This window comes from Triticum urartu, chromosome 1A (genome assembly GCF_056163025.1).
Source record: "Triticum urartu cultivar PI428250 chromosome 1A, HENAU_Tu73, whole genome shotgun sequence".
Classification (NCBI taxonomy): domain Eukaryota; kingdom Viridiplantae; phylum Streptophyta; class Magnoliopsida; order Poales; family Poaceae; genus Triticum; species Triticum urartu.
The window spans coordinates 527,614,846-527,686,934 of NC_141873.1; the positions used below are offsets into that span (position 1 = coordinate 527,614,846).

The 72,089-nt window shown below is 45.0% G+C and overlaps 1 protein-coding gene and 1 pseudogene across 1 annotated transcript; both read left to right on the forward strand.

The window, feature by feature from the left end:
• The first annotated feature begins 562 nt into the window (after positions 1-562).
• Positions 563-27,062, forward strand: LOC125533046 (uncharacterized; annotated as a pseudogene).
• A 1,326-nt stretch (positions 27,063-28,388) lies between these two features.
• On the forward strand, positions 28,389-29,863 carry LOC125537525 (transcription factor BHLH133-like). Its single transcript, XM_048700846.2, has 5 exons — positions 28,389-28,910; positions 28,991-29,053; positions 29,240-29,305; positions 29,383-29,448; positions 29,552-29,863. Exons 1-5 carry the CDS (start codon positions 28,641-28,643, stop codon positions 29,645-29,647), a joined length of 561 nt encoding a protein of 186 aa, XP_048556803.2. The 5' UTR covers positions 28,389-28,640; the 3' UTR covers positions 29,648-29,863.
• Positions 29,864-72,089: the final 42,226 nt, after the last annotated feature.

Sequence of the window (72,089 nt, forward strand, 5' to 3'; positions counted from 1 at the left end):
TTACCGATTTATCTTATCGGTCAGACAATGGTACGCGATAAATCGGCTGATTTATCGGAATATCGGAAGGTATTTTGAACAGTGGTTTTAATTCAAGTTTAATGGACAGCGGGGAGTACTTCTAAACTAAATTTGGATTTAATATATTATATAAGTCTAAGTTTCATTTGTTTTATCGTTTTTATGTTTAAATTAAGGGTAAATGACCAACATGATGTGTAATGTGTCAGCCACGTTGTACGTGCTCGGTTTGGATTGTTCACCCTAAACAGACGAAATCCAAGCAAAACAAACGTTCGTTTAGCGGTGGTGCGTCGATGTTGGCATTTAAACTTCCCTCTTTTCTCCTTTTCTCCTTGGAGGCAAGAGTTCAATCAATCGCTAAACTTCCACCTTTTCCCCTTCTGACCTCGCCTCCGTCGTTTGGGGTTTGGGATCGTACGTTAAAGTTGGTCTTTAAACTTCCCCTTTTCCGAGAGTTCAGTCAACAACCGCCGGCTAAGCTTCCCTTTCTCGGTTTCTCCCCTTCTGACCTCGCCGCCGGCCAATCGGGGCATCCGCCATGGCCTACGTCCATCCCCACAAGCGCCACTCGAGCACCTCCGAGCCCGCCCCAATCCCTTCCCCGCCCACTTCCTCCCTCCATTCCCTCTCCATCTCCTCCCCTCGCGGGCGTCACCACGTTCCCCCGTCCAACAAGATCATCCACGCCGCAGACTGCGTCTCCCGTTGGTCCCCGCTCCCGCCCTTCTCCGACGACGCTGAATCTGTCCGCCTCGAGACCTCCCCCTGCTACACCGTCGAGCGCATGTCCGGCGCCAAGCCCCTCGTCCTTGCCCTCTCCTCCCCATCCTCCAGCTCCACGGAGGCCGAGGTCGCGGCCGTCGCCATCACCGAGAGGTTCTTGCCGGACCTCCTAGACGCGGTGGAGAGGGCGAGGACGCACGATGTGCCGAGGGATGACGAGGAGGCAAAACTCTGTCTGGTGGCAAGGGTGGGCAAGGTCCTGTTCCAACGGTGAGTCTTCTTTTATCCATCTCACTATTCCATCCCAGTTCTTGGATCTCTGCTTCGTGTCACATACTCACATCGCATTGTGATTAACGCGCGCCACCACCCAGTTTTTGTGTTGATGCTCGTCTCCCTGGACGCCGTCCGCGACCTCGCAGAGGCAGGGGCAGAAGGATCCAATAGCCAGGTCCATAAAACGTTCTATACGAATGTACCCAGTGATTTCTTGGATGATATGGAGCGATTCGCTGTGAAGACGATGGGCCTGGAGTTCGTTTCAACAAAAGAGCACTACCATGTCAAGGCTTATGCGTCTAACAATTTGAGAATTATCCCCTGGTTGGTGTTTAGACGAGGGTGATTGACTTTGCGGCCTATAAATATCTGATAGGTGGTCGACAAGCAGGGAATGGTTTCCAAGATGTCTTGCAAATGCACTGTGCAAGAAGATGGGAAGCTTGCAATCTGCAAGGTGTGCTTACCATGCTGTCCTTTTCTGTACATTTGATTTTCAAAACTCAGGGTCACAGTTAAACTTTTAGTACTACAATTCATCGACTGTATATGGAATTATGGATCCCTGCTAAATAGTATAATACTCCCTCCGTCCAAAAAAGCTTGTACCAAGCTTGTTCCTTAAATGAATGTATCCAGCACTAACTTGATGCCAGATACATCCATTTAAGGGATAAGCTTTTTCGGATGGAGGGAATACTAAACAGCGTGAAATACCAGGATTGCGCATGGTTTTATTCTTTTGTGCCTGACAATCGAGAACCCCAAGACTGTAAAGATACGTAACCTATAAGTTAGTATTCATTGACACCATGTATGATGCTAACTTTTAGCTCTCAATTATCATGCTTGTCTTAATTCAAAGGAACTTTTCGGGCAATTAAGATGAATGCAGACCTGATATTTGCTAATCCCCTCCCCCTCCCGGCCGCTCCCGCGAGCGACACGAAGGGAAAACCCTAGCCGCCGGCTCCCGAGCCCCCCTCCCTGTTGGGCAACGTAGTAATTTCAAAAATTTCCTACGCACCGCAAGATCATGGTGATGCATAGCAACGAGAGAGGAGAGTGTTGTCTACGTACCCTCGTAGACCGAAAGCGGAAGCGTTAGCACAACGTGGTTGATATAGTCGTATGTCTTCACGGCCCGACCGATCAAGCACCGAAACTACGTCACCTCCGAGTTCTAGCACCTGTTCAGCTCGATGACGATCCCCGAACTCCGATCCAGCAGAATGTCGGGGAAGAGTTCCATCAGCACGACGGCGTGGTGATGATCTTGATGTTCTACCATCGCAGGGCTTCGCCTAAGCACCGCTACAATATTATCGAGGATTATGGTGGAGGGGGGGCACCGCACACGGCTAAGAGATCAATGATCAATTGTTGTCTCTATGGGGTGCCCCCTGCCCCCGTATATAAAGGAGCAAGGGAGGGAGGCGGCCAGCCTAGGAGGAGGGCGCGCCAAGGGGGGAGTCGTACTCCCACCGTAGGACTCCTCCTTCCCTTGTTGGAGTAGGAGAGAAGGAAAGAGGGGGAGAGGAACAAGGAAAAGTGGGTTGCACCCCTTGTCCAATTCGGACCAGAGGGGGGCGCCTCCTTCCTTTTGGCCTCTCTCCTCTATTCCCGTATGGCCCAATAAGACTCACATACTCCCCGGCGAATTCCCATAACTCTCCAGTACTCCGAAAAATACCCGAATCACTTGGGACCTTTCCGATATCCGAATATAGTCGTCCCATATATCAATCTTTACGTCTCAACCATTTCAAGACTCCTCGTCTTGTCCTCGATCTCATCCGGGCTCCGAACTCCTTCGGTACATCAAAACTCGATCATAAACTCATAATATAACTGTCATCGAAACCTTAAGCGTGCGGACCCTACAGGTTCGAGAACAATGTAGACATGACTGACACACGTCTCCGGTCAATAACCAATAGCGGAACCTGGATGCTCATATTGGCTCCCACATATTCTACGAAGATCTTTATCGGTCAGACCGCATAACAACATACGTTGTTCCCTTGGTCATCGGTATGTTACTTGCCCGAGATTCGATCGTCGGTATCTCAATACCTAGTTCAATCTCGTTACCTGCAAGTCTCTTTACTCGTTCCGTAATACATCGTCCTGCAACTAACTCATTAGTTGCAATGCTTGCAAGGCTTAAGTGATGTGCATTACCAAGAGGGCCCAGAGATACCTCTCCGACAATCGGAGTGACAAATCCTAATCTCGAAATACGCCAACCCAACAAGTACCTTCGGAGACACCTGTAGAGCACCTTTATAATCACCCAGTTACGTTGTGACGTTTGGTAGCACACAAAGTGTTCCTCCGATAAACGGGAGTTGCATAATTTCATAGTCATAGGAACATGTATAAGTCATGAAGAAAGCAATAGAAACAAACTAAACGATCAAGTGCTATGCTAACGGAATGGGTCAAGTCAATCACATCATTCTCCTAATGATGTGATCCCGTTAATCAAATGACAACTCATGTCTATGGTTAGGAAACATAGGCATACTAGTGACACTCTGTTTGTTTATGTATTCACACATGTATTATGTTTCCGGTTAATACAATTCTAGCATGAATAATAAACATTTATCATGATATAAGGAAATAAATAATAACTTTATTATTTCTTCTAGGGCATATTTCCTTCAGTCTCCCACTTGCACTAGAGTCAATATTCTATTTCACATCGTCATGTGATTTAACACCAATAGTTCACATCACCATGTGATTAACACCCATAGTTCACATCGACATGTGACCAACACCCAAAGGGTTTACTAGAGTCAATAATCTAGTTCACATCGCTATGTGATTAACACCCAAAGAGTACTAAGGTGTGATCATGTTTTGCTTGTGAGAGAAGTTTAGTCAACGGGTCTGCCATATTTAGATCCGTACGTATTTTTTAAATTTCTACGTCAACAATGCTCTGCACGGAGCTACTCTAGCTAATTGCTCCCACTTTCAATATGTATCCAGATTGAGACTTAGAGTCATCTGGATCAGTGTCAAAACTTGTATCGACGTAACCCTTTATGACGAACCTTTTGTCACCTCCATAATCGAGAAACATATCCTTATTCCACTAAGGATAATTTTGACCAATGTCCAGTGATCTACTCCTAGATCACTATTGTACTCCCTTGTCAAACTCAGGGCAGGGTATACAATAGGTCCGGTACACAGCATGGCATACTTTATAGAACCTATGGCTAAGGCATAGGGAATGACTTTCATTCTCTCTCTATCTTCTGCCATGGTCGGGTTTTGAATCTTACTCAACTTCACACCTTGTAACACAGGCAAGAACTCCTTCTTTGACTGTTCCATTTTGAACTACTTTAAAATCTTGTCAAGGTATGTACTCATTGAAAAACTTATCAAGCATCTTGATCTATCTCTATAGATCTTGATGCTCAATATGTAAGCAGCTTCACCAAGGTCTTTCTTTGAAAAACTCCTTTCAAACATTCCTTTATGCTTTGCAGAATAATTCTACATTATCTCCGATCAACAATATGTCATTCACATATACTTATCAGAAATGATGTAGTGCTCCCACTCACTTTCTTGTAAATACAGGCTTCACCGCAAGTCTGTATAAAACTATATGCTTTGATCAACTTATCAAAGCGTATATTCCAACTCCGAGATGCTTGCACCATAGATGGATCACTGGAGCTTGCATATTTTGTTAGTACCTTTAGGATCGACAAAACCTTCTGGTTGCATCATATACAACTCTTCTTTAATAAATCCTATTAAGGAATGCAGTTTTGTTTATCCATTTGCCAGATTTTATAAAATGCGGCAATAGCTAACATGATTCGGACAGACTTAAGCATAGATACGAGTGAGAAATTCTCATCATGGTCAACACCTTGAACTTGTCGAAAACCTTTTTGCGACAATTCTAGCTTTGTAGATAGTAACACTACTATCAGCGTCCGTCTTCCTCTTGAAGATCCATTTAATCTCAATGGCTCGCCGATCTTTGGGAAAGTCAATCAAAGTCCATACTTTGTTCTTATACATGGATCTCATCTCAGATTTCATGGCCTCAAGCCATTTTGCGAAATCTGGGCTCATCATCGCTTCCTCATAGTTTGTAGGTTCGTCATGGTCAAGTAACATGACCTCCAGAACAGGATTACCGTACCACTCTGGTGCGGATCTCACTCTGGTTTACCTACGAGGTTTGGTAGCAACTTGATCTGAAGTTACATGATCATCATCATTAGCTTCGTCACTAATTGGTGTAGTAGTCACATGAACATATTTCTATGATGAACTATTTTCCAATAAGGGAGCAAGTACAGTTACCTCATCAAGTTCTACTTTCCTCCCACTCACTTCTTTCGAGAGAATCTCCTTCTCTAGAAAGGATCCATTCTCAGCAACGAATATCTTGCCTTCGGATCTGTGATAGAAGGTGTACCCAACATTTTCTTTTGGGTATCTTATGAAGATTTACTTTTCCGATTTGGGTTCGAGTTTATCATGTTGAAACTTTTTCACATAAGCATCGCAGTCCCAAACTTTAAGAAACGACAGCTTAGGTTTCTCGCCAAACCATAGTTCATACGGTGTCGTCTCAACGGATTTAGATGGTGCCCTATTTAACGTGAATGTAGCTGTCTCTAATGCATAACCCAAAACGATAGCGGTAAATTAGTAAGAGACGTCATAGATCGCACCATATCTAATAAAGCACGGTTACGATGTTCGGACACACCATTACACTGTGGTGTTCCAGGTGGCGTGAGTAGTGAAACTATTTCACATTGTTTTAACTGAAGGCTAAACTCGTAACTCAAATATTTTACTTTTGCGATCATATCGTAGAAACTTTTATTTTTGTTACGATGATTCTCCACATTACTCTGAAATTCTTTGAACTTTTCAAATGTTTCAGACTTGTGTCTCATCAAGTAGATATACTCATATCTGCTTAAATCATCTGTGAAGATCAGAAAATAATGATACCTGCCGCGAGCCTCAATATTCATCGGACCACATACATCAGTATGTATGATTTCCAACAAGTCTGTTGCTCGCTCCATTGTTCCGGAGAACCGAGTCTTAGTCATCTTGCCCATGAGGCATGGTTCGCAAGCATCAACTGATTCATAATCAAATGATTCCAAAAGCCCATCAGCATGGATTTTCTTCATGCGCTTTACACCAATATGACCTAAATGGCAGTGCCACAAATAAGTTGCACTATCATTATTAACTTTGCATCTTTTGGTTTCAATATTATGAATATGTGTATCACTACGATCGAGATCCAACGAACCATTTTCATTGGGTGTGTAACCATATAAGGTTTTATTCATGTAAACAGAACAACAATTTATTCTCTTACTTAAATGAATAACCGTATTGCAATAAATATGATCAAATCATATTCATGCTCAACGCAAACACCAAATAACACTTATTTAGGTTCAACACTAATCCCAAAAGTATAGGGAGTGTGCGATGATGATCATATCAATCTTGGAACCACTTCCAACACACATCGTCACTTCACCCTTAACTAGTCTCTGTTCATTCTGCAACTCCCGTTTTGAGTTACTACTCTTAGCAACTAAACCAGTATCAAATATTGAGGGGTTGCTACGAACACTAGTAAAATGCACATCAATAATCTGTATATCAAATATACCTCTGTTCACTTTGCCATCCTTCTTATCCGCCAAATACTTGGGGCAATTTCGCTTCCAGTGACCAGTCCCTTTGCAGTAGAAGCACTTAGTCTCAGGCTTAGGACCAGACTTGGACTTCTTCACTTGAGCAGCAACTTGCTTGACGTTCTTCTTGAAGTTCCCCTTCTTCCCTTTGCCCTTTCTCTTGAAACTAGTGGTCTTGTTAACCATCAACACTTGATGCTTTTCTTGATTTCTACCTTCGTTGATTTCAGCATCACGAAGAGCTTGGGAATCGTTTCCGTTATCCCTTGCATATTATAGTTCATCACTAAGTTCTAGCAACTTGGTGATAGTGACTAGAGAACTCTGTCAATCACTACCTTATCTGGAAGATTAACTCCCACTTGATTCAAGTGATTGTAGTACTCAGACATTCTGAGCACGTGCTCACTAGCTGAGCAATTCTCCTCCATCTTGTAGGCAAAGTACTGTCAGAGGTCTCATACCTCTTGACATGGGTATGAATGTGAAATACCAATTTCAACTCTTAGAACATCTTATATGCTCTGTGGCATTCAATTTTTTTTGAAGTCCCGGTTCTAAGCCGTAAAGCATGGTGCACTAAACTATCAAGTAGTCATCATACCGAGCTAGCCAAACGTTCATAACGTCTGCATCTACTCCTGCAATAGGTCTGTTACCTAGTGGTGCATCAAAGACATAATTCTTCTGTGCAGCAATGAGGATAATCCTCAGATCACGGATCCAATCCGCATCATTGCTACTAACATTTTTCAACATAATTTTTCTCTAGGAACACAATAAACTGGGAGCAACATTGCGAGCTATTGATCTACAACATAGATATGCTAATACTATCAGGACTAAGTTCATGATAAATTTAAGTTCAATTAATCATATTACTTAAGAACTCCCACTTAGAAAGATATCTCTCTAATCCTCTAAGTGATCACGTGATCCAAATCAACTAAACCATGTTCGATCATCACGTGAGATGGAGTAGTATCAATGGTGAACATCAATATGTTGATCATATCTACTATATGATTCACGCTCGACCTTTCGGTCTCCGTGTTCCAAGACCATATCTGTTATATGCTAGGCTCGTCAAGTTTAACCTGAGTATTCCGCGTGTGCAACAGTTTTGCACCCGTTGTATTTGAACGTAGAGCCTATCACACCCGATCATCACGTGGTGTCTCAGCACGAAGAACTTTCGCAATGGTGCATACTCAGGGAGAACACTTATACTTTGATAATTTAGTGAGGGATCATCTTATAATGCTACCGTCAATCAAAGCAAGATAAGATGCATAAACGATAAACATCACATGCAATCAATATAAGTGATATGATATGGCCATCATCATCTTGTACTTGTGATCTTCATCTCCGAAGTACCGTCATGATCACCATCGTCACCGGCGCGACACCTTGATCTCCATCATAGAATCGTTGTCGTCTCGCCAATCTTATGCTTCCACGACTATCGCTACCGCTTAGTGATAAAGTAAAGCATTACAGCGTGATTGCATTGCATACAATAAAGCGACAACCATATGGCTCCTGCCAGTTGCCGATAACTCGGTTACAAAACATGATCATCTCATACAATAAAATTGAGCATCATGTCTTGACCATATCACATCACAACATGCCCTGCAAAAACAAGTTAGACGTCCTCTACTTTGTTGTTGCAATTTTTACGTGGCTGCTATGGGCTTAGCAAGAACCGTTCTTACCTACGCATCAAAACCAATAGTTTGTCGAGTTGGTGCTGTTTTATCCTTCGCAAGGACCGGGCGTAGCCACACTTGGTTCAACTAAAGTTGGAGAAACTGACACCCGCCAACCACCTGTGTGCAAAGCACGTCGGTAGAACCAGTCTCACATAAGCGTACGCGTAATGTCGGTCCGGGTCGCTTCATCCAACAATATCGCCGAACCAAAGTATGACATGCTGGTAAGTAGTATGACTTATATCGCCCATTGTGTTCTACTCGTGCACAACATCAATGCATAAAACCTAGGCTCGGATGCCACTGTTGGGCAACGTAGTAATTTCAAAAATTTCCTACGCACACGCAAGATCATGGTGATGCATAGCAACGAGAGAGGATAGTGTTGTCCACGTACCCTCGTAGACCGAAAGCGAAAGCGTTAGCACAACGCAGTTGATGTAGTCGTACGTCTTCACGGCCCGCAGTTGATGTAGGCAATCCGCATTGGCGAATTCCTAACTCCTCAGTCAGGACAAATTCCTCAGAGACCAGAAGAACTTCGTCTCTGTCACTGAAGAAATTGACTGAACTGTATGAGATTTCCAATGGCTTCACTCGAAGGGATTGGTAGGTGTAGGATTTTGAGTTGAGCATCACATGGAAATTTTTCCTTAGTATTTCCTTGACCCCCTTTAACAGTACGGTGTTTCCTATGACTCAAGAAAGAGAGAAACAAAACTATGAAAACGAAAGTCTTCAAGCTTCATATTCCTCGAATGAATATCAAGTCTTCACGGACACACCAATTTCTTCACTTTCAAAGTCTTCATGAAAGTCTTCAGAAATACCAAAATCTTCAGTCGAAGATATTCATTTTTAGGGGTTGACTTTTCCTGTAAATATCAAACTCCTCATAGTCTTATAGACTTGTGTACACTCACAAACGCATTAGTCCCTTAACCTATAAGTCTTCAATACACCAAAATCACTAAGGGGTACTAGATGCACTTACAATCTCCCCCTTTTTGGTGATTGATGACAATATAGGTTAAGTTTTCAATGGGAATAAACATATGAAGTGTAACTACTGATATTGAGGAATTTATTCCAAGATATAGAAGAACTCCCCCTGAAGATGTGCACAGTGAGGAATTTGCCTTTGAAGCAATGCACACTTGCAGAGTTGAATCATGGGGATCTCCCCCTATATCTTATAATTCATACACGCATTTAACATATAATATGAAGAATTTGAAATGCATGATGAAATATGGTGCCTGATGAAATTCAGGATGCATGCAATAATATTAACGAGGAATAAGCATGCAGAATAGTGCATCAAAAGTATCAGAGCACAGTGCATCAAAAGTATCAGAGCACCATCGGGTTTAAGATTACAACTCGATCCAATAAAGTTTCAGAAGAATGAGAGTTGTAACTTAGCAAATAAAAAAACACCCATATAGTAGACCCGCTTGAAGACTAACTCATATTTCTCCCCCTTTGTCATCGAATGACCAAAAGGATCAAAAATGAGGACTAACGCCCTTGAAGATAATCATGTTGATGAAGGAGCGCCAGCGTTGTTGGGGTTGTTTGTTGATGTAGGGCCTGCCACAGTGTCATCCAAATCTTCATGTTCATCAGTGTCGCGCGATGAAGAAAATGAGCTGGCCAACAGAGAAGGAACTTGGACCTTCTTGAATTTCTTCTGTGGAGGTGCAGACTAGTCAAAATCTTCTTTGAGACCCATGTTCTTCAGATCTTCTTCACCATACAGATGTGACAGGATTGCCCAGGTGCGACCGAAGACTTGATGGAGGTAGTAGTAGTTTTTCTTCACTGCATTGTGTGTGGCAGTCATGTTGTGAAGAAATGAACCAAATTGACGCTTAACCCATTTGTGATTTCGATCCACCTTCTGGTGAAGACTAAGCAGAAGTTCACGGTCAGTCATCACGCACGGAGCAGTGGCTTGAGGAGTGGACTTAGGTGCATTGGCAGAGTCATGTGTGGTAGAGTCATCATTGGTGGAATAAGATGCAGCTTTGCGAAACTGACCATCCAATGGATGAATGCCTTCATCTATTACAGCTGGTGCCTTGCCCTTTCCATCAACTGAGGAATATGTCTGCTTGAGGACTTCAATTGGGGGCAAGTAGCTGAGGTGATTCTGGAAATCAGCTTTGTAGTTGAGTGAAGACCTTGTCCTGAGGAATCTCATAATCCAAGGTGCATAAGGCTTCAGCTCAAACGGACACAGTGCAACATTGGCCATAGTCCTCATGAAGAAATCGTGATAATTGACAGGAATACCATGAACGATGTTGAATACCAGATTCTTCATGATGCCAACAATTTCCTCATCAGATGAGTCGTGGCCTTTGATGGGACTGATTGTCCTTGTAAGATTACGATAGACAGTTCTGGGCACGTACAGCAATTCCTTCACGAGGAATTTGGTTCGAGGTGCCTGACCTGGTTTCAAAGGCTTCATCAGCACCTGCATGTAATGATGTGTGAGCTCATGTTCACTGTAGATGCAGCGAGCTTCTTCAAGGGGAGGACTGAGTGGTAGAGCACGAAGCAATTCAGAGGCTGGTGCAGTGTAGTGAGTGTTTTGAGACATTCAGTCCAGCACCCATGAATTCACATCTTCAGCATATCCGGTGATGTGCAGCGTTGCATAGAATTGAAGAATCAGTTCTTCATTCCAACCGCAGATGTCAGAGCAAAAGTTGAGCAGTCCAGCATCGTGAAGAACACTAAGGACTGTTGCGAAGCACGGCAGAGATTCGATATCCACGTGAGGAATATGCTCATGGTAGAAGATCTTCTCCTTGTTGAACAACACTGAGGAATAGAAATTGGCTTGACTAGCAGTCCAGAAACGCCTCTTCCTAATGCGAGCAGAGTCATATGGGTTGTAATCTTCGAAGAATACGTGCTCGCCGAAGAAATCATCAGCCTTGAACTTTTGCTTGCGTGAGAAAGGATCCTTTGGCTTGGGCAGAGGAGTGTCAGTGAGTTGCATCACGACCTCAGGAATCTCAATCGCAGGTTCTTCAAGCTGAGGAATTTCTGGTTCCTCCTCAGTGGCAGTCTGCGTCGTTGGTTGTTCAGCAGCAGCAGTTTCTTCAGCGCTAGTGGCTGGAATTTCCTCATGGATAGATGCATTGGGATGAGTTTCTTCAGAGCCCATGTGTACAGTTTGTGTGGGGGACTAAGGAATTTGCTGTAGAGGGGTGAACATTAGTGAGTTTGGATGCTGACTTTCCCAGAATTCATCACTGATTATGGGTGTGGAGCAGCCAATGTCCACATCTTCATCTTCCATTTCTTCAACGCCAGCCTCTTCAGCTGTGAACTGAGGCATAGGCGAGGAGATGATAGGTGTTGAAGGGATCACATCCACTTCAATTTCTTCATCCAATGGTTCAGACGAAGCAGCAGAAGGAGTTTCTTCATCAGATCCGCTGGGGATCACATATTCTTCATCAAAAGGAACAAGGTCCTTTGATGGTCTGGTTGAGATGGGAACAACATCAATCGGATTTGCAAACGAACTTGTCATAGGCTTCATTTTCTTCGGAGCTGAAGAATCTGAAGCAGCTGATGCTTTCCTTTTCTTCACTACAGCACGCTGCAGCCTTGGTCTTCTTCACATATGATGCAGATGGAAGGATTGGAGTTAAAGTTGGTGCAGGAGCAGCTGAGGAATCTGGTTGATTTTCTTCAGGCACAACTGATGCAGTTGCCCTGAGTTCTTCAGTTTCTTCAGGCACACCACTAGTTGGTGCCCTGGCAATTTCTTCAGCGGCTGGAATGCAGTCATCAGCCCTGGAACTCACATTATCTTCAACAGCCTGATTGTCATCAGCGGTGCTGGCATTTTCTTCAGTAGGCTGAGCAGATGCTTCAGCCTGAGGATTTTCCTGTTGCGTTGGGGCTGCAACATTGGAAGTGAAGTTATTCGCAAGTTTCACAAAACGAACCTTGGCTCCAAGCCAATCAGAGCGATATGCGTCAAAGTTATCACTGAGTTTCTTAATCTCAGTCTGAATTGCGACAAGTTCTTCAGTTGTCATAGAGACAACGTTTTTCTTCAGATAGCGCTCTTTCTTGTACTGCGCTTTCTTGATCTGCCTGGCCTTCTCAAATTTCCACTTTTCTTCTTGAATGAAGTGGGTCAGCATGTGACTTTGGCCAGGAGTCAGCTTGAAGTCAGGCAAGGGAGTGTTGGGGTCAATGTGCCAATCATCAATGTAGTCGAGGATCAGCTTGGGATCCAAAAGCAGTGGCACTTCTGATCCTTTGACTCTAGCGGCTCTGACTTGCCTGTCTCTAATGATTTCTGCAAGTTCATCATCATCATCTTCGTCTTCATCAGACGGCACTTCAAAAGCGACTTGCTTCTTTTGAGGACTTGGGCGAGGACCTCGTCCAGCAGTGGCCTTTGTCTTCAGCAGTGAGGGGCCAGCTGAGGAACTTGGTGCAGCTGAGGAACTAGCTGAGACACCTGAGGCAATGGAGATGCCGGCAGTCCTTTGGCACGAAGCGAGATGCACAGGTGCTGAGGATTTGGTCGAAACAGCTGAAGGGTTTGGTGGAGGAGCTGAGGACTTTGGAGGAACAGGAGCAGCAGAGGAATTGGCCATGAGGGCTTTGATGATTCTGGCCGTGAGGGCATTGCTGAGGAACTTGGCCTGCATGCAGGCTTCTTAGACATAGCCTTCTTTGGCTTGACAGCAGAGGCCTCAGCAGAGGCATCAGCAGTGGCAGAGTCTTCATTGAATTTCCTCACTGCTTCTCTGGCTTGCTTAGCTAACTTGGTTTGGCGCTTGGCCCATTCATCAGGATACTCCTCACCGCGCTTGAGGCTGGTGGGATCTGCTATTTGGCCAGGTGCCAATGGAGCTCTTGGGCATGGAGGATTGAGTGTGAATTTCTTCATGTACTTAGGAGTGACATATCTGTACTCCCTCCATTCTCTTGCCCATCTCCTCTGTATCCTCTGTTTGCGCACTTTGCGCTCATTCTTGGTTTCCTCAGTAGGTGTGCAGTACCCATCATATATGTCATCAGGGATCTCAAACGTTGTATTTACCTCAAGCCTCTTTCCTCCCTTCTGTGGCCTTTTACCATCAGCCATTTTCCTCAATTGAGGAATTTGAACAATTGAATTCTCTGAAGAAGTATGCAACTTTTCTTTGAAGAACGCTGCAAATGAGTTAAGTTGATGAGAACCTAGTGATTCAGCAGCTGACATGTGTACCTGTGAACAAAGTATAGTTGCGAGGAATTTGGAGAGGTCATATGCGTTCTTAGAAGGTTTTTCAAAAAGGACAAGTTTGAGGAATTTGACCAGATGAGTCTTGAAGATTTTCACTAAGCGTTCTTTGTCTTAGGTGCAGAGTTGTATAGATCGAAGATCCACACAATTGAGGAATCTTGAAGAAAAATGATGCTTAGAGAAACGAATCAAGAACAGATGACTTGTGAGGTGTTCAGTGTGTGCAGATGTGAAGAAAAACACATTTGAAGATTTTGTAGATAATCATTCGAATCAATGAGGGTAGTTAAAAGTAACTTTTAATTACCCTGGATGAAGAACACGATGAACTGGAGTGAGGAGATGTGAAGTTCGTCTGTGGAGATCTTCCACGCCCTAACTTGGCAGAGGAAGACGGCTACTCGGCGGCGGAGTGAAGATTTTCGCGGTCGGCGCAAGTACATCGGCGGCGAGGTCGAGGCAGTGAAGCTCTTCCTCACCGGCGGCGATGAAGTAGCGGCGACGCTAGGGTTTGAGAAGCTCGAGCTGGAGAGAGAGGTCGAGCGGAGTAAAAGAAGTGAGGAAGGGAAGGAGGGGTATTTATAGCCACGGTGAAAAACTGCTCGCCCGAAGAAATTGGACGAACGTGCCCCTGACCCTTCTCATTCGCATGACATGTGTCACCCACGTAGTGAGAGGTGGAGATCGTGTTAAATCGTGGGTGAGTGGATAAGTGTATCGTGGGATGCGGAACGGTTTGAGCAGCAAAGCCGAAAACTTAGATAAGATAGGTTTTAAAGTTCCGTTTGCAATTTCTTCAGCTGACAAGGACATGGTGAAGATTTTGAACGAGTTTCAAATAGAACACACATGAAGAATTTATGAACAGATTGGGTTGAGTAAAGCATAGACGGGAAGGGTCCGATCACATTCACTTAGTAGAAAACCAACTTGAAGAAATAGCAATAAATGAATGATGTAGAGGACATAAACTCATATATATATAGCCAATGAAGAAAAACGACGGAACCAGTGAAGAATATGCAAAGTTGAAGAATATGAATAATTGAGAAATTTCAACTTTTGGTGGTGGCGTGACCCACCGTATAAGAATGATGATTTCAGACACCGCGTACAATTATCGTAGGGTTCTGAGAATCAAATTCTTTGTTAATTTCTTCACACTAAGAGTGTTATTCTTCATTGATTGAAGAAAAACGTTTCTTCATGTGTTGCACATCTAAGTCATCAATTTTGCATAAGTGTTAGGATGAGTGTCCTTTTCAAAGAACATTCGAAGATTCTAGGATATTTAGCTCACACCGCAACTTGCTAAATCTCTTCTCATCCATGGGCTTTGTGAAGATATCGGCTAGTTGTTCTTCAGTCTTCACATGCTCAATAGAAATGTCGCCCTTCAACACATGATCACGAAGAAAATGATGACGAATCTGAATGTTCTTTGTCTTCGAGTGCTGAACTGGGTTGTGAGCAATCTTGATGGCACTCTCATTGTCACAGAAGAGAGGCACATTCTTCATGTTGACGCCGTAGTCCTTGAGGGTTTGCTTCATCCATAGCAATTGGGCACAGCAAGAACCAGCGGCAATGTACTCAGCTTCAGTAGTAGATAGTGATACGCAGTTCTGTTTCTTCGAGGACCAACAGACCAAAGATCGTCCGAGGAAATGACATGTACCAGATGTTGACTTGCGATCCACACGATCACCAGCATAGTCAGAGTCAGAATATCCAACAAGATCAAAAGCCGAGCCCTTGGGGTACCATAATCCAAGTGTTGGTGTGTGAGCTAGATATCGAAGAATATGCTTCACAGCCTTATGGTGTGATTCCTTCGGTGTAGCTTGAAATCAGGCACACATGCAAACAATAAGCATTATATCTGGCCTAGATGCACATAAGTACAATAAGGAACCTATCATGGAGCGGTATACCTTATGATCGAAGTCAATACCATTTTCATCAGTGCACAGATGGCCATTTGTGGGCATAGGAATTTTGACGCCTTTGTAATCTTGCATGCCGAATTTCCTCAGTACATCCTTGAGGTATTTCTCCTGAGATATGAATATGCCATTGTGTTGTTGACGAATTTGAAGACCTAAGAAGAATTTCAACTCTCCCATCCTAGACATTTGATATTCTTCACTCATCATATAGGAAAATTCATCACTATAACGTTGGTCAGTACAGCCAAAGATAATATCATCAACATATATTTGGCACACAAACAATTCACCATCATAAGATTTAGTGAAAAGAGTAGGGTCGAGTGAACCGAGTTTGAAGCCTTTCTTCATGAGGAGTTCCTTCAAGGTATCATACCAAGCCCGTGGGGCCTGCTTGAGGCCATAGAGGGCCTTGTTGAGTCTGAAGACTTAGTCAGGATTCTTTGGATCTTCAAAACCTGGGGGTTGAGCAACATATACTTCTTCCTCAAGCTTACCATTGAGGAATGCACTTTTCACATCCATTTGATATAAAGTGATATCATGATGGTTATCATAAGCAAGTAATATGCGAATAGCCTCAAGTCTAGCAACATGTGCAAAAGTTTCATCGAAATCAATTCCTTCAGCCTATGTGTAGCCATGAGCTACAAGCCGTGCCTTATTCCTCACCACAAGGCCATTTTCATCTTGCTTGTTGCGGTAGATCCACTTTGTGCCGATGCTATTGTGCTTGCGAGGATCTGGACGTTTGACCAGTTCCCAGACATTGTTGAGCTCGAACTGATGTAATTCTTCTTGCATGGCCTGAATCCACTTAGGCTCCAGAAATGCTTCATCTACCTTAGTGGGCTCTGTAATAGAGACAAAAGCATACTGCCCACAAAAGTTAGACAAATGTGAAGCTTTTGAGCGTGTGAGAGGACCTGGCGCTTTGATGTCATTGATGATCTTTTCAACTTGCACTTCTTTTGCAATGCGAGGATGAACTGGTTGTCGTTGGAGAGTTTGATCAGCGTTTTCTTCAGCACCATTTTCTTCCGCATTTTCTTCAGGTGCATTAGCTCGACATTCTTCATGTTCTGGAATGAATTCTTCAGCAGATTCTTCAGTAGGAATGACATCCTCAGTAGCCTTGAACTTGATAGTTTCCTCAGGTGCTGGTTCATCTATCATAGTAGGTAGGTGCTCTCTTTGCGAGCCATTAGTTTCATCGAACCGCACATCTACAGTTTCAACAACTTTGTGAAGAACGTTGTTGAAGACTCTATAGGTGTGCGAGTCCTTTCCGTAACCAAGCATAAAACCTTCATGTGCTTTCGGTGCAAATTTTGAGTTGTGATGAGGATCTCTAATCCAACATTTAGCACCGAAGACTTTGAAATAACTTACATTGGGTTTCTTATCAGTGAGGAGTTCATAGGCAGTCTTTTTGAAGAATTTGTGAAGATATACTCTGTTGATGATGTGGCACGCAGTATCAATTGCCTCAGTCCAGAAACAACGAGGCGTTTTGTATTCATCAAGCATAGTGCGAGCCATCTCAGCAAGAGTCATGTTCTTCCGCTCCACGACGCCATTCTGCTGAGGAGTGTAGGGAGCAGATAACTCATGAGTAATACCAAGTTCATCAAGATAGTCATCGAGACCAGAATTCTTGAACTCAGTGCCATTGTCACTTCTGATGTGCTTGATCTTCACACCAAAGTTGGTTGAAGTCCTCGAGGAAAATCGTTCGAAGACTTCCTGCAGTTCATGTTTGTAAGTAACAAGGTGTACCCATGTATAGCGAGAATAATCATCAACAATAACAAAGCCATATTGAGATGCTTCATTTGAAATAGCAGAATAATGATTAGGACCAAAGAGATCCATGTGAAGCAATTCAAACGGATGAGTGGTGGTCATGATAGTCTTCACTGGATGCTTGGCCTTCGTCATCTTCCCAGCTTCACAGGCTCCGCATAGGTGATCCTTGAGGAATTTGACATTCTTGATGCCAATGACATGCTTCTTCTTCGCAAGCGTGTGCAAATTCTCATGCCTGCATGACCAAGTCGTCGATGCCAGAGCCGGCCTTCTGAAGCTTTTGCAAGTAAGCACACGGCTGGTTGTGGTCCTGTAGAGAAATCAATAATATACAGATCTCCTATCCTAAAGCCTTCGAAGACTTTGGAATTGTCAGCTTCCATAACCACAACACAACGATACTTGCCAAAGACAACAACCATATCAAGATCACAAAGCATTGAGACAAACATAAGGTTGTATCCTAAGGACTCAACAAGCATGACTTTGTCCATGTGTCGATCCTTTGTAATCGCAACCTTACCTAGACCCAATACCTGACTTTTGCCTTTGTCAGCAAAGATGATATGCTTCAGATGTGACGGAGATAACGAAGCATCCATCAATAGATTCTTGTCACCAGTCATGTGGTTTGTACATCCACTATCGAGGACCCACTCAGTGGCTTTAGGTTGATCATCCTGCAGACGAATTAGTGCAGCAAAACTCATATGCTTCATCAGTGAAGAATATGACATCAATTCATCAGATCAATTTTATCAAGTAAAAGGATTGATAAAGCAATATGAGGATGTGAGAAATGAAAGTTCATTTCTTCATGATTAGCCTGCGTCCTATCAGGCATTGCTTAGGTCTCCAGCAAATTCTTCAAACGATTACGCGCGTCTGGAGACCTGACCCTGCAGAAGAGATTAGTTCTTTTTCTTCACCACCCACATCTGAAGGGATGGCAAAGAGTTCATCATTCTGCGAGCTCCATACGAGAAGGATGGCATAGAAGCCAGTCCATTTCGTTTCACATAAGAGGGGTTAGAGTAAGCATAAGAGTATGCAGAGAAATTCTCCGAGGAATTATGGACATAATGATTTGAAGAATAATGCACATATCCATAATCCTTAGATCTTCCCTGCGAAACAGACGGGTTAGCACGATGATGTTCATATGAGGACTTTGATCCATATGAGTAATTTGGTCCATATGAGGACTTGAATCCATATGAAGAATTTGGTCCATATGAAGAATTTGATCTGGGGTTCCTATTCTTCACAGGTGGCGTCATGATGACATTCACCTGAAGATTTTCAAGGCATCTTTTGGAAACCCAGATTTTCTTCATAGGGGAGCCGTTCCTGCAGTTAGTGCCAACATATCTAGCAAATACTTCACCATTCTGATTTTTGAATAGCTTATAGTTGGAGTCAATTGACTCATCATCAAAATGAGGAGATTCACATGCAAATCCAGATAAGTTTGATGGATCAACTGGAGGTCCCTTTGCAGCAACCCATGTAGTTTTGGGGTACTGCTCAGGCTTCCAATATGTACAATCAGCATTGAGTTTCCTCTCAAAGGCGATACCCTCTTTCCTAGGGTTCCTGTTGAGGATCTGCTTTTTAAGCACATCACAAAGAGCCTGATGCCCTTTGAGGCTTTTGTACATGCCTGTCGTGTACAATTCCTTCAGCCCTACATCGTCAGTGATACTAGCAATGTCCTCAGATGAGGAATTCGTGATAGCAGAGGCATGTGAAGAATTTGAAACATTAGCAGCATTTAAACATTCAGGTGAAGAATTAGGAGATTCACGTTCAATGCACTTCAAGCATGGAGGAACAAATTATTCCTGAGAAGCGCTGATTTGTTGAGCAAGTAATGAATCGCGCTCCTTCTGAAGATCCTCATAACTCACTCTTAGCTTCTCAAGATCTTGCTTTCTTTGAAGAAATTCATAAGAAAGCTTCTCATGATCCGATAAGAGAGTGTTACGATGACTTCGAAGTTTGTCAAGCTTGGACTGAAGTCTCTAAAGATTTTCAGTCAAAGTTTCAGTGCGATCCATTTCTTCACCCAACATACCATCACTTTTATTTAGCATGTTTTGAACCTTTTCTAAAGCCCTTTGTTGTTTTATAGCAATCTTAGCAAGTTTAGAATAGTTGGGCTTAAGGTTTTCATCAGATTCATTCTCACTTCATTCAGAGGTGGTATATTTGAGTACCTTGGCACCCTTTGCCATGAAGCAATAGGTGGGAGCGTAGTCATCATCGCTTTCATCAGCCTTGTTGGTGAGGTCATTTTCTTCAGTGTTGAAGATAGACTTGCTGGCGAATGCAGTAGCGAGAGCTAGGCTCACCACTCTGGATTCGGATTCCTCAGATGTCTCCTCTTCCTCATTTTCTTCAGATTCAGCCTCGGAGTCCATTTCCTTGCCAATGAATGCCCTAGCCTTCTTGGAGCTACTCTTCTTGTGATATGAAGACTTTGAGGATTTTGATGATGAAGATTTTGTGGATTTCTTCTTTTTCTTCGCATCATCAGATCTGTAATCCTTGTATTTCTTCTTCTTTGATCCCTTTTCCCACTGAGGACAATCTTGAATGAAATGTCCAGGTTTCTTGCATTTGTGACAGAGCCTCTTCCTGAAGTCACTGGATGGGGAATCATTGCTCCCTGAGGATCTTCCAAGACGACCACGTCTTGAGAACTTTTGGAACTTCTTCACGAGCAGAGCCAGATCATGGCTCAGTTTTTTAGGATCACAGTGCACGTGTTCTGCCATAGCGTGAACTATAGAGATCTCTCTTTTCAGCAAGTTGGAACTCATGAGTGTCAAATGACTTGGAATATCAGCGGGATCAAGTGACTTGGAATCAACACGTTCTTGTATCATCAATGCCAGAGTGTCAAATGAGGAATCAAGCGATCTCAGCAATTTCTTCACCACCTCATGGTCAGTGATGTCAGTGGCATCAAGTGCTTGAAGCTCATTTGAGATGTCAGTGAGGCGATCGAAGGTTTGTTGAACATTTTCATTGTCGAGTCTTTTGAAGCGATTGAAGAGATTGCGAAGAACATCACCTCGAGAGTCACACTGAGTTGAGACTCCTTCATTCACTTTGGACAACCTGTCCCAGATAAGCTTCGCTGTTTCCAAAGTACTCACTCTGCCATACTGTCCTTTGCTCAGATGGCCACATATGATATTCTTCGCTTGAGAGTCGAGTTGCTTGAATCTCTTCACATCAGCAGCATTCAGAGAAGGTGTGACTGAGGGAACACCATTTTCCACAACATACCAGAGATTATTATCAATTGCCTCAAGATGCATTCGCATCTTATTTTTCCAGTAGGGGTAGTCCGTCCCATCGAAGGTAGGACACCCAACAGAGACCTTGATCATACCTGCGGTCGACATAACTAAAACTCCAGGCGGTTAAACCAAAATCACATAGAACAAGGGAGTACCTTGCTCTGATACCAATTGAAAGTGTGTTATATCGACTAGGGGGAGGGGGTGAATAGGCGATTTTTATGAAATTCTTCACTGAGGAATTTGCTGGTGAGGAAATTCCTTAGCGAAGAACTACTAGCAGCAGAATAAGTACTCAAAAGTAAACATAACAGAATACAAGCATAGTCATCATGATGAAATGAAGACAGGCACAGAGTACAAGAAGCGTAATCACAGGATACCACAGGATAAAGACAAACAGACTGAAGAAATTAAACTGAGGAAATTGAGAAAGTCTTCAGTCAAAGTCTTCAAACACAGATATGAACAAACACACAACACAGTTATGAGGAAATGAAAGAGTTGAGGAAATAGAACCAGTAAGCTTGGTGAAGACAATGATTTGGTAGACCAGTTCCAACTGCTGTCTCAGTTGTACGTCTGGTTGGAGCGGCTGAGTATTTAAACTCGAGGACACACAGTCCCGGACACCCAGTCCTGAACACGCAGCTCAGGACACCCAGTCCTCACCGTATTCTCCTTGAACTAAGGTCACACAGACCTCATCCAATCACTCATGGTAAGTCTTCAGGCGACTTCCAAACCTTCACAAACTTGGTCACTCGGAGATCCACAATTCCTCTTGGATGCTCTAGACCATGACGCCTAAGCGTCTGGAAGAAGCACAGTCTTCAAAGGTAACAAGCGTCGGATCCACTCAGGATCAATCTCTTCAGTGATGCTCAATCACTTGGGGTTTGTAGGTGTTTGGGTTTTGGGTTTTTGGTTTTTCCTCACTTGACGATTTTCGCTCAAAGTCCTCAGAGGATGGGTTGCTCTCAAATGACAAGTGTTGGTTTCTCTCGGAGCAGCCAACCAGCTAGTGGTTGTAGGGGGCGGCTATTTATAGCCTAGGGAGCAGCCCGACATGATAAGACATAAATGCCCTTCAATGATATGACCGTTAGGTGGATAGATATTTTGGGACAGCTGGCGCATAGCACAGCAACGGTCGGAATTTTGAGTAGCAAAATCCTCAGGGCTATCATGTTCCTCACTGTGTAGGCAATCCGCACTGGCGAATTCCTAACTCCTCAGTCAGGACAAATTCCTCAGAGACCAGAAGAACTTCGTCTCTGTCACTGAAGAAATTGACTGAACTGTATGAGATTTCCAATGGCTTCACTCGAAGGGATTGGTAGGTGTAGGATTTTGAGTTGAGCATCACATGGAAAATTTTCCTTAGTATTTCCTTGACCCCTTTTAACAGTACGGTGTTTCCTATGACTCAAGAAAGAGAGAAACAAAACTATGAAAACGAAAGTCTTCAAGCTTCATATTCCTCGCATGAATATCAAGTCTTCACGGACACACCAATTTCTTCACTTTCAAAGTCTTCATGAAAGTCTTCAAAAATACCAAAATTTTTAGGGGTCGACTTTTCTTGTAAATATCAAACTCCTCATAGACTTATAGACCTGTGTACACTCACAAATGCATTAGTCCCTTAACCTATAAGTCTTCAATACACCAAAATCACTAAGGGGCACTAGATGCACTTACAACTAAGGATAACAATAAAGCATATAAGATTCACTAAGCATATATATCATCGGACTCTAAACTAAGTATAACAATAAAGCATATCATCAAATTACTCTAAAAACTACAGTAAATGCAACATACCATGATATGCCGATTGACCATGGTACTTGTCAAGCGGGTCACGAATGGCACCCCGACGAAGTCAGCACATGGCGGAATGATGTCCCATAGGTTGCACACCTCCTCCTCGCTCAACTTCATTCTTTGAGCTACGATGGCATTACCGAGTGGGTCGTCATCATCCGCATCATCCTCATCATCCTCATAATCTTCTGCTTTGTTGACATAAATCACGGCTAGCTTGGATCTTTCAGCTCTGAAGGAGAAGCTGATCAACTCACCACCGGTGATACACATGTGGTCGATGAAGCGGACCCATCCATCTCCTCCCACCTGCGTCATCTTTCGTCCTTTCTCGATCTCCATAGTGTAGGGGCCCCCAGGAGCCTCAAAGGTCACAGAGTCTCCAGTCAGATTGTTGAATTCTGACCTCACATTGCATGGGATGATCTGTGTACAAAATGATATATACACGATGCATTATTGCCAATAACACTAAAAACAAAATAGTAGTTATTAGGTTCATATAATTTATTACCGCCGCATGAAGAAAACTAGACTCGAAGTAGATGCCAAATAGCATGCCAGTTGCAAGGCTGCTGGCGCACCTTGACTTGCACCGTCGACATGGTGGTGGTGGTGGCGCCATTTCCCTAAAGCAATATGATTAAAGGATTAACGATCCAAAAAGTAAACATAAAGTTTTCATAGCTAGAGTTCACATGGCAAGCAAAATAACAACTAAAAAGTAAACATAAAGTTCAGTCCAGGGGAACACTTTATCTATTCCCACATCCAAAAGTTGAACCAGCTTAGAATCTTCTAGAACACAATAAGTAAACATCCATTCCACTTTTGGCATCAGATGCACAATAATTAAAACTATAAAAGGCAAACACCCCCCTTTTTGATCAGATGCAACTCTCTGTCTATCTTTGTTTTCTTTTTCTGAAATTTACCAAAAATGGGCTCACTAACAGCGTCATAAGAACTTAGCAATTTGAGCATCACCACATACAGATACTCTCTTCAACCTGAAAGAGAGTATCGAATCAAGCATTGATTTTTCCATGAAACCACATAACAGTAGTGAGGGCTTCTTGGTCATATCTTTATGTGCATCAACAAAGAAGCTAGTGGCAGTAGCCAAGAATTGAAACCCTAACCGTTGTTGTCATATCAAAGCTAAAAAAATGCTCACGATTCTACGGTCGAGCACTATGGTTGTTCCAACGAAGGAATGACAAGTAGTTACAAGTACTACATCAATGATCCTAAATGTCGGAAACAATAGTCACGACATGGACGCCCCCTCTCTAAACCCTAGAACACTAGGCACCGCCGCCGCCACCACTCCTCCAGGGGCAGCATCCAAGAATTAAAACCCAAGTTTCAATTATATGTGCTAAAAGCCTCTACTTCTCTAGCTACTTCTCTCTACTCTCTCCTAAGTTTCGGTGAGCAACAAAAAGCCTCTACTTCTCTCACCTAACCCCTCTCTCTACTCTCTCCCCAATCACACGAAGAGCATGTCGCATCGAAGCGCGGAGCCACCGTGCAATCCCTAAATCCCAAAACATGGCGAGCCGCCGCGGCAAATCGATTGGATCCTAGCTAGTGTGGCGCGCGCAGGGAGGAGGAGATCGAGGGGGACTTACGGGGCTGGAGCGTCGGAGTAGGCGAGAGGTGACCGTGCGTGGTGGCGGCGCAGGGCACCGTCGACGGGGGTGAGGCAGCCGGGGACGAACCCTAACCGCGGCGGCGTCGTCGGGCGGAGGGGATCGATTGTGAGAGTGTGAGGGGGTGTGGGGGTGCGGGGGCGCTCGGGCCGGTTTTCTTTTGCTCTAGTAGTAGCGTTGTTTAGAGGCCGACGCTACTGCTAAGCCCACCAGCTGTAGCGCCCGTTCAAAACAAACGCTACAACTAAGTGGGCTACTGCTTTTGCCCTGCGGCCCATGTAACAGTAGCGCGGCCCAAGCAAACAAACACTGCTGTTATATATTAGTAGTAGCGTGTTTTCTGCCCAGCGCTACTACTAAATACTAGTAGCGTGGGGTCATAAACAGGCGCTACTGGTAAACTTCTATCTATAAGCATTTTCCTAGTAGTGGCCGTGCCTGGCCACGTGGGCGGCGGGCCGGTGGTGGACATGGAGCTGGCTCCTGGGGTCTCCCCGTTGGCCCCTTGAGCGGATCTGAAGTGATGGCCTCCTCCCTTGTGCCTCTTCCTGCCCCGCCGGTCTGTGTTGCCGGGCCTGGCTCAGGCGGTCAGTTGGGGATGGAGGGTTGGATGGGCTTGGACCGGGGGAAACCCTTGGCTGGCTGCTGCAGCCACGATGTCGGCGGCGCTCCGGCGTCGTTCTCCTCTGGGGGGCGGCATCGAGGTCCCTCCCACACCTCCCACCTCCGTGACCTGGGCGAAAGCGCAAACTCTCCAGTTGGGTGGTGATGGCGCGCCGGCGTAATTATTCTTCTTGAAGGCGCCACCTTTGGTCAGCAGAGGGGTGGTTGTGGCTTCGGTGCAGGAGGGGGGCGGTCTTCTTCAGTGATGTTCCTGCCCGGCTGCTTTCGGTTGACGTTCATCCGGCAGCGGCGGTGGCGATGTATGGGGTGTGGCGCTGCGAGGAGAGGTGGCTGTGCCTGTAGTCTTCTCCCCGGCATCCGTTGGTCTCGGCCTTCCGCTCGGGGTGAGCGGCTTTACCTGCCGACGGCGTGGCGTCCTATGGTCCGGGGCGAGAGGGCAGGGGGCCTTCTTCGGAGGTAGAGACGGCTGGCCGATCAACTATGGGCCTCGGCGGAGTTGACGGAGCGTGGCCTCCTCCTGCTGCAGGGCACTACCTTGTCTTTGTCGTGTCGTGTGCAGGATTGGGTTCACCGAGGGCCTCGATGCTCAGGCTTGTGCTTGTTGTATTTGACGACGTTAGTGGCTCGTTCGGTGTCTTGTATCTTTACCGTTGTTGCTCTTTTGTTTTCCCTTTGTTGTATGGCCGGTTGTATGCTCGGACTGTTGCTTTATAATATAAAGCGGGGGGAAACCCTTTATTGTCATTAAGATGAATGCATGTGTAAATATGTATCCAGTCTTTACACACAAGTCGCCCACTATATGTAGTCTTCTGATTGCTCCTCAAGTGGCCGGTGGTTCCTTGTTTCTCTAAACCATCCGTGTCTCTTGTTTGTAGTCTATCACTTGGGCAGTTAGCTCTAAACTCATTATGTTCTCTAACTAAAGAAACTGCAGCAATAAAGCTCAGCCTCATAGCATTGTTATGGAAAAGCAACTATGTTTGCTTGAAATTGTTTTAAAGCGAGATTATTTCACTGGCTGATGTTTTCTGTAGCTCGATGTGATTAGTATTCATTTTTCCTTGTTTTTTCATTCTACTGCAGATATTTCTGGGCTTAGCATTTTCTTGGTAAATTTTCATTTATACCATGTATAGTGTCAGTTGGTTAGATTCTAATATGTGACTTAAGTACTGTGGCTTTTGCTAAATTGTTCAAATATAGTACTATTCATTATACAAGCCACTACTAGCTAAAAATAGTTTTCTTTCTCTTTCGTCTCCATTGTTACTTCTCGTGCAGATTGAATTGAACCAGATAGAACCCTTATTGGAAGACGTATCCTGCCTGTCGAAAGATCTTGATTTAAGGCTGATGTTGAATACGAATAGGATCCTAATAGACGTGAGTTCATATTGGAACTACCTCTGTCCTTTCTGTTACCAGCATATCTTCTGCAGACTCATCTGATAACGCTTGCAGCCTGAAGTGGAAAATGCCATCAAGAGCTTAGTCTCTTTTCAGCTCTTGTAGATCCTAATGCTAGAGGGGGGGTTTAGACGGCCACTTGGGAATAAGTTGATAGATGAGAGGTTCAGCATAGCTGGAGTGTGGCGTACAAACTACAAGACTTTTGGGAATAAATCCTCCAAGATGTATCTAAGGCATACTGGCCGGTTTGTCCAAGGGAGCTCCACTGGAGAGGTTTCCAATGAAGTTAGCTTCAAATTAGCTGGCATATCCAAGAGACTGCAGCTTAGTACACGATAATGTGTGATGTTCGTGAGCCAATTATTTGGTTACATGTGTAACGTACCCGCATTTTATGCTTGCTTTGCTTGACCTGATGTCCAAACAACAATTCTCTGCATTGATGCGCACACCTAATATCCTGTTTTAGTACTGACATATGGAAACTCTGAATTGGAATTATCATGTCATCTGCAGACCTAATATTCTGTTTTTCTACCAACATATGGCTACTCGGAATTAGAATTATTACCGTCGTGTTTTCTAATTGACTGGATTGAACAGCACAATGACAATGTCTCCTTAACCATTTACCAGGACGGCGGCAATCAAGAAGGGGACACTCTAAAAGGGATGCTAGAGTCTGCGGTGCGGATGATCTGGGACTATGCTTTGAGTTATCATAAATCTTAGCATGCTATATAACCAAGGGCAGGTACAATAGGTTGTCTCTAGACAGCATGTACAAACCTCCTGTAATGGGTTGTCTCTAGACTCTAGAGTAAGTCTAGGAGCTTCATGGACCATGACATGGGTGAACCCAATGAAATAGCGACGTACTCTACTATCGAACTATCCACAACGGGTGTCTATAAGCAGTGATTTAAGTGGGAACCTCATCCTCCCTTCTCTCTTCGACGTCGTTGAAAATCCTACATGCGTGGAAGTCAAGGAACAATACAATCTCATGTCATCGTTGACAGACCCTGCAATATGACACTCTAAACTAGGTGGTAGTGAATGTTTGCAAGGGACTGACCGAGTGAGCGTATGGCACTACTATTTGCAGAGCATTGTACAGAATCAAAGTTAGTGGGTTATCTTGTGATCAGTGTACATAAAAATTTGCTGAAGATGGTGATACAACCAAAGACCTGATTGAAATGGGCTGGTTGTTTATCGTTGAATTTCTCGTTGGTGCATATGCAGCATACATGTTGAAATTTTGGGACTGGTTAGAAGAAGCTGTGATGTTGATGGGGATGTCTTGCTGTTTTCCTTTTGATTAGATGTGAGATTTCAAGCATAGAACAAACATAAAAAGAAAAAAGAAAAGAAAACTCATCCACAGGCAGAAAACAAACAGCACGGCAAAGTGCGCCTTTGCTTCTAGTACAATTCCAGTCCACAAGCATGGAATTGCCTTACAAAATCAGGGAGGCTCATCCTGGTTGCACTGCAAGAAACAAACCAAATATATACGATTTTCCTAGGTCTTAGGCCATGTCCAACATGGGGCGCTTGGGAAGGTGTCAGGATTTTCTTTCCCGCGTGTGTCGCATATGCAGTTTAGTTACCATTAGCGTCTGGCGTTGGAAAGGTACAGCTCTTAGATATTTTCTAATTTTCTAATATTAATTTTATTTTTCCTCTGTAAGTGCCAAGTCAGGCACCCGGCGTTGTAGATGGCCTTACAAATCTTAACAGAAACCAAATTCATCTCCTTCCTCGGGTAAGAAGTCAGTTTGTATCTATGCGCTTGAGGACTGCTGCATGATCTGCACCGTCCTGATCAATTGGATTCTTCTGACCTTGTGATAAACAACTAGCTGGCATCACAATATAAGACATAAAAGCAGAACTGTGGCGTCATGATTCATGCGATACGCCAAAGTTCCATTAGTCTGCGCTGCTGCTGTTGTAGCCTCCTAATTGTAATCCATAAGCATCGTTGACTAACCCCAAGTACTTATGATTCATGTATCACACCAAATATATTCTGCACCGTAGCATTTATGACTTCCCAGGGGGCTACCACTTCCCAACACGTTGAATCAAATATTATCTATCCTCTCCATCTTTCTGACAAGATGTTTCTGCATTTTAACTCTTGAAAGATTGCTGGTATTCTCAAGTCAAATCCATGTAATGTCAATAACAAAGACTTTCTACTCCTCAGGGTATATATAAACGAGCTGCTAGGTATGCTCAGTACTAGCCAAAGGATTCCTCAGAGCCATACCACGCCAGATAATTCAGAGATCAGAAGAAATGGAGGCGGCAGAATGTTCATCAATTTGGGGTTCTCTCGATGCAATCTGTGAGGAGTCGGAGATGATTGCGCATTTGCAGTCAGTGCTCTGGTGCGGCAGTGATTCTGATGCAAACCTCTGCTCCTCCGAAAATGATAGCACAACAGCTTCTTTTGATCTCCTAGTGGATGACCTCGGTTCAGCGAATGAGAGGAACACTGGTATCAAGAGAAAGATGCAAGTGAATGAACAGAGCGATCATCACAATGAAGTCCCTGTGGCTCTCTCGGTAAGTGAAGTCCTGCATTTCGTCCATTTTGACATTATAATTCTTCTTCTTATTTATTTTTGTTGCAATTGATTCTATAGACTGCAAGGAAGAGCGGTAACAAGTCAAGAGCTGCAATGGACTCACAAAGTAACTATGCAAAGGTTTGATAGTTACTTACATATTATTAGTTTTGTTTCGCTTTAGGGGAATCTCTTACTCCCTCCGTCCCAAAATAAGTGTCTCAATCTTAGTATAACTTTGTACTAAAGTTAGTACAAAGTTGAGACACTTATTTTGGGACGCAGGGAGTATTAAACATTTTATCACAATGCGCAATTTTGGAACAGAGAAGAAGGCATAAGATCAATGAGAGGCTGAGAGTACTGCAGCACCTGATCCCTAACGGCACAAAGGTGAGTTCTTACTATTTGCCATTCATTGGTCATTTGCACTTGCCAATGCCAATTGTGTTGATCGTTTTCTTTTTCAGGTTGACATAAGCACAATGTTGGAGGAAGCAGTCCAGTATGTCAAGTTTCTGCATCTGCAGATCAAGGTATGTATTCACTTATGAAGCAACAGCCAACAGGTGAACAAATGTTTCAGTTGTCAGTGTGCAAGTGCGCGCCCTTACTTCTTCTCATCTTTTTCATGCACAGCTCTTGAGCTCCGATGAAATGTGGAGGTACGCTCCTCTCGCCTACGATGGCGTCAACATCAGGCTCCCCCATCTGGATTCTCTGGCTCATGAATGACTACCCCAAACAAACTGCTGGCTCAGCGGATGGTACATAATTTGTTGGAAGGACCTGCGGCTCAAGTTTTCTGAATCATTTGTCGTAGCATTGTCATCTGTCTCGTGGACTTTAACCTGAATTTCCATTCTATTCAGTATTGTAGCTCCTTATCCAGGATTATATCTTTTTCTATTCTTGATTGCTTGAACAGTGTCAATAATAAATTCTATTTTAAACCGGGTTTGTTGTATATTGATTTTAATTTTGAATTGACTTCTTACTTTGTACTTATACAAGGGGACAGAATCAAGAGTGGCAATTTATATAACTTATTCTTTAGAAAAAAAAAGTAGTTTTACCCTTTACTAATACCACACAATCAGCCAATTAACGCATCCGTCCAAATGATAAAACTAGAAATTTAAATAATATGGAATAGGAGTACCTTCTACTATGTTGTAGTGATGACCGCAAGTGCACGAATAAACGTATTACCTTTCACGGATGTATTAGCCAAGTATTTATCGAACGTGAGGAGTTAAGAAGAGTCGTCTCCCTCTTACCAGAATTAGAGTTGTCACGGCATCTAGTCGCGTTCGCATGCAAACCAGAGCTTGGAATTAGTAGTCTACTCGTGCTATATTCTATCGAGGCATGGAACTGTAGAGTAAACTAAACTAAGAACAAGTAAGCTGAAAGCAAGAAGTAAAAGACTAACTAAACTAACAAGATCTAGTAATTATTAGTTTGTAGGCACAATGGTTAACTAGTGAGGTAGATAAGAGGGCCAAGCCAATGCTAGGCAAGCCATGTTGCCGCATGCACATACCCCTCACACCACTACAAACCCACCTAACATTACGTCGGTCTACGGTGGTCATTAAGGGCTTCCTCGTGGTGCGACAAAGAGTGGATGGGTCTTTCGTTACTCCCCGGTCTATGATCTAGGACAAAGGGTTAGCTTTAAGTTACCACGGTAACCTGAAGCCCCGCCACATCTACTCACTTTAAATCCTATATGTTCTACTTTGTAGACGTCTTGAGCCACTACCAACACCAATAATCATCTATGCATAAACATCACACAAGATAACCGGAAGAAAACCAATCACCATTGACCAACAAACGACTTAATTAATATAATGTTAAATAATGCAGAGGTTAGGAGGTCATTATCACCCACCATGGTGAACAAGTTGAGTATAAGAAGGAGGCCATGGTGGTGGTGATTGATGACGGCGGTGATTCCCTTCCCTTCATGGGAATTAACGTTGGCAATCTCGTGACGTTGTTGATGGAGTATGGAAGGTAATTAACGTTGGAAATTCCCTCTACCACTTTCTAGGACCGACTAACACATGGATGAAGACTTTACATCACAAGACTACTCCCTCAACAATTGATCTCCATTCACTCCTTTGATCCAACGATGCCAAGGTGAATCAAAACTCTCCAAATAAATTCTTTCTCTTCTAAGGAATTCAATGAAACAAACTACTTCACTGATGAAGTAATGGAACATGAATTCCCAGAAGGGTTTAAACCCGTGAATATCGAATCATATGACGGGACAACAGACCCCGCGGTATGGATTGAGGATTTCCTTCTCCATATTCATATGGCCTGCGGTGATGATCTTCATGCCATCAAATACCTCCCACTAAAACTAAAGGGACCAGTGCGGCACTGGTTAAATAGCCTCCCAGAGAACTCCATTGGCAGCTGGAAAGAATTGGAAGACGCCTTCCGTGATAACTTCCAAGGTACATATGTCCGGGGAGTCAGCCAGGAAGCTCTAGACTAGGTTCTTAATTAAAAAGAACCAAATTGTCGATTGTCCGGACGCCGAAGCCTTTGCGGCCTTTAAACATAGCGTCCGAGACGAGTGGCTCGCCCGCCACCTCAGTCAAGAAAAACCAAAATCCATGGCAGCCCTTACCGCTTTGATGACCCGCTTTTGCGTGGGAGAGGACAGCTGGCTCGCTCATAGAAGCAACAACACCAGTTATCCGGGCACTTCCGAAGTTCGAGACGGCAACGGCAAGCCACGACACAATAAACACAAGCGTCGAAATAATAATGAAGGAACGCAAGACACCGCGGTCAACGCCGGATTCAGCAGCTCCAAACCCGGTCAACGGAAAAAGGCATTCAAGGCAAATAGAGACGGACCATCCAATTTAGACAAGATACTGGATTGGCCCTGCCAAATTCATGGCACCCCCGATAAACCAGCCAATCATACCAATAGAAGTTGTTGGGTCTTTAAACAAGCCGGCAAGCTTAATGCCGAACACAAGGGGAAGGGGCCACCCTGTGACAGCGACGACGAAGAGACTCGACCACCAAACACCGGGGGTCAGAAGCAATTTCCCCCCGAAGTAAAAACACTAAACATGGTATACGTGACACACATCCCTACAAGGAAGCGCAAGCATGCACTACGGGATGCCTATGCCATAGAGTCGGTCGCCCCAAAATTTAGCCAATGGGCGGCATGCCCGATCACTTTTGATCGCAAAGACCACCCAGCCAGTATCCATCACGAAGGTTCGGCAGCTCTGGTCCTCGACCCAATTATCGACGGGTTCCATCTGACGAAAGTCCTTATGGACGGCGGCAGTAGCCTTAATCTACTCTATCAAGACACTGTCCGCAAAATGGGCATTGATCCTTCAAGAATCAAGCCCACCACAACTACCTTCAAGGGAGCAGTACCCGGCATAAAAGCTCACTGGACGAGCTCAATTACATTGGAAATTGTTTTCGGCTCGCCGAACAACTTTCCAAGCGAAGGCTTGACCTTTGATATTGTCCCGTTCCACAGCAGCTACCATGCACTGCTCGGGCATACCGCTTTTTCTCATTTTAATGTGGTCCCACGCTACGGCTATCTAAAGCTTAAGATGCCCGGTCCACGCGGCGTCATCACGATAAACGGAAATACGGAACGCACCCTCCGTACAGAGGAGCATACTACGGCTACTGCAGCTGAAGTACAAAGCGGCCTCATCAAGCCGCATATCTCATCGGCCATCAAGCCGCCGGTCTCTATTAAACAGGACCGATCAATCTCAGAGTTGGATTAGCAATTCGGCCTCCGTCGTCCGCCTCATATAGCCGCGAAGTTTGTACCGTGCATACATAATTATGCACTTAAAATACCCTGGTCATCGACAGAGGCACAATACGAACATGCCTACAATGCGGTCCGCACTCCCATAGCCTTTTTCCCTTTTTCTAACTAATTTTTATATTTTACCACAGGTGACTCAAAGCCTGGTCATCTTATGGACCCTTTCTGAGTTCGGCTTCGTATAGATAACCAAAGGCCATTCCTGCCAAGGAGTCCTTTCGCCGAGGCAAGGCAACGCAGACGTGCGACAGGAGGTCCAAATGATTTTTTGTAGACCGCACTCTTTATTTCAAACCTGTAAAGTGCCTTTTTTCCTCAGCCTTCGACCCCCGGCATGTTAAATAGCCTGGGTAGTGGCGTTGTAATCTGCAAGATTGCGTTTGACGTGTCAACCAGATTCTAGTGAACATAGTCTGTATTCGGTATTTGCTTTTTCTAAGAACTGAATTTTGCTTCTTCGGTTGTTTCCCGCACGCACCTCGGCACAAATTGCCAGGGGCTCGATATGGCAACGTATGAGTTGCCGACAAGTCCGAATAGCTTTACAGCAAACTTCGGCGTCATGAGTTTGGCCTTATATGCATCAGCTCCGAATCATGTCTTTGATCAATAGTTGGATTGCCCGGCTCTTGTGCTTACTACCTTACATTCCGTCCTATCGGCTAAGGTAGTAAAGAGAGAACTACTGCGATTGTGTTTCCAGTTCATCTGGTCAAGCCCCTCAGTAGAGAAAGCCGAAAACTGACTGTCATGTGCGGCGAGAGCTGGTCAACCACTCGGTGACTTATCAGAATCTTTCGCGATTCCTTCTGTATTACACGAAGGACCATTCTTCTGGTCACCTATGTAACGCACAATATTCGGATAACCGCGTATATACCAGGGGCTATATCGTAGACCCACTGTCAAACTCCTATGGCTAAATGAAAGTGTTAAAGCCCTATAGTCCTACTGCCTAGTTCGCTGCATTGACACCTCCTTCATGGACCAAGACGTTGGGTCAAGAGTGATCAAGTGCTTTTCCGAACACCCCCGTATTATATGCGAGGGGGCCGAAGCCGACGACTGGTAAACTTTCAGATTATACAAAAAACGGCTGTACAGGAGGAACCAAAACTTTCAGGCAAAAAGCATAGCCTATAATATATAATAATATTATTTTTACAATTTCGATACAGTCACTCGAATATCATATTCTTCGAGCACTGACCCTCTACCAAGCGGGTGCCCTCTAGGACATCCTCAAAATAATGCTCCGGCGTGTCATGGTCCTTGCCCCCGGGTGGACTTTTCGCTGCAATATCGGTGGCCTTCATCTTCCCCCAGTACGTCTTGACGCGGGCAAGGGCCATCCGTGCATCTTCAATGCACGTTGACCGCTTAACATTGTCGATACGCTGCACTGCATCAACAAGTCGATGCACCAACCAAAATAACTATTCAGAATTGTCTCAGTCGGCCACAGCCGGACCATGACGTCCTTCATGGCAGATCCGTATATTTTGTGGAGCTCGGCCCACTAGGCCATCTGTTCGTTCAGCAACAGCGGACGCTTTGGCATGCTGAATTGCGACCAGGAAAGCTTCTCCGTTGCATGTCCTTCTTGCGCTTGGAAAAACTACGCCGCATCGGAGACACTCTTCGGCAAGTCCAAGAATGCATCTGGAGAACTCCACATTTGATTAAGCAGGGCATACTTTGGGTCGCCGAATTTAGTCTGTAATAAGAAGGGCTTACCGGCCGCTATCTCCCCAGCTTGCCAGATCTCCTCCCGAGACGCTCTAGACTCAGACCGTGTTTCTCTCACCTCTTGTAAGGCCTTGTCGAGATCGGCCATTTTGGCTTTGTTATCCTTCTCGAGGAATTCACATCGGACAATGGCATCCTTTAGCTCGCGCGCCATGCTAGATATTCTCTCCTCGCACTGACGTCGAGCAGCCTATTCGGCCTATAACTCAGCAGTTGCCTTCTTGGCAACCGCATTATTCATCCTGGCTTGGTCCTTGGCCCGGACGAGCTCAGCCCGAAGGGTCTCAACCGCGGTAGCACTATCTGCAGTTATGCATATCTTAGTATATAATTCTCAGCTTCGTGCTCATATTATTATACATACATATACTGGCTGCCCCAAAACATACCTTGCGCCTCGTCGAGCCGCCTGTTAATAAGCATGATGTCGTCATCCGCCACATCAAGTTTCTGCTTCAGACCTGCAACCTCTGTAGCATGGGCAGTCGCCATGGATGTAACAGCCCGTGTTCCAATTAATTAGATTATTTCCTGGGCATATCTTTTTTTATCCTCTGATCGCCTCCCTTTGGACGCCAACCAGAGTCTCAGGGGCTACTACCTATACACAGGTGCATTTTGCACGTTGAGTGCAATTGAAGATATTACATTGCATACCTTGAAGCCTCTTAGCAGGCTCGTGAAGGCTTCATTCAATCCGCTTCTCGCGGACAGAATCCTCTCAACTACCGTACCCATTAAGGTACGATGTTCCTCTGAGATGGACGCATGTTGCAACATGTCCATCAATGTATCCGACGCTTCCCAATTCCTAGAAGCGGTCGTGGGAGTACGGACTCCCTTCGAAGGGATATGTTTACTCGACCCTAGAGTCGTCTCCGGCTATAAACCGGATAGTCCGGGGCCTTTATTGTTGGTCCCCGAGGGGGCCGCACGCCCCGGACCCTGGACTACCGAAGTATCACCTTCGGGCGTGGTCTTTTGTCCCTTGCACCACTTGTTTATCGAGAGAGATCCTCCGGGACGACACCTTGAAGTCGTCTGTCCTATCGGGCGAGAAGGTCTGTGGAGGCGTCTCGCTTTCCATTATCTCCGGAAGAAGATCCCCCGAGGAGGAGGACTGTTGAGGAAGACTGCGTGCGGGACTGCAAACATATGTTTTAGATGTTACCCTTGTAACCGGAAAGGAACAGGATATGTTTAGGACACCTTTGTTCACTTACGATTCGGCTAAGGGATTGTCCTTACGGAGGAACTGCATGACAACGTCGTCTTCCGAACCCGAACCGCCTGACAGGGACATCTTCCCTCGCTTAGGAGCCTTTACCTCCAAATCTTCGGAGACGGTCCTTTTCTTCCCATGGGGGAAAGGGATGTCAGCTTCTCCTTCTCTTTTGTCTTCGGAAGAGGGGGTTCCAATCTTCCCGGACATAGTGTCTGGCATACCTTTAGAATGGAGGCCACCTTTGGCCTCCTTGGTCTCCTCCTTGTCCTCCTTCGCCGGCACTTGATATGGTGCCGGAGCCAGCATCCTTGTTAACACAGGATTAGCTAAGTCTTCGGGAAGAGGGGCCGAACAACTAATTCGTTCCGCCTTCTTTATCTAGCCTTGTTTGAAGATTGTTTTCTTAGTATTACGAGATATTTAACTAAACTGTGTTCGGGAGTCGAGTGCTTACCGAGGTATTCGGATGGTTGCAGTCGAGGCCGATGTCTTCGGTGATATCCGGCCACTGTTTTCGTGTCCCGAAGAATAACTTCCACATTCCTTTGTGCGTCGTGCCGAAGAAGTGCTGAAGGGTCCGTGGTCCTTCCGGATTGAACTCCCACATGCGGAGGGGCTGTCGCTAGCACGGCAGGACCCGGCGGACTAGCATTACCTGGATTACATTGATGAGGCCGGTGTCCTTTTCGAGGAGGCTCCGGATGCGGCTTTGTAGCGTCTGCACTTCATCAATTGATCCCCAGTCCAGCCCCTTATTAACCCATGATGCGAGCCGTAATGGAGGGTCAGATCGGAACACAGGGGTAGCTGCCCACTTGGTACCACGGGGTTCAATGATGTAAAACCACTTCCGCTGCCATAGGTTGGAAGTTTCCGTGAAAGAGCCTTTGGGCCAAAGAGTATTGGTGAGCTTGTTCACCGTAGCACCACCACACTCTACTTGCTTCCCCTCGATTACCTTCGGCTTCACAGTAAAGGTCTTGAGCCATAAGACGAAGTGTGGGGGAATGCGGAGAAAGGACTCGCACATGACAATGAACGCTGAGATGTGAAGAAAGGAGTCCGGAGCTAGATCGTGAAAATCTAGCCCGTAATAGAACATGAGTCCGCGAACGAAGGGATGGAGAGCGAACCCTAGCCGCCAGAGGAAGTGGGAGATGAATATGACCCTCTCGTCGGATCTGGGAGTAGGAATAACCTATCCTTTAGCAGGGAGCCTGTGGAGGATTTCCGTGGTCAGGTATCTTGCCGCCCGGAGCTTCGCGATATCCTCCTCTGTGACAGAGGAGGCCACCCACCGGCCTTGAGGGCTGGGTCCGGACATGACTGGGAGGCTTGGAGCAATTAAGTTGAAACCTGGGTGCTGGAACTCGAGGTTGGAAAGGTTGAGGAGGATCTAGGCGTAGAGGAGAAAGACGGGTTTGTGCCCCTTTATAAAGGCGATGAATATCAAACGCTTCCTCATAGGCCTTAAAGCCTGCCTATTCCCAAGGGATCATGCCAACGAAACGGTTGGGTTACCCATGCTCGTATTAATGAGAATCCCGCAATAAGGGGACACGATCTCTGCTTCGACAAGACGTGCCGATAAAGCCGCATCTTGAAAGGTGGAGCGGGAGGCTAAAAACGGTTCGAAATAATGATCGGGCTGTGACATGATGTCACACTACAAAAGTTGTCAGTGGATTGGACTCATAAAATATTATACTCTCTACATGTGTGTGTGATACTCATTTTGCAAAGCCAGACATGTTTTCTGTGTTCGAAGGCTGTTTTGGAGTATTCGGAGGAGGAACCCACCTTACAATGCCGAAGACAATCTGCGCGCCGGAAACATCGTCATTGAAGCCTGGTTCAGGGGCTACTGAGGGAGTCCTGGATTAAGGGGTCCTCGGGCGTCCGGCCTGTGTGACATGGGCCGGACTAATGGGCTATGAAGATACAAGACAGAAGACTTCTCCCGTGTCTGGATGGGACTCTCCTTTGCATGGAAGGCAAGCTAGGCGTCCGGATGTATTATTTCCTTTCTCTGTAACCGACTTTGTACAACCCTAGGCTCCTCCGGTGTCTATATAAACCGAAGGGTTTTAGTCCATAGGAGAAATCATAATTGTATAGGCTAGACTTCTAGGGTTTTAGCAACAACGATCTCGTGGTAGATCAACTCTTGTAATCCTCATACTTATCAATATCAATCAAGTAGGACGTAGGGTAACCTCCATCAAGAGGGCCCGAACCTGGTTAAAACATCGTGTCCCCTGCCTCCTGTTACCATCGACCTTAGACGCACAGTTCGGGACCCCCTACCCGAGATCCGTCGGTTTTGACACCGCCACCCGCCCTCCACTGCCTTCAACCACCATCTGTTATCCGCCGCAGCCGCGCCACCATAAAAAAACTTTTAGGGGAAGTTTTCATGGGGATTGAGAAAACATCTCACTTGTGAATTCTCTCTAAATTATACAAACAACCAATAAAACCATTTTTACAGGGTGGTTTCTACAGGAATTTGTCTAGATGCTCCAAATACCAAATTTTCCAACGGCCTTGTATCTAATGCTCATAACATCCTGAGAAATGTCCGTAATTTTCTCCATTCTTAGTGAAAAAGTCCATTGTAGTAAGGGTAACTCCAACTCACCGACCCAAACGAATAAGGATTTTGTCAGTCTTTTGTCTGTTTGGGTCGGCCAGGAGGACACCGATGTCAGGCTTTGTCCGTCAGCCTGTAGGTGCGTCCAACACGGGCGGACGCATTTCACATTTTATACCGGATTTTGGAACAGCAAGAAATCTAGTCTTACATTAACTAAAACTAAAAATATATTAAAATAAACAGCCAGCCAGTAGCGGTAGATCTAGGCGTCGTCGTCTTCCTCCTCCTTGGTCAGGTTGACGAAGGCCGGCGTCAAACTCCACGGGAATGCCTGCTGGAAGGTTGCCAACCCTGCCGCCTACTGGCCCGCATCCTAGTGCGCCGTCTGATGCTGTTGTTGAATCTCCTGCACCGCGCCTCCTGCTGTGTCTTGGCCTCCAACGTGTGCCGCTCAACCTCCCTGTTGATTGCACCCAGCCACATGTGCGTTCATGACACGTACCCCGGCACTGTGCGCGACACGGTCTGTCTATTAGCAGCTATTTAAGTGGGAACAGATTTATTGTATTCTGACAGATGGACTCATCCTCTTCCTCCCTTAGCTCTCTATTGCACATCGTTCAAAATCGAGAGAAACCCATATTACAACCCTGAACTCTCTTCATCATCGTGTCGTGTGGATGCTCTCGTTTGCCAACATATATCATGATATACTTCTTTCTCCTTTTCTAGAGGAAGATAAGAATAGAAAGTGTATGTGATTTTTTTACAGAATAGATGGGTAGGTAATTCACGTTGTTGTTTTTGTGATCATGATGAAACAATACAACATTTATTCCTTAAATGCCCACTCATCAAATTGCTTTGGAGAACGATTCATATAGCCTTCAACATTAATCCTCCATTTGACATTGAGTCGTTGTTTGGAACGTGGTTAGCTGGGGTTGAACATACTACTGCGGCTCGTATTTGTGACACCCCAAAAATTTTGTGGCCTTGTTTTATTAAATTAAAATTTTTGCCAGGAATTAAAACTTTGATTTTTTGGACTCCCTTTTGATTTTTTGAAACATTTCCTTTCTTATTATCATTGAGTTGTTCCCTAAAGTGAAAACCTTTCAAATATGTTATTGGACTTGTTTAACCTCTCATGAAAAACTTTTCTTTTATCAGTATAACTAATTACATAATTAATTTGCTTGATATTTATTTTCTTGAAAAATGGTTTTCCAAGGTTATATGGCCATAATTGAACTACAACCATTTGATAAATTCACCTAAAATTCCAACCAAAATTTGGAGATGTCATGTGATGTTTTAAAATCACTTTTATACAAAATATCTTTTATTCATGTAATATTTTGAGCTCTGCATCAATTTTTCTTCTCTGGTCCAGAGTGCAATTTTGCACTACAACCCTTTTAAATATTTCTTTCTGGCCTCCACCAAAATTATGGGATGTTGGTAGTAGCATATGATTCAACTTTACGCAAAAACCCAGTGATGTTCTTTGAAAATTTTGAGTGAATCAACCTCTTTTCCATTCTGGTCCAGCCTTGTGATTTCTACTGCAACCCTATTTATTTTTGCTCCAGTAACCTTGTGCCTTGCCCTACTTGTAGACAGCCCTACCAAACCCCTAAGTCCAGGAGCATGCACCCATTTGAATATTTTTGGTTCATGAAATAATGTCATTTATTTCCTGTCCAGAATTGTAGTTTTGCAAAACTTGCACTAACAAGTTTGTGCTTTCCACCAACTAACCTCACCACCCTCTTATTCATCTAAAGAGACCCCACTCTGGATGTTTTGGCCACTCCAAGAAATGCCTAGGTGCCTGTGGCATTTTGTCAAACACCTTGCGTGCATAAACATTTTTGACATGACATTTGTCATTACACTGTGACCTTGCACCTCTGATCAAACTAACATGTCCACTAGACTCCCAGTTACTCCTAACCTAGGTCTGCTAAGTGCCAGCCTCACCTGTGACCTGTAGCATGCCACGACATTGTATCGAACACCTTCCGTGCGTGCACTGGACGCGCCCAGAGCGCGCGTATTGCACGATCCGCGCCCGAGCCGACACGCTGGCCCCCCTGGTTTTGGCCCGCTCTGTAGAGCCACGCCACTCGCTCCCTTCTCACCACAACACGCCAAGAGCCCTCGCCACGTCCCCGGCAGGCTAGGAGCTAGCCGCCACGGCCGACCGACAGCACCTGCTCATGTCGGCGCCGCCGAGCCTCTCCCGCTCGCCACCTGGCCCCCTGGAACAGCGCGAGCTCATCCACAAGCGTGTCCACTAGCTCTCGTCACCTCCACGTCGCCCTGCAAGCTACAGAACGTCGGTTCGCCGGTGAACTTATCCCCGGCCGCCGTGGAACCGCCTCGACTCGCCTATTTAAGGAGCCCCGAGCTCGTATCCGCACGCAGGAGTCCCAAGCCATCTCCCTAGGACCCCCATTGGCAGCCAATCGACCCGGGGAGGTCTCCTTCCCCATCTCCGGCAACCGCAGCCGCCGCCACTGCCCCGGCCATTCTGGCACCACCAAGGCCTCCCCCTCTCCGTTCTCTTCACCAGGAACCTTCTCTTCCTCCCGTGAACCCATCCCCCTACTCGATTTTGATCGGGAACCACCGTAGCCCCAAAACCACTCTGCTCCCAAAGCCCCCTCCGCCGCGAAGCTCACCGCCGACGACTCTTTCCACCCCCGTCTACCCAGCGACCACCGGAAGGACCACCTCGGTCTCACGGATCCATCCAGACCCTCTGGAACCCGCGGGGAGCCGCCGTTCGCCAGCGACGATTGCCGTTGCCTCGCCTCCGTTCGGGCAGAGGAAGAGGAGGGAGGGATAGACCAGTCAAACCTGACCAGTGGGCCAGGCGGGCCCACTGTCAGTGACTCGCGCGCCGTCCATGCTGGAGTAAGTGGAAGCGTATAACCAAAATACGCTTTCGACATGTACGTATATTCGAAACGTTTTTCTTTTTCTGTTTTAATTTTAAATAACAGATTTGACCAGAACTTTGACTATCTATAACTCTTTGAATATAACTCCAAATGAATTGATTCTTTTTCCTACATCTCTCAAATTTTGTCTAGTTTATTTTAAGATTTATTTGAAAATTTTCCAAACAACTTTTTTGTACTGTTTTTGAAATATGTGTTATTTGCATGTTTTTGAAAATAGGATTTTGGAAGAGAAGAAAGCTTTCAAAAGATTTGGAGTGCACCCTGCCCTCTCACACCATGAAGGCAAGCAGTCTGAACCCCGGAATAATATTTTTGGTGTGATAGTTAACACGTTTATAACACCACCTTATATCGGAGAACTTGTTATTTCATGTGATATAATCAATTGCATGAATGCATATTAGTGATTTCCTTGCTGTTGGAAATGAATATACTGGAGATGGTAATCATCCTCATGTGCCTTGCATGCATGCCGGAAAGAAATCCGGGAAAGCCTCTGCCTTGGGTAGGCGTGAGCTTATCGCCGGTCTCCGTCGGGACGGTTATGTCCGGTATGGCATGGTAAAGTATATTGAGTGGTGATTTTGTTGGTTGAAATATATTTGTTATACATGTCATGCAGGGAATTTATAAACCTCCTGAGTCGACCGTAGATCGAGTCTTGTTCCAGTAACCCCCATACTTATTTTGTACTACCACTTGTCCCTGCCGCAGGTAGGGTACGGTTCAGTAAGTCGTCAACCCCTTTCAAGCACACACCGTACAGAGAGGCCATGGTGGAAGATACCGGTTGTAGCCGGTAGGTAGGCCACCTGGTCCGGGGGCATGGGTGTTTCCGGTTGGGATCGAGAGGGGAGGCCACCCCTTAGAGCGCGCGATATAAATTTGATCCCATGCTACGCGAGGTTGTAGCCTCCCCACTTAGAGTTTTGCTTAACAAGTGTCGTGGGTGATTCCAGACACCGATGAGTTAAGCTGGTGTGTGCAAGTTAGGCGTGTTTTCAACTAAAAGGCCGTAGACGGAATTAGTCCCGATGGACTAAAGGAATCGGTTACTCGTGGGTAAAGAGTACACCCTCTTCAGAGATTAAACCTATTCGAATAGCCGTGTCCATGGTTAAGGATTATAGTCTGGGATGGGTCAAGTGTTGGTCTTAGTGTCGTTCTTCGGAGGAGATATTGTTAAACCAAACTTGGATACCGACTATTTACTTGTGAGGACCATGATTATTATTTTGTGATGGACTAACCCGTTGCATTATCTGTATTATCGAGTATCCCTGGGACGGTTCTACCTCCTGGATATTCATTGTGATTATTTATTTTATAAGCCCTTTATGTGGTGTCGCTGAGACGCCCGACTGTGGCATTTCTCTTATAAGCCCTTTATGTGGTGTCGCCCAGACGCCCGACTGTGGCATTTCTTTTAAAGCCCTTTATGTGGTGTCGCTCAGACGCCCGACTGTGGCATTTCTCTTATAAGCCCTTTATGTGGTGTCGCTCAGACGCCCGACTGTGGCATTTCTTTTAAAGCCCTTTATGTGGTGTCGCTCAGACACCCGACTGTGGCATTTCTTTTAAAGCCCTTTATGTGGTGTCGCTCAGACGCCCGACTGCGGCATTTTATTCCCACTCTATTACTGCTTATTCATGTTGCATCAAAATAACCTGCTTGCATGTATAAAAGATGTTTTATTTATGACTGACGATGTGATCATGGAATTTTTCACTGCATGATTATCAATTATATTATAGCTGTGTTCTTAATGTTTGCGAGTACATTCAAAGTACTCACTGGCTTGTCCCTGGCTATTGTCTTGGCCAGATTGCTTGCTTGGAGAGGAGCGTGGCGATGACAGCCTCGGGACCTAAGCAACGGTGATAGCAGCCTCGCGAAGATAGGAGTTAACCTCGTCAGCTGTTCCTGTGGGAAATGGAGTCCCATAGACACTGATGACTCACAAACTGCTTCCGCCATCGACCACTAGAAACCATTTGACGTACTCATAGGCCACAATGTTCTTGTACTACATATTTTGTATTTTTGCTTGGAATTTCTGTATCAAGTTGGTGCCTCATCAGCTAACAGTAATCCTGGGGCTGGTGAGCACGACGGCCATTTTCTGGAAAACAATGTCCGGAAAAACCGGTCATGACAGACTTGGTATCAGAGCCAGACTGACCATTGGCTAATCCTATCTTAGCCGGGTCTATAAACTTAGGCAAACCAACCCACCAAACCATAACCAAACCCCAGCCAAGCTTCTCGTGCAAGATAGCCACACAGTAACCCAACACCTTTTGGCAGTCGGTGCCCAACCTATCAACCTAGCCTGTCGATCACACGCCAGTAACCGGCCCCTAAATAGTCCTTTCTCGCAAACGTGCGAAGGAAGACTCCGTCCCCTTTTCCTATAAAAAGGGGCACGCTAGCCCCAACACAGCCCAGCACAGCCTCTACCCCAAACCAAGCTACAATGCCTGGCCCTGTCGTGCACAATGAGACCACGGCAACCAACCTTGGAGGCTTTGTGACCATACTCGCAAACCTCACCCGTCGTGCCTATGCGTTAGAAGAGCCCCCAGAATATGTTGTGTACCAAGGACCCATGAGCGGTGAGAACCGTCAATTCTGGGCCACTGTACACATCTACGGTAGGGGTCTAGCACCCGAACGCCCCTACAGGTTCACCGGAAGAACGACTTCCTTTGAGCCACAAGCCATCCAACTAGCTGCTCGAGAAGTTATAGTTCATCTCCGGCACTTGTCGCCCAGAGTTAACTGTCGCTCGTTCCACTACTACCCCAGACGTGAAGGGTATGGTAGACCACCCCAAGTTGCCAACGGAGATCACGAGACAGATCCTGCATTGTTGCACCTAGTGCGCTATGTAAGTGCACTAGAGGAACTGTGCGATCAAATCACTATTGATCTAATCGCAGCTCGTGGAGAGCTGGTTCGTCGAGCCCCGGCCAGAGAAGAGAACGAGCCCAACGCCGACAACCCAGTCGTGCTGTTTGGACACCCGATCGAGTCCCTGAGGCCTGCCCCAGCCATCGGCCAAGGTGCTGCGATAAGCCCAGAAGTGCTTCGTCGCATATTGGGAGCACACTCCAACGGGGTTGTGGCCAACAATCCCCGAGATGGTCCTCATCGCTACCCCGAGCCTGTAGCCCCTCAACCCACTCCAGCTAATTCCGACAGCGAGACCCATGGAGAAGCCTCAACATCCACAAGGCACGCCCGCTTGGATGTAAACGAGGTAGACTAAGTCACCCGAGTCGTATAGAATCCCAGTGTACCCTCGCTTTGTAATCGTGTGGCCTTGTAATTAAATGCCGCCTGTTGTCATGCCTCTGTTTTAATAGTAGCCTTGCCTGGATACGCCAGTATGCAGTATAAGATTTCTATCCCAGACACAGTTACCAAAAACCTCCCCGACAACCCCCACAGTAACACATCACTATAGTGAAATGTGTGAATCTATGGCTTGACCCCGACCCTTGGAACAGAGCTGAAAATTTTCTTTACCATTCACCACGGTAAAAATGACCCAGCTCCGGTGCTATAAAAAGGCCACCGCGTGACCTTGCCAAGCACCTCTCACCTTGTGCACCACCCTCACAACCATTTCTTGCCATGCCGAGCCCCAGCATTTATCTGAGAACCCCAGATGCAACCCCAGGTAGTTTTGTCAAGATATTGTGGGATTTTACCTGCAGTACCATGGGCGCTACCCAGCCACCCTAGTACGAGTTGTTCAAATCGAGAATTACCCCTTCCACCTCGAGATATTGGGCAGCAGTACACATCCCTCCCGTAAACTCAAACCAAGATCCAACGGAGGTCTCCTTCGTGGGGAAATCTATGCCAACCCCACATATGGCCATAGAAGCTGTTGCATACGAAGCACTTGCTCGCCTTCGATTCGTGGTACCCTATGCCAGCGAACGAGGGTATTATTACTTCCCGAGCCATGCAGCACCCGGAGGAGTGACATCTTTTCCCGGTGGACGAATTGAGAGAGACCCAGTCCTGGCCAACCTTGTCCAGTACGTCATCGCTCAAGAGCATTTAACCCAACGTGTGATGGGTTATCTCCAGAGCCTCGCAGATTTAAATCCTCAGATCGCCATTGGCAGAGCACTAAGGCCTGACCAGGAGAGACACGTGCATCGGCTGGTCAATCCACTTCCCCCGATAGAAGAGGAGTGTATCCCAGTACCAGAGACGTTTTCTAGGGACCCCGTCCAGTTACCGTTTCCATTTTAGACGTCGCTGCGGTGTTCATTATTGCAACATTTATTTATGTGTGTGACTTATGCGTGATACCCTAAGTTTGTACGACGAGTCAATTATTTGGCTTCTACTAATGTGTGTAGTTTTTGTTGTGGTTTATGCTCCTTTAAATTAACTGTTTTTCCCTCGCAAAATCCTGGAGTGAGATTTCTTCTCCCTAAGTTGCTACATCTGCACCTTCTCACGGCATGGATTAATTAATTTCACACAGCACCACGGCAGCAGACTCACAACCATAATCATTCGAACACATACACTGTTTGCAAAACTTTGCAACGGTGTTACATCCAGCTAATCACCCCCTAAAACAGTTAGCACCCGGCACACCCCATCTACTCCTCGTGATCACCACCACCGCGGAGAGCCAACACCTGAGCAGCAGCGTCGCGACGATCATCGAGGATCATCGCGCACAGGAGCACGGAGAGCCCCAGCAGTGTCGCCAGCCCTCCGCATATCAGGATCGCAAACCAGTCTGGCATCGCCTCCGCCAGTAGAGCCTAACCCGAGCTTTTGTAAGCAGTAATGGAGGAAGAAGGGGGAGGAGAAGTGAGGCCAGGTGTGAGGTAGAAGAAAGGGGCACCCCGGCTGTTTTATAGCTCGAGCTCGGTGTACAGTGGGCGAAGTCCACCAACGCCGCTCGTCGCCGATCGCCGGTGTTCAGAGACGAATCCGCGAGCAGTGCCGACAGCACGCTGGCCCGCGAGGTGAGTGCATGCTGCACCGGCAGCTAGCACGCCGCGCACTACCGCGGTACGGCCTAGATGCCCTACGCACTAGGCGTCGCCGGTGGGGAAAGCGCGCGGGAGAGAGGAAGAAGAGAGAACCAGAGGGAGAAGAAGAGGCTGACAGTGGGCCCCGGGTCCACCTGTCGGCCAGAGAGAGCACTGTGCTCTCGGGTACGACCAGCGTATATTTAAATTTAGAAGTTATTCTAAATTTATATCCAGCGTAGAAATCTCACGTTTTTGTCCCGAACCGTAGATTTTTCCACGCAGCACCAGTATTCACACTGTGGTTTTTCACCACTTATTACTCTCTCACTGTAGCCACATTTTTATTGCGTATAGTTTTTCTTAAAACAGCTCTTAGCAAATCTCGAGGACGAGATTTTTCTTAAGGGGGGTAGTGTTGTGACACCCCAAAAATTTTGTGGCCTTGTTTTATTAAATTAAATTTTTTGCCAGGAATTAAAACTTTGATTTTTTGGACTCCCTTTTGATGTTTTGAAACATTTCCTTTCTTATTATCATTGAGTTGTTCCCTAAAGTGAAAACCTTTCAAATATGTTATTGGACTTGTTTAACCTCTCAAGAAAAACTTTTCTTTTATCAGTATAACTAATTACATAATTAATTTGCTTGATCTTTATTTTCTTGAAAAATGGTTTTCCAAGGTTATATGGCCATAATTGAACTACAACCATTTGATAAATTCACCTAAAATTCCAACCAAAATTTGGAGATGTCATGTGATGTTTTTAAATCACTTTTATACAAAAATATCTTTTATTCATGTAATATTTTGAGCTCTGGATCAATTTTTCTTCTCTAGTCCAGAGTGCAATTTTGCACTACAACCCTTTTAAATATTTCTTTCTGGCCTCCACCAAAATTATGGGATGTTGGTAGTAGCATATGATTCAACTTTATGCAAAAACCTAGTGATGTTCTTTGAAAATTTTGAGTGAATCAACCTCTTTTCCATTCTGGTCCAGCCTTGTGATTTCTACTGCAACCCTATTTATTTTTGCTCCAGTAAGCTTGTGCCTTCTCCTACTTGTAGATAGCCCTACCAAACCCCTAAGTCCAGGAGCATGCACCCATTTGAATATTTTTGGTTCATGAAATAATGGCATTTATTTCCTGTCCAGAATTGTAGTTTTGCAAAACATGCACTAACAAGTTTGTGCTTTCCACCAACTAACCTTACCACCCTCTTATTCATCTAAAGAGACCCCACTCTGGAAGTTTTGGCCACTCCAAGAAATGCCTAGGTGCCTGTGGCATTTTGTCAAACACCTTGCGTGCATAAACAATTTTGACATGACATTTGTCATTACACTGTGACCTTGCACCTCTGATCAAACTAACATGTCCACTAGACTCCCAGTTACTCCTAACCTAGGTCTGCTAAGTGCCAGCCTCACCTGTGACCTGTAGCATGCCACGGCATTGTATCGAACACCTTCCGTGCGTGCACTGGATGCGCCCAGAGCGCGCGTATTGCACGATCCGCGCCCGAGCCGACACGCTGGCCCCCCTGGTTTTGGCCCGCTCTGCAGAGCCACGCCACTCGCTCCCTTCTCACCACAACACGCCAAGAGCCCTCGCCACGTCCCCGGCAGGCCAGGAGCTAGCCGCCACGGCCGCCCGACAGCCCCTGCTCATGTCGGCGCCGCCGAGCCTCTCCCGCTCGCCACCTGGCCCCCTGGAACAGCGCGAGCTCATCCACAAGCGTGTCCACTAGCTCTCGTCGCCTCCACGTCGCCCTGCAAGCTACAGAACGTCGGTTCGCCGGTGAACTTATCCCTGGCCGCCGTGGAACCACCTCGACTCGCCTATTTAAGGAGCCCCGAGCTCGTATCCGCACGCAGGAGTCCCAAGCCATCTCCCTAGGACCCCCATTGGCAGCCAATCGACCCGGGGAGGTCTCCTTCCCCATCTCCGGCAACCGCAGCCGCCGCCACTACCCCGGCCATTCTGGCACCACCAAGGCCTCCCCCTCTCCGTTCTCTTCACCAGGAACCTTCTCTTCCTCCCATGAACCCATCCCCCTACTCGATTTTGATCGGGAACCACCGTAGCCCCAAAACCACTCTACTCCCGAAGCCCCCTCCGCCGCGAAGCTCACCGCCGACGACTCTTTCCACCCCCGTCTACCCAGCGACCACCGGAAGGACCGCCTCGGTCTTGCGGATCCATCCAGACCCTCTGGAACCCGCGGGGAGCCGCCATTCGCCAGCGACGATCGCCGTTGCCTCGCCTCCATTCGGGCAGAGGAAGAGGAGGGAGGGATAGACCAGTCAAACCTGACCAGTGGGCTAGGCGGGCCCACTGTCAGTGACTCGCGCGCCGTCCATGCTGGAGTAAGTGGAAGCGTATAACCAAAATACGCTTTCGACGTGTACGTATATTCGAAACGTTTTTCTTTTTCTGTTTTAATTTTAAATAACAGATTTGACCAGAACTTTGACTATCTATAACTCTTTGAATATAAGTCCAAATGAATTGATTCTTTTTCCTACATCTCTCAAATTTTGTCTAGTTTATTTTAAGATTTATTTGAAAATTTTCCAAACAACTTTTTTGTACTGTTTTTGAAATATGTGTTATTTGCATGTTTTTGAAAATAGGATTTTGGAAGAGAAGAAAGCTTTCAAAAGATTTGGAGTGCACCCTGCCCTCTCACACCATGAAGGCAAGCAGTCTGAACCCCGGAATAATATTTTTGGTGTGATAGTTAACACGTTTATAACACCACCTTATATCGGAGAACTTGTTATTTCATGTGATATGATCAATTGCATGAATGCATATTAGTGATTTCCTTGCTGTTGGAAATGAATATACTGGAGATGGTAATCATCCTCATGTGCCTTGCATGCATGCCAGAAAGAAATCCGGGAAAGCCTCTGCCTTGGGTAGGCGTGAGCTTATCGCCGGTCTCCGTCGGGACGGTTATGTCCGGTATGGCATGGTAAAGTATATTGAGTGGTGATTTTGTTGGTTGAAATATATTTGTTATACATGTCATGCAGGGAATTTATAAACCTCCTGAGTCGACCGTAGATCGAGTCTTGTTCCAGTAACCCCCATACTTGTTTTGTACTACCACTTGTCCCTGCCGCAGGTAGGGTACGGTTCAGTAAGTCGTCAACACCTTTCAAGCACACACCGTACAGAGAGGCCATGGTGGAAGATACCGGTTGTAGCCGGTAGGTAGGCCACCTGGTCCGGGGGCATGGGTGTTTCCGGTTGGGACCGAGAGGGGAGGCCACCCCTTAGAGCGCGCGATATAAATTTGATCCCATGCTACGCGAGGTTGTAGCCTCCCCACTTAGAGTTTTGCTTAACAAGTGTCGTGGGTGATTCCAGACACCGATGAGTTAAGCTGGTGTGTGCAAGTTAGGCGTGTTTTCAACTAAAAGGCCATAGACGGAATTAGTCCCGATGGACTAAAGGAATCCGTTACTCGTGGGTAAAGAGTACACCCTCTTGAGAGATTAAACCTATTCGAATAGCCGTGTCCATGGTTAAGGATTACAGTCTGGGATGGGTCAAGTGTTGGTCTTAGTGTCGTTCTTCGGAGGAGATATTGGTAAACCAAACTTGGATACCGACTATTTACTTGTGAGGACCATGATTATTATTTTGTGATGGACTAACCCGTTGCATTATCTGTATTATCGAGTATCCCTGGGACGGTTCTACCTCCTGGATATTCATTGTGATTATTTATTTTATAAGCCCTTTATGTGGTGTCGCTGAGACGCCCGACTGTGGCATTTCTCTTATAAGCCTTTTATGTGGTGTCGCCCAGACGCCCGACTGTGGCATTTCTTTTAAAGCCCTTTATGTGGTGTCGCTCAGACGCCCGACTGTGGCATTTCTCTTATAAGCCCTTTGTGTGGTGTCGCTCAGACGCCCGACTGTGGCATTTCTTTTAAAGCCCTTTATGTGGTGTCGCTCAGACGCCCGACTGTGGCATTTCTTTTAAAGCCCTTTATGTGGTGTCGCTCAGACGCCCGACTGCGGCATTTTATTCCCACTCTATTACTGCTTATTCATGTTGCATCAAAATAACCTGCTTGCATGTATAAAAGATGTTTTATTTATGACTGACGATGTGATCATGGAATTTTTCAGTGCATGATTATCAATTATATTATACCTGTGTTCTTAATGTTTGCGAGTACATTCAAAGTACTCACTGGCTTGTCCCTGGCTATTGTCTTGGCCAGATTGCTTGCTTGGAGAGGAGCGTGGCGATGACAGCCTTGGGACCTAAGCAACGGTGATAGCAGCCTCGCGAAGATAGGAGTTAACCTGGTCAGCTGTTCCTGTGGGAAATGGAGTCCCATAGACACTGATGACTCAGAAACCGCTTCCGCCATCGACCACTAGAAACCATTTGACGTACTCATAGGTCACAATGGTCTTGTACTACATATTTTGTATTTTTGCTTGGAATTTCTGTATCAAGTTGGTGCCTCATCAGCTAGCAGTAATCCTGGGGCTGGTGAGCACGACGGCCATTTTCTGGAAATCAATGTCCGGAAAAACCGGTCGTGACAGTATTCGGATTGGAATATGTGCGCTTCAATGGGCTATATGCAATTGTAGGAATGATTTAATTTTTAACAGATAACACACTTTAACTTTCTTGCAGGTCATCTTCAGAGCTACCGCATGGATCCGTACGTGGTCCTTGCTCACTCCTATGGACTCCAGGGAGCCTTTGGTTACTGGCTGCAACCAGTGGGAGATGGTAGCATGGGCTATATTCAACCGGTTCGGATGGCGGTCGCATAACAGGATAGGAGTCTAGGAAGTTTATCCTTCATATTGTCGTACCGGTTGTGATTGTCAGCATGTACTTTTCTTTTATTCATTTGCTTCGCTCCACTTGCGAGCTGTAATACCTTTAGGACTTTGTGATACTTCATGGATTTTTTAATAAGATGGCTGCGTGCATCATTATGATGCAGCGGCCGAGGCTACGCCTCCATTTCCCAAAAAATAGAAGTGTATATGCTTACGATGCTAGAGCATGCATGTAGCGATCTGACCTCAAACAGCCAAATCTCTGTGCATAAGTGTCATCCCTGGATCGGTAATGCTGACACACACAGTACTGCGAAGGATTTATAACAGAGTGCAACCACACACTTATTACATCAAATGTCTCAAAGGAGAACTTATTACAAATAATATGGCTTAAGGCCATCTAAAAGATAACAACGGAAGGCTTGGAAGATAAAGTGAGTCCATCAACTCCAACGGCATAGCTGAGTGCACGACAATGACCTAGCGCACCTTACTCTTCGTCTGAAAAGTCTGCAACATGATATGTTGCAGCCCGAAACGGGTCAGCACATGGAATATGCTGGCAATATAACACAGTAGAGCAATGAACAGAATAAATGCTATAACTACATGCATATGACGCCGATGGAGGCTCTATGGTTATAATGTTTTGCGAAAAGCCAATTTTTTCCTACAATAAAGGAATATATTTTGTTTAACTATCATGGTAGTTGTTAAAGATTGAGAAGGTTCCTCCAACTCAATCCCAATTAAGCAGTATTAAAACCCAACAAATTAATTTAGAGTGATGAGATCAACATGATAATCCAAGAACCAGATACTCAAGATGTCCATAACCGGGGACACGGCTAACCATGATTAGTTTGTACACTCTGTAGAGGTTTGGGCACTTTTCCGCACAAGACTCGATCTCCTCCGTTGGATTTCTCGCACTTCATGGTGTTTGAGAAACGGATGGCCGAGACAGCCTTTCAGAAACATTAACTCTTTACTTTGGATGGACAGTTACACCTACTTTCCCCTACATCTGCTAGCCCACCACTGAAAGAGGTCATGCAACCTACTCAACTATGCTAGAGCCCATAATAGCTTGTGGCTACAAACAGAAGTTTCTAGCATGAATAATCTTATGATCTATTTGAGCCTGGGTGGCGAACCATAGGATGATCACATGGGTACTCTGGGATATCCTAGGACAACACTGGATTGTCCAGGTGCCCGGTAACCAATCCACCCAGATGTGTTTTTAAGTAGCCACCTTAAGTTAACCATTAATTAACAATCTCACATCTGTCATGGATACACTCAAACCCAATCCCCGTCTACGAGCATAGCATAGCAATATAAGCATAACGTAGAAGTAACTCCCAAGGGTTTGAGAATAAAAGGGCAACATGTTCTACCTCATCATCTACTTCCCAATACCCACATGTTAACCACATCCTAATCATGCAATGTTTGAGGGTTGTAACTAATGCATAAAAACTAGGTAATAAAGGGTATGATGAATGTGTTACTTGCCTTGTTGACGATCCGCAAACCCTAGAGACTCGTAGTAGCACGCTTCACACTCCGAGAATTCTATCGCAAACAAACAATATCATACATAAGCACTCAACCATAGATGTAAGGGTAAAACTCAAATAAGAAGATCCAATCTGAAAGTTCAACTGAAGAGATTCGATTTCCAAAAAGAATCGGTCAAATCGGAGCTACGGAACTAAAACTACGGTCAAAAGAGTTTCGAATTCAAATATGCTTGAAACCAAATTTAAATTGTTAAAACCATGTTCAAGTTGATTAACCGGAAAGCGAGGCTCGAGACGAAGATTTTGGCGTTGGTTTCACTAGATTTGGACGAATGGTTAAAAAGTTGTGAGGGTTTGAAGAACAGGGGCTAATCTGCGATAACAATAATCACAGATAGGTCCCTGGCCAAAAAATTAAATAAAAAGAAAAAGATTACGACGTGAACGTTCGCTAACAGAGGCAAACGGGCGAAATTCGTTCGTTAAAACGAACTAACGAACGAACGTTCGTTATTTAACCTAATCCGAGAAAACTGGAGAAAAACTGAACCGATCCAAAAAACAAAACTAGGGTTTCTAAAAAAGCGGGACGGATCGGAAAAACCGGTGGTGGCGGGCGGGATTCAAAAAGCGGCGGTGCGAGTCCGCGGCGGCGAGGCGGCGGGGCTCCGGGGCGGCTACGGGATGGCGCGGGCGGCGGCGCAGCGCGACACAGGCAGCGCGGGCGGCGGCGCCAGCTCGGTGGCGGGGCTGAGGCGGCGAGGTGGGACGAGGTGGGAGGCGGCGGGGTGGCGGCGTACTTATAGGAGGCCGGGGGGTCCGAGGCGGCTTGGGGTAGGGGGCAAGGCGGCGGGGCGAGGCAGAGTCCGGCTCGGGGACGAGCCCGGCGGCAGCGTGCTCCCGCGCAGGGAAGGCGGCGGTGGCAGCTGGGCTTAGGCCCGCTCGGCTGGGCCGTTGGCCTAGTCGGGCGCAATTTTTTTATTAATAATTCTGCCGAAAAGGAAAAATCCTAAATAATATTAAAAAATTCTAAAAATGTCAAAAACAATTTTCACCGTCTAAATTAAATATTTAGAACATAGTGAACATTTTCTTGGCCTAAAATGCAATGTAAAAAAATGCATAATTTTTTCCAATTCAAATAAAATAACAAATAAAATAATTGTTTGATTTTAACATCCCCCCCACATATTTCTTTTGTTTTGGAGAAGTCATATTATCTCCTCTCTTTTATTTTTAATATTGGAAATATTTTCGGAGAGGAAAAATAATTAAAACCAAACTTATCATGTTTTCAATATTTGAGAAAAGAATTCAAATATGAAAATAAATGAAATCCCCAACTCTCTCCGTGCGTCCTTGAGTTGCTTACAATTTATAGGATCAAAACCAAAATGCAAATAAAATATGATATGCATATGATGACCTATGTATAACATTCCAAATTGAAAATTTGGGATGTTACAAACCTACCCCTCTTAAGATGAATCTCGCCCTCAAGATTTGGGTTGGCTAGAGAATAGGTGTGGGTGGTCTTTCCGTAGATCTTCCTCTCGTTCCCAGGTGGCTTCATCCTCGGTATGGTGGCTCCACTGAACTTGTCAAAACTTGATATCCTTGTTGTGTGTGACTCGGGTGGCAAATTCGAGAATCTTGAGAGGTTTCTCCTCGTAGGTCAGATCACTATCCAACTGAATTGCTTCCATGGGCACTGTATCTCTCAGAGGAATATCGGCCATCTCAGCATGGCACTTCTTCAACTGGGAAACGTGAAACACATCATGAACTCCGGACAATCCTTCGGGTAACTCCAACTTGTAGGCCACTTCTCCCATACGCTCCAAAACTCGGTATGGTCCTACAAATCTCGGGGCTAACTTTCCCTTAACTCCAAAACATTTAACTGCTGGCAGAGGCGACACTCGGAGATATGCTCTGTCTCCGATTTCATAGACTACCTCCTTGCGTTTTGAGTCTGCATAACTCTGCTGTCTCGACTAAGCTACCTTCAGTCTGTCTCGAATCAACTTTACTTTCTCTTCGGATTCTTTGATCAGATCTGGTCCAAATAACTGACGGTCTCCAACTTCATCCCACATCAATAGTGTCCTGCACCTCCTTCCATACAACGATTCGAAAGGTGTCATCTTCAAACTGGCCTGGTAGCTGTTGTTGTATGAGAACTCTGCGTAAGGCAAATTATCATCCCAACTAGATCCATAATCTAGCGCACAAGCTCTCAACATGTCCTCCAGAATCTGATTGACTCTCTCGGTCTATCCATCTATCTACAGATGAAAGGTTGTACTGAACTCTAGCCTGGTACCCAAAGTCTGGTGCAGCTGGTGCCAAAACTTTGAAGTAAACTCGGTTCCTCTATCTGATGCGATGGTCCTTGGAACTCCGTGCAGACATACGATCCTGGTCATATATCTTGTCCAACTTTGCACTCGTATAAGTGGTTTTCACTGGGATAAAGTGAGCCACTTTGGTCAAACGATCCACTACTACCCAAATAGAATCATATCCCGATCGGGTGCTGGGTAATCTGGTAATGAAATCCATGCAAAGCTTGTCCCACTTCTATTCGGGTATCAGCATAGGCTGCAGTAATCTTGCTGACTTCTGATGTTCTTCCTTCACTCTCTGACATAAATCGCATACTGATACGTCTCTGTCGTATCTATAATTTTTGATTGTTCCATGCCAATATTATACAACTTTCATATAATTTTGGCAACTTTTTATACTATTTTTGGGACTAACATATTGATCCAGTGCCCAGTGCCAGTTCTTGTTTGTTGCATGTTTTATGTTTCATAGAAACCCCATACCAAACGGAGTCCAAACGGAATAAAAACGGACGGAGAATATTTTTGAATATGGGAAGAAGAATCAACACGAGAAGGTGCCCGAGGGGGCCATGAGGTAGGGCGCGCACCTGCCCCCTAGGCACGCCACTGACCCTTGTGGAGCCCCCGTAAGGCGGTTGCTACTCTTCTTTGGCCGCAAGAAAGCTAATTTTCGGAGAAAAATCTGGGCAAAGGTTTCAATCCAATCGGAGATACAGATCTCCTTATATATAAGAACCGGTGAAAGGGCAAAATCCCAGAGCGCAGAAACAGAGAGAGACAGAGAGACAGATCCAATCTCGGAGGGGCTCTCGCCCCTCCGCCGCCACGGGGGCCATGGACCAGAAGGGAAACCCTTCTCCCATCTAGGGAGAAGGTCAAGGAAGAAGAATAAGAAGAAGGGGGGCTCTCCCCCCTCTCCCCCGGTGGCGCGGAACGCCGCCGGGGCCATCATCGTGTGACGGCGATCTACACCAACACCTCCGTCATCTTCACCAACATCTTCATCACCTTCCCCCATCTATCTACAACGGTCCACTCTCCCACAACCCGCTATACCCTCTACTTGAACATGGTGCTTTATGCTTCATATTATTATCCAATGATGTGTTGCCATCCTATGATGTCTGAGTAGATTCTCGTTGTCCTATCGGTAATTGGTGAATTGTTGCGGTTGGTTTAATTTGCTTGTGGTTATGTTGCTGTCCACAGGTGCCCATCATATGAGCGCACGCGTGGATCACACCATTTAGGGTTAGTTGTATGTTGATAGGACTATGTATTTGAGGGCAAGAGTAACAGAAGCTTCAACCTAGCATAGAAATTGATGCATGCGGGATTGAAGGGGGACCAATATATCTTAATGCTATGGTTGGGTTTTACCTTAGTGAATCTTAGTAGTTCCAATCATAAGTGCATAGAATTCCAAGTCAGGGATGACATGCTAGCAGTGGCCTCTCCCACATAAAACTTGCTATTGGTCTAGTAAAGTAGTCAATTGCTTAGGGACAATTTCGCAACTCCTACCACCGCTTTTCCACACTCGCTATACTAATTTTATTGCTTCTTTACCTAAAACAGCCCCTAGTTTTTATTTACGTGCTCTTTATATTCTTGCAAACCTATCTCGTTACACCTACAAAGTACTTCTTGTTTTATACTTGTTCTAGGTAAAGCGAATGTCAAGCGTGCGTAGAGTTGTATCGGTGGTCGATAAAACTTGAGGGAATACTTGTTCTACCTTTAGCTCCTCGTTGGGTTTGACACTCTTACTTATCGAAAGAGGCTACAATTGATCCCCTATACTTTTGGGTTATCAAGACCTTTTCTGGCGCCGTTACCGGGGAGTTATAGCATGGGGTGAATATTCTCGTGTATGCTTGTTTGCTTTATCACTAAGTAATTTTTATTTGTTGTTCTAAGTTGTTCTTTATCTTTAGTTATGGATATGCAACACGCAATACCAAAAAATTAGGTTTACTTGCTACTCATGGAGATGGGGAACCTCCTAAAACCCTCGATGCTGGTTATGTGAAAAATATTATGTACTACTTTGATAATCCTGAGGAAACCCCATTCAATTATGTAATGGGAGACACGTTGGATCAATGTGAATACTTTAGGGATTATCGCTTGACTCAAAAGGGAAACTATTATGGGATCAAATTCATATGTTGCATTGGTATGCTCGGGAACTATGCTTGAGATATTACTATACTTGTTGCTCTAGGATGAAGGCTCCACACCTTCCCTTTTCATGCAAAATTAATGATGATAAAACCTTGGCATCTTATGCTAATGGTATATATGATTACTATGATGTGGAACAAATAGAAGAATTTGTTGCTTTTATGGGTGCTTATGAAATCAAATCTTTGTTTAAAGAGTGTGAAAATCTTGATGATGCTGTTTACACACCTGGAAATTTTGCTATACTTAAATATTGCTATGAGAATTATGAATTCAATTACGATATTGATGATTTTATTGATAGAGTCTCCGCTGTCCAAGAAGAGACTAATATTTTGCAGCACTCTATGGAAGAAGAAATTAATGACATTGTGAGCTCATTGGATGAAAAAGATGAGGAGGAGAGCGAAGAACAAAAGGAGGAAGAGTGGATTGATCACCCGTGCCCACCTTCTAATGAGAGTAACTCTTCAACTCATACATTGTTTAATTTCCCTTCGTGCTTACCGAAGGATGATTGCTATGATGACTGTTATGATCCTGTTGATTCTCTTGAAATATCCCTTTTTGATGATGCTTGCTATGCTTGTGGCCAAGATGCCAATATGAATTATGCTTATGGAGATGAACTTGCTATAGTTCCTTATGTTAAACATGAAATTGTTTCTATTGCACCCACGCATGATAGTCCTATTATCTTTTTGAATTCTCCCAACTACACTATATCGAAGAAGTTTACCTTTATTAAGGATTATATTGATGGGTTGAGTTTTACTATTACACATGATGATTTTGATAGATATAATATGCATGTGCTTGCTGCTCCTACTTGCAATTATTATGAGAGAGGAACTACATCTCCGCCTCTTTATGTTTCCAACATGAAAAAATTGCAACAAACTATTTATACTATGCATTGGCCTTTACTTTGTGTGCATGAATTGTTCGTTTATGACATGCCGATGCATAGAAAGAGAGTTAGACTTCGTCATTACATGATATATGTTACTTTGTTCTCACTAATAAATTACAAATCATTGTTAATTAAAATTGGCTTTGATATACCTTGGGATCCGGGTGGATCCATTACTTGAGCACTATATGCCTAGCTTAATGGCTTTAAAGAAAGCGCTGCCAGGGAGACAACCCGGAAGTTTTAGAGAGTCATTTATTTATGTTGTGTGCTTTTATAAGGTTTAAAAATAAAAATAATGAGCCAAGGTTTGCCTTTAGGATGTTTACAATGCTTGTTGGTTTGTGCGGTGCAGGACAGAAACTTTGGCTGTAGTGCACGATTTTACATTTTTTACTGGAAGGTCAAACGGTTCTGAAACTTTTTGCACTATCTTTCTATACAATTTTTTTATTTTTAATATTTTTGGTGGAATTTTTGGAGTATCAGAAGTATGGTGAATGTTCAGATTACTACAGACTGTCCTGTTTAAGACACATTCTGTTTTTGATGCATAGTTTGCTTGTTTTGATGAAATTATCGATTTCTATCAGTGGATTAAGCCATGGAAAAGTTATATTACAGTAGCTACAATGCAAAAACAAAATATGAATTGGGTTGCAATAGTACTTAGAGTAGTGATTTGCTTTATTATACTAACGGATCTTACCGAGCTTTCTGTTGAGTTTTGTGTGGATGAAGTGTTCGAAGATCGAGGATGTCTTGATGTGAGGAGAAGAAGTAGAGGCAAGAGCTCAATCTTGGGGATGCCCAAGGCACCCCCAATAAATATTCAAGGATACTCTAGCGTCTAAGCTGGGGGATGCCCCGGAAGGCATCCCATCTTTCTTCAACAAGTATCAGTATGTTTTCGGATTCGTTTCGTTCATGCGATATGTGCAATCTTGGAGCGTCTTTTGCATTTAGTTTCCACTTTTCTTTTATGCACCATGCTGGCATGAGATAGTCCTTAGTTGATTTATAGAATGCCCATTGCACCTCACTTATATCTTTTGAGTATGGCTTTATAGAATGCTTCATGTGCTTCGCTTATATCATTTGAAGTTTGGATTGCCTATTTCTCTTCACATAGAAAACCGCCATTTGTAGAATGCTCTTTTGCTTCACTTATATTTGTTACAGCGTGGGCATATCTTTTGTAGAAAGAATTAAACTCTCTTTCTTCACTTATATCCATTTAGAGAGTTGACGGGAATTGGTCATTCACATGGTTAGTCAAAAAATCCTACATAAAACTTGTAGATCACCGAATATGATAAGTTTGATTCCTTGCAATAGTTTTGCGATATAAAGGTGGTGATATTAGAGTCATGCTAGTTGAGTAATTTTAAAATTGAGAAATACTTGTGTTGAGGTTTGCAAGTCCCGTAGCATGCATGTATGGTGAACCGTTATGTAACGAAGTTGGGGCATGAGGTATTTATTGATTGTCTTCCTTATGAGTGGCGGTCGGGGACGAGCGATGGTCTTTCCCTACCAATCTATCCCCCTAGGGGCATGCATAGTAGTACTTTGCTTCGAGGGATAATAAACTTTTGCAATAAGTATATGAGTTCTTTATGACTAATGTGAGTCCATGGATTATACGCACTCTCACCCTTCCATCATTGCTACCCTCTTCGGTACCGTGCATTGCCCTTTCTCACCTCGAGAATTGGTGCAAACTTCGCCGGTACATCCAAACCCCGTGATACGATACACTCTATCACACATAAGCCTCCCTATATCTTCCTCAAAACAGCCACCATACCTACCTATCATGGCATTTCCATAGCCATTCCGAGATATATTGCCATGCAACTTCCATCATCATCATATACATGACTTGAGAATTTATTGTCATATTGCTTTGCATGATCGTAAGATAGCTAGCATGATGTTTTCATGGCTTGTCCGTTTTTTGATGTCATTGCTATGCTAGATCATTGCACATCCCGGTACACCGCCGGAAGCATTCATATAGAGTAATATCTTTGTTCTAGTATCGAGTTGTAATATTGAGTTGTAAGTAAATAAAAGTGTGATTGTCATCATTATTAGAGCATTGCCCCGGTGAGGAAAGGATGATGGAGACTATGATTCCCCCACAAGTCGGGATGAGACTCTGGACTTTAAAAATAAATAAAAGAGGCCAAAGAAGCCCAAATAAAAAAAGACGCCAAATAAGCCCACCAAAACAAAAAAAAGGAAAAAATGAGAGAAAAAGAGAGAAGGGGCAATGTTACTATCCTTTTACCACACTTGTGCTTCAGAGTAACACCATGTTCTTCATATAGAGAGTCTCTTGAGTTATCACTTTTATATACTAGTGAGAATTTTCATTATAGAACTTGGCTTGTATATTCCGATGATGGGCTTCCTCAAATGCCAGAGGTCTTCATGAGCAAGCAAATTGGATGCACACCCACTTAGTTTCCAGTCTGAGCTTTCATACACTTATAGCTCTTAGTGCATTCGTTGCATGGCAATCCCTACTCCTCACGTTGACATGAATTGATGGGCATCTCCATAGCCCATTGATTATCCGCGTCGATGTGAGACTTTCTCCCTTTTTGCCTTCTTCACACAAACCTCCATCATCATATTCTATTCCACCCATAGTGCTATGTCCATGGCTTGCACTCATGTATTGCGTGAGGGTTGAAAAGGCTGAAGCGCGTTAAAAAGTATGAACCTTGGCTTATCATCAGGGTTGTGCATGATTTGAATGCTTTGTGTGGTGAAGATGGAGCATAGCCAGACTATATGATTTTGTAGGGATGAGATTTCTTTGGCTATGTTATTTTGATAAGACATAATTGCTTGGTTAGTATGTTTGAAGTATTATTGTCTTAATGTCAAATGATAGACTATTGCTTTGAATCATTCGTGTCTTAATATTCATGCCATGATTAGATATATGATCAAGATTATGCTAGGTAGCATTCCACATCAATTTTTTTTATCATTTACCTACTCGAGGACGAGCAGGAATTAAGCTTGGGGATGCTGATACGTCTCCGTCGTATCTATAATTTTTGATTGTTCCATGCCAATATTATACAACTTTCATATACTTTTGGCAACTTTTTATACTATTTTTGGGACTAACATATTGATCTAGTGCCCAGTGTCAGTTCCTGTTTGTTGCATGTTTTATGTTTCGCAGAAACCCCATACCAAACGGAGTCCAAACGGAATAAAAATGGACGAAGAATATTTTTGGAATATTTGTGAAATATGGGAAGAAGCATCAACGCGAGAAGGTGCCCGAGGGGGCCACGAGGCAGGAGGGCACGCCTGCCCCCCTAGGCGCGCCCCTGACCCTCGTGGGCCCCCCGTAAGGCGGTTGCTGCTCTTCTTTGGCCGCAAGAAAGCTAATTTCAGGGAAAAATCTGGGCGAAGGTTTCAATCCAATCGGAGTTATGGATCTCTGGATATATAAGAAACGATGAAAGGGCAGAATCCTAGAGCGTAGAAACAGAGAGAGACAGAAAGACAGATCCAATCTCGGAGGGGCTCTCGCCCCTCCGCCGCCATGGAGGCGATGGACCAGAGGGGAAACCCTTCTCCCATCTAGGGAGAAGGTCAAGGAAGAAGAAGGGGGGCTCTCCCCCTCTCTCCCAGTGGTGCCGGAACGCCGCCGAGGCCATCATCGTGTGACGGCGATCCACACCAACACCTCTGTCATCTTCACCAACATCTTCATCACCTTCCCCCATCTATCTACAGCGGTCCACTCTCCCGCAACCCGCTATACCCTCTACTTGAACATGGTTCTTTATGCTTCATATTATTATCCAATGATGTGTTGCCATCCTATGATGTCTGAGTAGATTCTCGTTGTCCTATCGGTAATAGGTGAATTGCTATGATTGGTTTAATTTGCTTGTGGTTATGTTGCTGTCCTTTGGTGCCCATGATATGAACGCGCACGTGGACCACACCATAGGGTTAGTTGTATGTTGATAGGACTATGTATTGGAGGGCAAGAGTGACTGAAGCTTCAACATAGCATAGAAATTGATGCATACGGGATTGAAGGGGGACCAATATATCTTAATGCTATGGTTCGGTTTTACCTTAATGATCGTTAGTAGTTGCGGATGCTTGCTAATAGTTCCAATCATAAGTGCATAGAATTCCAAGTCAGGGATGACATGCTAGCAGTGGCCTCTCCCACAAAAAACTTGCTATAGGTCTAGTAAAGTAGTCAATTGCTTAGGGACAATTTCGCAACTCCTACCACCACTTTTCCACACTCGCTATACTAAATTTATTGATTCTTTACCTAAAACAGCCCCTAGTTTTTATTTACATGCTCTTTATATTCTTGCAAACATATCTCGTTACACCTACAAAGTACTTCTAGTTTTATACTTGTTCTAGGTAAAGCGAACGTCAAGCGTGCGTAGAGTTGTATCGGTGGTCGATAAAACTTGAGGGAATATTTGTTCTACCTTTAGATCCTCGTTGGGTTCGACACTCTTACTTACTGAAAGAGGCTACAATTGATCCCCTATACTTGTAGGTTATCACATACGGCTACATACTCGGCAATATCCTTCTTCATACAAGTCCACCAGAAATGCTCCTTCAAATCCAAATACATCTTGGTGTTTTCGGGGTGTATCGGGTATGGCGAGTCATGAGCTTCCTGAAATATCAACTTCCTGATCTCTGCATTATTGGGTAAATAAACTCGGTCCTCAAACCACAAGGTGTCGTGCTCATCCTCACGAAAACCTTTGGCTTTTCCTTCACTCATCCTCTCCTTTATATCAGCAATTTCCTTATCATCCTTCTGAGCTTCTCGAATTTTTCCCAATAATGTTGACTGAACTTCCAATGCCACAACAAAACCTCTAGGGACTATCTCCAACCGAAGCTCCCTGAGATCTTCAGCCAACTCCTTTGGTAATCCTCCGCTTATGAGGGTATTGGCATAACTCTTTCGGCTCAAAGCGTCTGCTATGACATTGGCCTTGCATGGATGATAGTGCAACTTCATATCATAATCCTTTATAAGCTCCAACCATATCCTCTACCTGAGATTTAGCTCCTTCTGTGTGAAAATGTACTTCAAACTCTTATGATCCGTGTACACATCACAATGGATTTCAATAAGAAAATGTCTCCAGGTCTTGAGCGCATGAACTACGGCTGCTAACTTCAAATCATGCGTGGCATAGTTCAACTCGTGCAGTCAAAGCTGACATGAGGCAGATGAAACCACTCTTCCATCTTGCATAAGTACACCTCCAAGTCCTAAGCGAGCAGCGTCGCAATACACTTGGAAATCCTTGCGTATATCCGGCAGAATCAGCACTGGGGCTGTAACCAAACATTTCTTCAGCTCCTGAAAACTTGCCTCACATTCATCTATCCATTTGAGCTTGGTGTCCTTCTTCATCAACTCCGTCATAGGCTTCGCAATTTTAGAAAAATTCTCAATGAATCTCCGATAATATCCCGTGAGTCCAAGAAAACTGCTGATCTCTCCAACTATGGTGGGTGATAGCCAATTAGTGACTGACTGGACCTTGGTGGGGTCCATGGCTATACCTTCTCCTGATATAACATGTCCAAGAAATCCTACTTCCTTCAACCAAAACTCGCATTTGCTGAACTTGGCATATAACTGGTGTTCCCTGAGCTTCTCAAGAACTAAACGCAAATGTTCCTTGTGTTCCTCTTCATTCTTCGAGTATACCAAGATATCATCAATGAACACCACAACAAACTTATCCAAAAACTCCATGAACATATTATTCATCATACTCATGAAATAGGCAGGGGCATTAATTAGTCAATCCAAATGACATAACTGTATACTCATATAGCCCGTACCTGGTGGTGAAAGTTGTCTTAGGTATATCCTGTTCTCGGATCTTCAACTGGTGGTATCCTGATCGCAGATCAATCTTGGAGAATACTTTAGCTCCTTGTAGCTGATCAAACAAATCATTGATCATCGGTAGTGGGTACTTGTTCTTGATTGTCACTTCGTTCAAAGCACGATAGTCAACAACCATTCTCAATGATCCATCCTTCTTCTCAACCAAGAGCACTGGGGCTCCCCACGGTGACGAACTTTGTTGAATGTATCCTTTATCCATTAACTCTTTAATCTGCATCTTAATCTCCTCCAGATCATTTGCGGGCATCTGGTATGGTCTCTTCGATATCGGTCCGGTGCTTGGCAACAGCTCTATCAGAAACTCAATGTCTCGATCCGGCGGCATGCCTGGTAGTTCCTCTGGAAATACATCTGGGTAATCCTTCACTACAGGCACTTCCTCCTGAACAACTCCTGAGAGGGAATTTACCTGGGTCCTCCTTGGCTCATGTCTGGATACATACTTAATCCTTTTTGCCTCCGGGGTAGTGAGCAAAATTGACTTACTGGAGCAATCGATGTTTCCTCCATACATCGATAGCCAATCCATTCCTAGTATCACATCCAATCCTTGCGAATCCAAAATAATCAAGTCTGAGGGGAAAACATGTCTACCTATGGTCAACGGCATCTGAAAACATCCTTGGCTTGCCATATACCCGGCTCCTGACAAACTTACTAACATAAGTGTCCTAAGAACTTTGGTGGGCAACTTATACTTATCCACAAATCCCCTTGAAATGTACGAATGCGATGCACCATAATCAAAAAGAATGATTGCAGTAAATGACTTAACCAAAAACTTACCTATAACTGCATTTGGCTGCTCTTCAACCTCCACCACGTTAACGTGGTTCACTTGTCCCCTATTGAAAGGGTTGGGATTCTTCCCAGAGCTTCCATTGCAGTTACCATTCTTTGCTTCAGAACACTCGCTGGCGTAGTTTCCAGTCTTCCCGCACTTGAAATAAGTAATGTGACTTAGATCCTTCTTGGCGGGTGTGGCTGGGTCAGACCTGTTCTGATAGCTACCTGCTCCATTCCCGTTTCCATTCTTGGGGCAACCGTGGTTATGCGAACTTCCTCCGTTGTGGGTATGGCCTCCATGTTTATGAGTATATCCTCCCGAGTTTGGGGTAAAACGAGGCTTCTGCTGAGCTCCTGAAATGTACTTCCCTTGTCCATACTTCCTTTTGCGGCTCTCAATCTGCTGCTGCTTCCCTTCAATCGAAAGAGCCTTATCTACCAACTCCTGGTAGTTGTTAAATGTTGCCACCATTGTCAGGACCCCGATTCCAAGTCACATCGATCTAGCCGGTAACACCTCATATCACTTTGCGGCCTCACGCACGGTATTCCCACGGGTGTCGCCTTAACATGGCCCGGGACCGTTTGCGCCTTTTGGCTCACGTATATGATAATGTCGCTAGCATCCATATGATAGAGAACCCGGGCCGACATGGCTAGTCGTGAACCCAAAGCGGCACTAACCTATGGGGACAGGCATACATGAATCACATCGAGCATGTCGGTCAGCAGCGTGTGAATCCGGGCTGTAGCGCTGGGCTAACAGGACTCCGGATGTCACCGCGTGACATTTCCCCGAAGGGATAAACACAGGAATGAAGTGAAACACATGCCGGCCAGTCAAGTGATCTGAGCAGTAGTGCTGGGGTAGCAGGACTCCGGTGAACCGGGCTGTAGCGGACTACTATGGCTCAAGGAAGCACTGGACTACATTTCCCCATAAGAGAGGCTGCCAAGGATAAACAACTAGATTGTCGGATCCCACACATACCAAGCATTTCAATCATACACACAGTATGCTCGATATGTGTAAATACAACATGGCATCACAACATAACTCTACGACTCAAAGTATTTATTCATTAGGCTCCGAGGAGCGAGATATTACAAACATGGGTCTTATGACCCAACACACAGAGCATACAAGCAACAAGCACATGCGGAAGCTTAACTTGTCTGAGTACACACAACTACAAATGAAGAAGGCTGAGAAGCCTGACTATCTATCAGATCCTGCCAAGGGCACAAGATCGTAGCTGAGGTATCAAGCTAAACGCCGAAGTCCACGCGGAACTACTAGTGAGACTTACGTCTCTCTGCAAAACATAAAATAGGCAAACGTGAGTACAAATGTACCCAGCAAGACTTACATCAGAACTGGCTACATATGCATCGGTATCAACAAGGGGGGGGGGTGGTGGAGATTAACTGCAGCAAGCCAGCTTTGACTCAGTGGCTAACCTGAACTACGACTGCAAGCAACTCTTTTGAGGTGGCGCACACGAGTCCACATATTCACCATTCAATACACCACTATGGATCCGCTTCTGTCTCCCTACGAGAAGGCCATCCATAGCACTCACACTTATCTTGCGAGTTTTAGAGTATCCACTTTCACTTGTCTATGAACTATGCAAGGGGTCCAAGTTTCCATATCCGAGGAATCCGGCTATTCGAATAGATAATGATAACCCTGCAGGGGTGTACTTCTTCACACACGCTCCCACCACTTACCACCATATACACGTCATGTATCTCGGCAACCTTCAAGCGGAAGCCTGGCGAGGGTGTCGGCCACGGCCTACCTAAACACATAAATCTCTAGTCCAGGTTTATCGCCTATCCAGGTTCCATCTGCAGGGAGTCCGGCCGAGGTTTCCACATACGGCCCCGAAAGATGTGAACAGGGTTCCCGAGACACCAAACGGGCGCCCGGTACACCGTGCCACGGTGTATCTACCGCAACATAGTCCACCCCTAGGGTCAGCGCTACACACGGCCACCAACACATAACCTACAAACACCAGAAACTAGTTGCAACTCCTGGACAGAGTACTAGGGTGATTAAGAAGCCGAGAGGGTCAATTAAGGATCCCAATGAGTGGTAGTAGCTGTTCATGGATCACAGACACAGAACTCAGTTCCTGAGGACGGCTGCAATGAGACAACCCACCATGTACTCCTACATGGCCTCTCACCGCTACCTTTACCAAAACATGTTCACACACTTAGCTCACACATAGTAGGACATGTTCATCACTGTTCCAATTCACCCCCGATGAATCAGACCTGACTCAACTCAAAGCAGTAGCAGGCATGACAAACAAGCATGAATGGGTAGGCACATCAGGGCTCAAACAACTCCTACTCATGCTAGTGGGTTTCATCTATTTACTGTGGCAATGACAGGTCATGCAGAGGATAAGGGGTTCAACTACCGCAACAAGTAACAGATGAATCATTGTTGTCCTAATGCAGTAAAAGAGAGCAGGAGCGAGAGAGTGGGCTTGTATCGGAATGAACAAGGGGGTTGTGCTTGCCTGGCACTTCTGAAGATAGAATAGCTCTTCATCGGTGTCATCGATCACGTCATCGGAAACAACGTCTACTGAGAGGGGGCAATTACCGGCAAACAAGGAAGAATACAATCAATGCAATGCAACAATATGATGCATGATCATGACATGACAATATGTTGTGATTTGGGCTAATGCAACAGAAAGTCATTTAAATTGAAGTGGAATTCAAAACTATATCAAATTCCAACTCCAAACCTATTATGAAATTTGCCCTAATCATGTTTCATCCTAAACAATGAGGTTAACTTGCTCAAACATGCATGAAAATGGTACAGATGGATTCCTTGAATTTTTCTGATAATTTTTCATATATAAATCTTTTCAATCTGAGTTATAGATTATTTTCTATGATTTTTCAAAGTTTTGGATATTTTCTGAAAAAAATAAATCATTTAGATTTATTTAAAATGCAGAAAAGGTTTTACTGCATCAGCATGACGTCAAGGTGATGTCAGCAGGTCAAAGGCGTCGACCAGGTCAAACCTGACCAGTGGGACCCACTGGTCAGTGACCCAGTCAACTAACTAAGTTAGTTAGCCCTAACTAACTAGCTTGGGCCCACTGGTCAGCGACTGTAGTAACTAACCTAACTAGCTAATTAGCACTAACTAGAGTAATTAGTCGGGCGGGGCCTGTAAGTCAGTGTCTAGTTTAGTTAACTAAATTAGTTAGCTCTAATTAATCTCAAGTTAACTAATTAGGGGCTTGGGCCCACATGTCAGAGGCTAATTAAACTAACTAAATAAATTAACACTAACCTGGGTTAATTAGCAGGGCTGGCCCCACACGTCAGTGACCCAGGGTGGTCAAACCCTGGTTAGACGGGGTCAAACCCCCGGGTTAACTCACCGAAGTTGACCCGCGGCTCGTCGCCGGCGAAGCTCGAGACGGCGGAGGGCTCGGGATTTGCCCACGGTCGACGGTTTGGCACGCCGTTTGCGGCTACGGATTGCTGGCACACACGCGCATCCATTCCAGCAAGCAGAGGTAGCTGGGATGGCCGGAGCTGACGCCGACGAGCTCGGCTGCGGCGGCCGGAGTACGGGGTAGCGCGGGCGCTGGGCTGCAGTGCTCGGGCGAGCCAACGGAGTGGCTAGGCAGCCTCCTGGAGGCGCCAGGAGCATGATGCGGTGCAAGGTCACGGCTGGGTCGAGCTCAGGCCGTGGTGGCGACATCGCCGGCGGAGCTGAGCTCTCGGGCTCGATGGGAACGGCGGCTAGAGAGGGAAATAGATCACGGGAAGAGAGGGGTTCGGCGTATTGGCTCACAGCGAGTGCAGGGAGCGCGAGAGCGAGGTCGGGGACGCCCGGTAGCTCCCGAATCGACGGCGAGGATCCACGGTGACCGACGAGGGGAACGGCGGTGTTGGCGGCGTCCAGGGGCTTCATGCACCATGTGGCTCGGTGAGGAGGAAGAGGGGAACGAGGCGGAGCTCTCGGACGCGCCAGGGGAGCAAGAGGGTGGCTGTGGACACGGCAACGACGAGCGGCGGTGATGGTTTCGCTCGGTTGAGCTAGAGGGAGAGAGCCAGGGGAGGGGAGAGAGAGCGGCGAGTGAGGGAGAGGGGACAGGGGCTTCGGGCCATCTCCGTGGCGTCGCTAGAAGGGGTCGGGGAAGCATGAGGTGGCCAGAGCAGGGTGGAGGTGGCGCGCACGTGGCGAGCACACGCGCTCGTCCTTCTGGCGAGAGGAGGGAGATGACTAGCATCGGCCAGCTGGGCTGGGCCGTGCTGGGCCAGGCCAGGTGAGCGCCAGGTACAGTGCCCTCTCTTTCTTTCTGTTTTTGTTTTCTATTCTTGTTATTTTGTTTTGATTTAGTTCAAAGACCAAACCATTTTCAAAATTCATGAAAATAATTGTGTGAACTAAATGGACTTCTCCAAAGCTACACACCAATTTTCAGAATTATTGAACATATATTTATTATATAATAAATATAGATCCAATTCAAATAGTTATTGAATTAATTTCAAATGCCCAAAATAAATATTTCTGAAACTCCAAAAATATTGGTTTGAATTTTACCTCTTGCCAATATTTTTACAGAATAACAGGAACATTTCCTTGGACTCATTAAAAGATTTTTAATGTTGATTATTTCTGAAGTGATTTCTGAGGGTTTCAACAAACCTCAATTCAACTTTCAGAAATTTTAGACATGATGCATGAGTGCAGATGCAACTATTTCACTCAGGTACTCTAGGGCTGTGACAACTCACCCCTACTAAACAAGAATCTCGTCCCGAGATTCAAGCGTAGGGTAAGGTGAAGGGGGAAACACAAGCTAACATAATCTTCACGATCCAGGTTGCACCTCAAAAGGTTGTTGATTCGATCACCATCATTGTCTCGATGTCTTGCTCTGAGAACTCCAACCAACATGACAATGAGAGGGAAGGGAATACTCTAGAAGGATCGATCTTCTCGAAGATCGAACAATTCAGGATCAACTCATGGAGTGAGACGTTGAAACATCTCCGGAGCTGAGAGGCAAAACTTGCATCAGGAGCGATAGAAGAAACAATTTGACGAGGGTTTCAAAGTAGCGAGGGAAATTGCCATGATTCCAAAACGGGGCACCTCGGGGAAGGTGACTTGAAGAACTATTCCCTTAAGTGGCAAAAAGAATTACTTTTGATCCATAAATCATTGAAACTCTTCATACCAGCTTAAGGCAGTTTACAATTGATCGTTTGAAATAGCTCGAAGAAATGGCATACCCTGACTAGAATAGATGATGTGGACTACCTTGTTGAAGACAACGCAAGGGATGATTTTGCTTACGCGTTCTCTCAAGAACTTGAGCATTTCCATATTCATCAAGGTTCTACCAACATCCGTGTCAAGGATCCTGGCAACACAACATACCACCATGATGAATGGTGATGGATGATGCCGATGCAAAGGAAGATAACACTTTCTCAGATTTCACCTTAGCGAGGCCAAGGAAACAAAATCTGGATAATCGACCGAGAGACATTTAGCACTCCGCTTCTAATGTTCTCCTTGATGTGCTAGGATAACTCATTTATTGATATGGTTTGGTATCTAGGACATCAAGTGAAAGGTCGGACTTCGGGAGCATAAGAATCCGTAAGGATTAACTACGGAGGTAAATCCTACGAAATCCTCATGGGAAGGTGGCCAACTTTCCGCAATCGAGATACTACAATAATAGGTCTTCCGGCTGGATGTGTTGGCCACGACATCCACTTTACCGGTATCGAGAGACCAATATTATAGTTCTTGGAAAATGCTCCAACCATCATATCTGCCTGAGATTCAGATCTGGTTGGTGTCAGGATATTCCAGACTCATCGAGTCTAGAAAGGAAAATGAAGGTTTGCAACACAAATCGACGAGACGACGTTGCGAGATTCTCGGGGGAATGAACTACGGTAGTAAGCCCCAAAACATGAGCCGGTTCTGCTACAAGCATGTGAACACGTTGTCCTAGACAAGCATGGTCACCTGGTAGTCTTAAAATGAAACACTACCGAGTTCAGGGGGAACCATCAACGAGGATATCGAAGTCCTTGCGTAGGTCTAACTCTTAAAAAGAAACTTCTTCTCCTTGAACAAATCAATCAGTGGATTGGTGTGCTAGGGATACGTATAGAATGTAGATGATCAGTCTATCAGACCATAGAATACTTCGCACGTACATGACTGACTTGGGATGATTCCAAAGGAAGCAAAAACAATCTTTCTCGAATTCACGGCGGCAACTTGCACCTAATGCACATGAACTTGGAGAAAGTTACTTCTTACACCAAACATGTATTTCATGAACGGGACATGAAGATAATGCTTACAAAAGTTTCCAACACTAACTTAGATGTTCAGCATGAATCATGGGGGAGACAACATGCTGCTGATGGGCTCAACAGCAACTCATCAAAATTTCCATATCACTGGACTTCCACCATCATGTGAACACGGTGGTAGCATTGGTCAGACCAAAGGATATAATGGTGTATGCTCGAGGGACAACCGCAAGTAAGACAACATTACGAACATCGTTGGTTCTGATTTGATTTGACGATAGCCTACACTCAAATCAAGATTTGGACAAGATAATAGATTCAACAGCTGATCACGGGGATCAGTCAATGAAGATATCATCTTTCTTTAACACACACACACACAAGGATATCCCTTAGTGATGAGCTAAATCGGACAAGTTTTCATCTTCCAACTCTCCAAGTTGTTGTTTAGCTTAACCAACTAGCTCAGGGTATCCAACATAGATTCTTGGAGAATGGGTGGTTTGGAGGAAAACCAACATGATCACGAACTCAACATAGCGGTCAGGTGACAACCCGGTAATACTTCCGAGAAGATAATCGGAACATCACGAACCACTGATATGATACTAAGCTCGAGATCAATCTTGCTTTTCAGAGCAAGACGATATGATAAATAGAGCAAGGGTTTGGCAAAATCCTAACTCGTTGATCGAAGAGTGCACCAGGAAATAAGGACTAGGTAGCACGATCAATCTTAGGATGGTGATTTAATTACCAGCACACTAAGAATGAGAGTATTGTCCATTAACTACCAAGCAACGGAGTTGCTAGGAATATTGCTTTCACACATCACGGTTCACTTGCCGGCATTCCGG

Coding starts and splice junctions, on each gene's coding strand:
- LOC125537525 (XM_048700846.2), top strand. CDS start 28,641: ATGGAGGCGGCAGAATGTTCATCAATTTGGGGTTCTCTCGATGCAATC. Junction 29,054..29,239: donor CACAAAGTAACTATGCAAAG/GTTTGATAGTTA, acceptor ATTTTGGAACAG/AGAAGAAGGCATAAGATCAA. Junction 29,306..29,382: donor TGATCCCTAACGGCACAAAG/GTGAGTTCTTAC, acceptor TTTCTTTTTCAG/GTTGACATAAGCACAATGTT.